The following is a 72,089-nucleotide window of genomic DNA, read 5'->3' as shown; positions in this document are numbered from 1 at the left end:
AATTGACCGTTAGAATTTTTACATAAGGGTTTGATTCGCTATATAAATATGTTTTATAATTTTTTAAATTGTGCCATTGAAAATCTATAAGTAAAAAATTCAAACCTGTTTGCTGAGTTTTCGCTCTATTGAATTATGGATCAACATTATGGTGTGATTCAAAGCCACTCAATATTCTAAAGTTACACATTTAGCTCCATTAACGGTACATAGAAGAGGATGAACATTAAATATCCTCAAAGAAGAACCCTCTGGTTATGCATTACTGTAATATCTTCACATTCAATCAACATAATGCACTAATTAATTTAAAACTAATCAAATCTAATAACAACAACGAATCTAACATGTTTGCCCTAATTACCGACATCGATGCTTGAGTGCCAGGGACCAAACAAATGACAAAAAGTAACCAATATTAGTTGCTCAACAATGAACGTCATTGAAATGGAAAAATAAATCAATGTAGAAGGTTATTAATCATGGAGCCGATGTGGAGAACTTTGAAAAGGGGAAGTGAAAATGAATGTAAGGAGTTTGGACAACATATATTCAGGTCAACTTTTCACCAGTTAGCGAAGCGTGAAACTTAACTTCGAACGTGTGTTTCGCAAAACTGAGATTGAATAAGCATTTAACCTGGAGAGAAGGGGAATGGCCATTTCACAATAAAATTCGGCTCAGTACTCTATGACATCTACTAGTGCAAGTTATTCGCGCACGGTTGGCAAACGGAGGAAGTGTTTTATTTTCCCACTGCTAGCTTTAGTAATAAGGAACGCAAATAATTAAAAATATAATATCGGTTCATATCCTTTCATCTACTAAGTTGATTACATCGTTGTGTCATGACTACATTCAAACATACTGGTTCACATTAATTTAGAAATAGCATATTTTATGAATTCCTTGTCTTCAGTTTGTAAGTCAGAAGAAGAAAGATAGAAAATATGAAATTTTGATGCAGATAAAAATCATAGAGCTAAATTATATTAGCCAGATACCATTTTCATTTCATTTGTAAAATATATAACACATATAATAGACTGGGCTCACTTACTCCTCAAGAAACCTATGACATTACAATACATTTTGAAGGCAATCGAATTTATCATCAACAAAAGGCATACAAAAACTAGAGAACGAAGCCTTATTAGAGGAAGTGTATTCAACCTTAAAACATAAATATCTTTAATAAGCCATTAAGGAATAGTATTTCATTATATTCACACTTAAATAGGCAAAAATAGCGTCTGGCGCTAAGGCAAGATGTGTATAATGTCAAACAATCCTCTGAAAACTTGTTTAGTTTTAGCTTATCTTATTTAGGGGGGGAGTAATAATTATAATAATAAGAATAATAATTTAGTTATTTTGATCTCAATATTCTGAGAATGCTTCCCTACTCAATAAGACTATTATGATATTAATTGGTATACCCAATTTATATCCCTACTCTGCAAACGAAGTATTCTGATGTTCTCCATTGTACTCGAATACATAGATATGCATATACATATAAAGCGGTAAATCTGAAAAGATATTTAGTAATAAATATAGGTTTCCGTAAGTATCAGATGACTTCGAAAGTTTTTTCACAGCTCGTACAACTAGGCTTCAAGCGAATGAGCGTGCACGCGATAAGCGAGGTGATCGAACGAGAAAAGTGAGAACGAGACTGAAAGATAGCGAAATGGTGGGAAATTCAGGCAAAAGGAGAGAAATACAGATTCTGATTGAGCCAGTCGACCGCGAGGGGAGGGAAAGGGGGGGCGGGAGCGGGATAGGGGGGACGGACAAGGGACCGTCGGATATAAAGATATACACCCATACGAGCAGGGGAATGAGAGAGACCGCGTGAAAGATCGGTGAGGAAGGGTGGGAGGTGAGGAGAAGGCGCTGAGGAAGAGAAACCGCTCAAGGGTGTGTATTAGCGAAATGTTGATGGAAAGGGAGTACAGATGCGGACTGGAGATAGATCAGGACGTGGGGGCGGAGGGTGGGGCGGGAGGGAGCCGGGGGTGTCGGGGGTGAGGCAGAGGGACTAAGGCGGGCAAGGAGGAAGTCGAGTCTCGAGGCGTGAAGGTGGGAGTGGTCCAATGAGAGAGAGTGGGGGAGGGAGGAATGATGGCAGCGGAGGATGAAGACTGATGGGTCGGACGCGGAAAGAGAGCGTGGGCGGGTGAGAGAGAGGGACGGACGGGGAGGGAAATGCGAGAGAGAGGGGCGAGCAGGGAGGAGGAAGGGGAAACTTTGTTGGGGCGGCGTCAGCAAGGGGGTGGGTGGCACGGCCGGAGGGGGGTATGGGATGGGGGAAGGACGGGGAGGGAGGGTTTGGGGGCGGGTCCGGTCGCCGTTGCAGACGTGTAAGAGTTGGGCGGGCGGCACACACCGACCGCGATGGGGTCCCTTCCATTATTGAAGATGCCGCGCGGATAGCGGGGCGCGCGCGGCACGAGGGGAGGGCCAGGAGGGGGGAGGGTGAGAGGGTAACATGAGAGAGTCTAAAATAGGCATTAGCGGCAGGAATAAATAATAAAGGGAGGGAAGGCGCGCGGGGTATGTTTCCTCTCTTGGAAACCTCCCACCCACACCCTCTCCTCGCCCATCGCTCCTTTCCCCAACCGTGCACGTATCACCTCCCCCATTCCCCTCCTCTCCTCTCCCTCTTCGTGATTCCGAAGGAGGGCGCGAATCTCGCAAACGGTCGAAGCGAACGGGGAGAGAGAGAGGCCGGGGATGTATCAGCGCTGAGGGGAGAAAGCCGCATCCTGCCCCACTCCCACACCTTCACCATCCCCAAACCATCGATATCCATCCAATCCCCATTCCTCTATTTACGAGAGTTATTACGAGGGAACGAGTGGATCAAAAAAATAGCCGCGATCTTGTTAGGATGCATTTCCTGGAGCGCCGCGTGTTTTCCCAAAGTGTTACCGCTCATACCACGGCGATTATAACTGCGAAAGCACTGATTCCATTCGGTGTAGCTGCGGTGCGAAGACACAGCGAAGGTATGACGCAAGAGGAGTGGTATTAGATACGGAGTAAAAAAGATATGAGAGCGATATATGTAATACTCTGATGATAATTTGTTCCTAATTGTCTCAACGCTCCAAGGGAGAGTGGAATTGTCCAATAGCTCATAATTCTAAAGTCACAAGTAATTATGAATGTGTCTGATTAACTTTTACAAAAAAATTCGATAAATGACGTCTTCTTTGAGGTGGCATACCTTATATATATATATATATATATATATATATATATATATATATATATATATATATATATATATTAATATATATATATATATATATATATAATTATTATATTAATATCATTGGCACCATAATTATGAACAAATGCATTTTTTTTTCTTTTTTTTACCCGTCTATTACGGTCTTCATATCCTCATCTTCAAAAATAAAATTAATTTGAATAACATTTTTTAATCAGCCAGAATAATTTTCACTATTTTTGTTTTCATAACCTCTAAAAATGCTCTGAATCACAGAGAGAAACGCAAATGCCCGAAATGTTTCACATACACTTTACATCAAACGGTGTTAATCGCAAGAGATTTAATCTATGTTTCCATTGCAGCCCTTTTTCATTTCTAATCTTTTCAAGTGACAGCTCTATTACAACCTGACGGTTTACCTCATATCATTTTCAAATTACTTTATCCCTTCATTTTTGAGCTTGATATGGCTCGAGAGTAAGTTATTACGAAGCGCTCTCAAAGTCTGCAAATATTCCAAACAGCGCCAAGACACCCTCTTCTCGCCAATGATCATTTCACAGGGAAGTGCAGAGCGCCGCTTCCTCCAAAGTAAATCGTTCGATCCCTTCCAGCCATCATTAGATCCCATTTCCCCTCGCCGAACCCACCCTCTTCCCCCACAGCCAACAACACCGCAAAACCCATCAAAAAGCCGAGTAATCGCATCGAAGACTAATGGTCCCGTCAGAAACGTTGGGAGGAAACCGAGGAGGATGAAGGGGGTGGGTGGGAAGGGAGGAAAGGGGGGGAAAGACAGAAAAAAACAATAATATCCCCCATTTCCCAGCCTCAAGATATTACGCGAGGAAGTCCTCGGGGAGTAAACCCGGTTTGTATAGGCGGAGAGCCAAGAGGGCTCGCTTCTCTCCTCTCTCACCCTCTTTAGCGAATGAGATACGGTTACCGTGGTGAGCGAAGAAGACGAGTAGGGGGGGGGGGGAGAGCGGCAGGAGAAGGACGGCGTATGGAAGGGGGGGAAGAGGGGATGGTAAGGAGGCCGGTTGGGAGTGACGGCGCGCGGAGAGGGAGGAGAGAGAGAGAGAGAGAGGGTATGTTTGCAGGATAGCGGTCGATGGGAGGGGTATGTAACGATGGTCAAAAAGGAGGCGAGGCGGAATGGGGGCGGGGTGAGGAAGGGAGACTTTGGGAATTAGAGATGAAAGATGCCTGGCGGAGAGGAGCGTAGCCAAAGGGGTGCAAACGGGTTGGGTCGGGCAGGCAGAGAGGTCTCCCAGTCCCAGCAGGGTTGGGGGAGAGGATGCCGGGAAAGAGGTGAGGGAGGGTGGGCGGGTAGGTAGAGGAGGAGGAGGCGGGAATGGGGGCGTTTGGAGAGTCAAAGGTGTGGATAAGTGGGAAGAGAAAGAGATCGGAGATAAAAGAAGTAAGTGTGTGCGCGAGAGAGGGAGAGAGAGGGAAGAGAGGATGGAGGTCTCGGAAAAAGTCCGAGGCGGTGGGAAAAGGGATGAAAAGAGCAAAGAGGGAGGAGAGCGGTCGTTTATACTAACGCTGCGAGGAACACGAGGGAGGCGATTAGAATTGCGCCCATGGGACGATCATGCACTCACTCCCTTGCCGTGGAATTCATCGTATGAGTGCCTTTAATTATGCTCCCTTCGCAGATTTCTTTTTCCTGGAGAGGAAGTGACGCGATGGGATTGTTGATTACCATATGACCATAACGTTTGCAAACGAATAGAGCATGATGCCAGATCCCACTCTTTCACCACGTGTTTGTTCACTATACTCTCAAATGAATTAGCAGGTAACGTTTTTAATAAATAATAGAGATGAGATAATGCAATTAAAAATTAAAGCTGTGACGATTAAGTGACTTGTAGTTGTGTCGGAATATTTTGTGGGGTGTTACAGTGAGCATCAAATTGGTAATTATATTCTGGAAGCCTCTCATTGGCGATTAAAGAAAGAAAATGTGACGAGAGTCAATGAACCTCAAAAGAATCATAATACATTCAACGAGAAGTTTATGCGCAACCATGATATCTATAGAGCTATTGAAAAAGGTGGGAAAAAGGACAGCACTTTTTCTTGCAAATCGGTTCGGATGAAACGCTATTGCCTTTTTCTCTTCTGGCTTTTTTATTCTAAACTAATCTCGTCTTTAGTCTAGGCGCGAGACACCACATACCTACGGATCAGCAAGGGGAAAGAACTATCATTACCAAATACTCTCACTGCGAATCAAAGACAACTCTTTTGGCATTATTATATAACAAATAACGTGTGCAGTCTTAAAGGAAACAATTACCACACGTAATACCAGATTATGAATAATTATTATCATTATTAACAATTTGATCATCATGTAATGAGTTCATGAGACGAACGAAAATAAGAATCCAATATGTGCGAATTTGATTCAAACGGAAATATTACATCACTTGCAAAACGTCAGAAACAAAGAGCATTAAAAATATTTTTTAAATTATTTTTAGGTGATTTATTTATTATTTTACTACGTGAATTATGATTTCTGGAACAAAAAAACCTCAGGTAAGAAGAATAGGGATAAAATCGATGTCGATACAAAAAAGAGACTCGTAATTCAACTGGAATGACATTTAAGGATGAATTAAATTCAAAAGGATGAATAGTTTTCGTGGCTTTGAAGTTGAAAAGCAAATGGTTAAGATATTTCAAGAGTACCCTTGAAATAAGAAGACACTGAATGATAATAATGAAAGACGTCTCCTCTGCCAAATCCTTATGACCTACGAAATCGTATAACTCTGAATAGGTTCCGGGATAATCATATAGAACTGAACGGAGATAACAGGATATCTGAATAACATGATGACTTACAAAAATTGAAATAGCCCAAAATATTGCGGATGGGTTTGAAAAATAATCCATTATATAGACCTACAATACCCTCAAGAGGAACTAAGGTACACTCCAAATCCCATCGAGGAAATGTTAACGACTAGACCTACTTATGGCCCTTAAAAAATCGGGAGATTTTACTGGGTGAAGGATGGAGAAGTGAAAAAAGAGTGACGTAGAAGAAAGGGATTTCGACTAGGTGAGTGAGAAGGAGAAAGAAGTTGAGAGAGCGGGGGAGAAGAGGTGGCTGAGAATCGGAGTTTTATAAGAGGACGGAAAAGGTGTAGCGGAGGGTTTCGTTGTGGGGCGGGGGAGAGAGGTGGGTTGCGGAGGAGGAGAAGGATCGTGAAGCCAATACGTGGTAGGGAAAAGCTCTCGCGATGAGATTAGAGATAAGGTCAAGAAAGGTGTTCCGTAAAGAGTCTGATGGTGTGGGAGAGAGAGGGGAGGACCGAGGAGGCGCGATGTTGGGAGGGGAAAGGTGGCCCGTAAAGGGGGAATGTTGATAGGGCTGGGACGGAGTCTGCGGCGAGGATACTTGAGGGGGTTTGGGGGACGAAGGGGCAGTGCGGGGGGAAGGAAGCGGGGGCGGGTGGGGAAGAAGGATAAAGAGGGCGGGAGGGAGAAGGAGAGAGAAAGGAGGGGGCAGAGGTGAGACGGAGATGGATAAGACACGTTCACGAAGGCACGATGGGATGGCACGCTCGAACTGTAACTTAAACTAATAATTACGAATCGAAACTGGAAATTATGAATTATGAATATCGAAGGGGAGAACGTAGCTTGGTTATTCTTTTTCGGAGCGATTATCCAATCGCCGACGTGTTGATTTCTCTGACCGACGAGCAGGGCCTTAAATCTTCATCGTGGAAAAAAACGCAATTGAATTAGTATTTTTATCGCTGCCTTCCACGAGTCGAGTGTCAACGATTGACACAAATACCGACATCAATTATTAGCAAAAGGGTGTTACATGCACACCTGTCATACAGGCATACTTGAACATCGATGCTTTATCTTCAAGGTGCCGATGCGCCCATTGCTCGGTAATTTCTAAACATATTGCTGTATTTATATGGATAAGAGCAAGTTAGCATTTAAATCTGTCATACGGCCAAGATTTGAGAACAATGCAGCACAATACAAAGAACAAACAAAATTCAAATTAAACTGTTGGAGGGAAGTGAATAATGGCTGCCAGGGCAAGTGCTTATTTTAAGCAAAATAATATCAATAGCCGATCTATGCGAGAGTTTCTGCTGGCATAAAAGAAAAACATTATGATATTGTTAAATATTTAAGGGATCAGCAATTATATCTGTGGAAATAATCTTTACATGTTAAAAAAATTCCTTCCTCCTATTAAAATACCTATAATTAGTCTCTAAAAATTAATTATGAAATACGATTTGAATAAACAATGTTCTGAACAAAAAGGGCATGCTTTACTACTGCTACTGAAATTTGAGGCTAAAGGAGGATCAAAATTTGAAAGCCAAAGTTTTTCCAATGCCTCTGCAACAAAGGTAAGCATTTCTATGTTAGGGTTGAGTGGGAGCGATCATCACAGAGTTTTTCCTCAGAATACCCGATGCTGATGTTTGCATTGTTACGTATTATTAAATGTAATCTATTGATTTATATGGTTTTTGATCGATCCACAACCTAAACATTTAAGGCTCATTAGACACTGAAAAATACTCTAAAATCTGCAAAACACAGTTCTTCAACTCAATATACCTTCTTCACGCCCGCTAAAATGTAGCTCAAAATGCGAATTTTCTATTTTTTCTGCCTTATTTTTAACCTACCAACCTTCTCTCCTCCCCTACCATGCCTAGAACTTCTTTTCGTTTTCTTTCGTCCATTTTGCATTTTCTATTCACCTCCGTATTTAAAATACCACCTATGCTCAATCTTATGTCTCAACAACCAAATTTCCGATCCGTGTATGAGCTCGTAGAACTACGCTCCTTAAAAGTTTTAACTAATCTTAAATAAAGAGTTTTTACTTGACTCGCCTCTTAGTTCAATATGGTCCCTGTTATCGATGCCATCATCTTTCTAGAAGCTTGTTCACCTAATCAAATCGGATGAATACCAACTCATCAAGAATTTCTGTTTAACGCAGACAGTTCCTCAAAAGAGATAATTTATACGGAAACATTCATGAGATCGACGCAATTAGATAGCGATCGCCATGTCCTGTCCCTCAATCCCCACTGTTTAATCCTGCCTTTACCTCGGAAATGGCTCGGTGTAGGCTTCATATGCCGTTTCCACGCACCAGGTCTTTACCTCGGAAATGGCTCGGTGTAGGCTTCATATGCCGTTTCCACGCACCAGCTCTTTCGCAATGCCTTACTCTTCCCTTCTTGCCAAGCAGCTATGTATCCCTCTCTTCCCACGTCACGCTTTTTTCTGATTCCTCGCACGCTTCCTCATCACCACCCACGCAAGCCACTCGGAGAGAGTCAATGAGTTAAGTTAAGAACATTCTCCCAATTATACTCCCACTCTACTACGCACTTCATTCCGCTGGAATTCGGACCAAAAGTTAGCTATCACTTCAGCCTATAAATTATCACCTTGGGTGAGAGAAAACTTAACTCCCCTGTTTTCGGGTCCCTAAAAGGTATTCGTGCCCATGCTGGGCATAGGAAGACAACCATTAAAGTTTCTTTAAAACGATAATATTCGAAGGAAAGGGCGCTAAAAATAAGTTTAAAAAATTTTCGATAACGACGGCTGAAAATTCCAAGTCAACGAAGGACGAAGTGATTGCAGTCGAATAGGCGCAGTTATTTCGCCAAAAGTTTACTATCCTCGGTAAATATAATTTATAATGACTTGACTACAAAAAATATAAGGACACCTATCCAGGTAATCTGAGCTAATAATTCACAGATTATATTATTCGGTGGATTAAACGCTAAATGGTATGGGGTTTTGGTATGGCACTATCAAAAAGTGACGCTCCAGATCACGGAAAATACAAAGTTTATGGGCTCAATTCTGAGTTAAGATTATTGCAGAATAATCGTCTTCAAAGGGAGAAACTTATTATGGAGAGCGTGAAAAGGGCAAATATTTAAATAAGTTTTTTTTCCAGAGTGTCTACAATAAATATACATTCGCACAAAAGAGATTCCTCAACCACCAGAAGAACACATTTGTGGCATAACAATGATCAAGAAAGGGATGTAAGGTCAGTCCCGTAATATCAAAGCCAACAAAGCACCAGATCCGGAAGAAATACCTGCTAGTATATTGAAGGAATTAGCTGAATATATAGCCCCGTATTTAGAAAGTACGAGGGTAATCCCAGAAGTACCCGACCCAACAAAGAAATCATAAAATTTTGGGAAAAAATGTATTTATTTTTCAAAACAATCTCTTTCCAGCTCTATACACTTTTCTCAGCGATGTTCAATAAGTTCGATACCCTTTTTATAATAAGAACTGTCTTGCTCCTCAAAATAGCCATTAAATGCCGACCTCAATTCTTCACGGTTGAAAAATCTTTTACCACCGAGCCATCTTTTCAAGTTTGCGACCAGAAAATAACTCGAGGGGGCTAAATTTGGCAAATAGGGTGCATGGGGTAGCAATTCAAACTTTAATTCATGAATTTTGGCCATTGCAATAACAGGTTTGTGATCTGATGCATTGCCTTGATGAAACAACACTTTCTTCTTAGCCAAATGCGGCCGCTTTTGTTTGATTTCTTGCAATAAGCAACGCAAGCGTTGCAATAAGTTCACATAATACTCGCCGTTGATAGCTTATCCTTTTTCAATATAGTCAATGAAAATTATCACACGCGCATCCCAAAACGCCATGACCTGGCCTGCAGATTAAACGGTCTTAGCCTTCTTTGGAGACAGTTCTCCCTTTTGAATCCATTGTTTTGATTGTTCTTTTACCTCGGGTGTGAAGTAATGGACCCATGTTTCATCCATGGTTGTGAAACGGCGCAAAAATTATGATTTGTTGCTTTGAAACTTTGCTAAACACTCAATTGAAACATCTTCACGGAACTGGTTTTGCTCGAGTGTGAGCAAACGCGGCACCCATCTTGCACACAGCTCTCTTATGTCCAAATTTTCAGTTAATATGCTACGTACCGCACTTTTTGAAATGAATACTATATCTGCTAGCTCGCGCACTTTCATTCAACGATCATCCAGTATCACTTTGTGGATTTTCTTCAACGTTTCTTCACCTCATTTGGTCGACCAATGCGATGCTCGTCTTGACAGCTCGTAAGGCCTCGTTTAAATTCTGCTACCCAATATTTTACTGTTGTAAACGAAGGAGCAGACTCACCCAGAGTAGAATCCAGTTCAGCTTTTATATTGGTTGTGCTGAGGCCTTTCAAATATATTATATCACATAACGATGGCCAATTTACTTCATTTTCACAATTTCCCTGAAAACGCTCACTGTTGATGTCTGCCAAACAAATACTAACAACGAGGTGTCTTCAAACTAGAAAAATATGCTTTATAGTTGGCATTCTTTCTAATAAAGTGATATTTTTCCAACAACTACCGCCATCTCTAGGTCAGGCCGGGCACTTCTGGGCCTTCCTATGTACATTATCTTGACTTGAGCTCACGCGTCAGAAGCAACCTTAGTTTATTTGCAGATGATATGGTGGTATATATACAGGAAAATAAGGATCTCAGCAGATTGCGGGCTACTCTGTAGAGATTTAGACACAATATTGGAATGGTGCAAGGAATGGGGATTATTATTGAACAAATGCTAATGCGGAATTTTGAAATTAAGAAGTAACAGAAGTGATCAGCTGGACATAAAATTATGAGACAGAGGTTTCAGTGCCAACTACGTCAGATCAAGTTAAATAGTATTTACACCACGCCTTTAATGGGGGGCACACAACAGGAAAATATACGGATCCGACTTGAAGCTACTCGACTTCATGAAACGAGTGTTAAATAAATGTAATGCGAAAGTTGAAGAGATGTGTTATTTCGCTTTAGTTAGCCCCATTTGGAATACGCCGCAAGATTTGGGATCCTTGGGAGAAATCGTTGATAAAAGAATCAGATAAAGGTCAGAGAATATCCGGCATATTTGTCAAAAATTATCACTATAACTAATTATAACTTTTATTCACAATTGTGGAAGTAAAATAGAGATGGAGTATCATCCGACACAGGTTCAACAAGGCCACCAGTTCACCAAGGTTACCAGTCCACGTTTGTACCTTTTATACGTAAATGACATCGGTTCTCAGGTTTCCAGTAATGCAAAGATATAATGGGACATGTCCAGTATTGAAGATAGGGCATCATTACATAATGAGCTAAATGCGATCCAAAAGTGGTGCGAGGTAAGAGAGGTAGAATTAAATTTGAAGAAAAGTATTTCAATAAATTTTTGGAGGAAGAGTGTTTTACCCGAAAATACACCATACAGGATACAAGCATTACAAATTCAGATTCGATAAAATATTTGGGTGTTGCGATAACTAAGGATGTGTCCCGGAGAAAACACAATCGTGAAATTTGCGGAACAGCAAATTGAAAGTTAAGATTCATAAAAAGGATACTTGGGAAATCTAATAAGAGGGTTAAAGAGCTTTGTTATTTTACGTTAGTTAGGCCCCACATTGAGTATACTGCGGGTGCATGGGATCCTCACTAGGTAGGCTTAATTTTGGAACCAGAGCGATTTCAACGTATATCAGCTAGGTTTATGAAACGTTGTTATGAATAAGGTATTAGGGTCACGATACTATTGGAAGAATTAGGATGGGATATCACTATTTGACCGTAGGCTGAAATAAAGTTTACATTAACTGCGTGAATTTGAGCCAAGGTACTTATCTGAGGATATTAAAGACATATTGCAGGTCCCGAATTACTATCTGTAGATCAGATCACGTACGTAAAATCAGGAAGATGAATAGCAGAACGGATGAATTTAAAGTGTCATTTTTTTCTCGTACCATTAGAGATCAAAATAGATATTACCCCAGGCACAAAGGAGATAATTGATGCAACAATTTTAGAGTTTAAAAAATCATTCGCCTCGACCGGGATTCGAACCAGAATCCCTCGATGTCCAGCCGTGTGCGTTAGGCAGTTAAGCTATCGAAGCATCTCCTTAGCCTGCGAAATTGTGAAATCGTTGCATTGTAATGCATATAAGCGGATGACTCAGTCAAAAGTTACTGCTGCGGCATCTCCTGCATTTTCTTGGAATTTGAGACAACTAATATTGGTGGTGAATATATTTTTTTCAATATCCTGCGGGAAGTTTAAATAGACCCATATTTTTAACACTCCATTCCCATGACTTGAATTTATCTTGTTTTAGAATCTCCGTGCATGTAATCACCTTCTTCAATGTTTTTAACTTTCGTCTAGTGGATGATCAAACTGATATTTTTGTAAAGATGTCATGATTGTGATTGCGAATGCTTGGCTGGTGACCTAACACCCACTGCCACACACCCCTGCGGTAACTTGCGGTGTATTATGTAGATGTAAATGCTGATAAGAGGTACAAAATTGACATACATGGCAATAATAATGGCAAAATATAATTTATCAGCATATTTAAATAGTAAGTGACATCTTATGTCTAAAGCATTTAACATTATCTCACATTATTTGAATTTATGAATTCGCCTGTACTCCAAATATAGTTTTTTAATAATATATTAGTACATTTTTGTTGGAATAAGTTCATTATAGGCTGAAATTAATGTTTCGACACGAATCACAAGTTCCTATGGAAACATTTTAAATTTAACTGGCCTCGAAAACTAATTTCAATCAATATCTTTAAAAACTACAGAAAAAGCACCAACATCAACACGATCGAAATTTGGTTGAACAATACCTACTACTTATCTGCATTCCCTTTTAATTTAATGGAGAAATGTCTCTCGATATCAAAGTAATGTGTTAGATAAACCAGCCCATCAATCCTTTTGTTATGGATTACGCATATGCCCTAGTGACGCACATGATAGTGGCTAACTTTTTCCTCCTTGATAGTCATATCATCAGTAAGCCCCAAATACATATGTATATATACAGATTTTAGTACGAATCTATCTAACTCGCAGAGAAAAATAACAATCGAGCCCTTAATGGTGCTGTGACGCAGAAGGTGCGTCAGTAATGAAGTTAAGATACCAGACCCATTCCCTTAGGGGGAGAAAAATAACACATTTCCTGACTATCGGTGCGGGTGCTGACGATGATACGAAAGGCAACGGACTCTTTTATCGTAAGCTCTCTCGGATACGTATTGTTGCTTGTCTTGGTTTAACGACACGGAGTTTATCAAACCATGGCTTACCGTTTTTCACTTGATTTACGCCATCTCTCACGCTTCTTGTGCCGTATCTCTATTTACTTCGCTACCTTCTCCGGAGCGCACACTGTGCACATGCATGCATTCACGTATATGGCAATGTCCGTGATTATATGTCCGTCCTGAAGAAGCCGGTAATCACGACTTATGCTTATTCTGTTGGTCCTCGCTTTAATTAGCTCTAATCTACTTTCGCATAATTCTCACATTTTAGATATCTAACGTGTTCTGAATGGATTTTTACTTAAGCATCCTGGACCCCATTATGGGAATCCATCAAAACAATAAACACAAGGTAATAAAAAAATAAACCCTCTAAATTTCCTCATCAACTTAAATAATTCGATAATCTACCTAGCCCACGTAATATTCCACCTAATTTTTTTATTTTAGCAAATTAAAGGACCCAAATTTTTATTAAAACGATAATTGCTTCTACGGTAGCGGTCACTTATAAAAACATTATTTTTTTTATTACTCTTTTGGTTTCAACATGAAATCTACATACGGATATCCTAAGGAAGAAAAACCTTTTTTCAGGCTTGCGTTTAGACATAACCGTAAAATGCTGAAGCTTGATGCAGCTACTGAATAACGCTATCCAAGAGTAATGTAGCATACGTAAAACTAATTACGTAATTATCTCTTATGACTAATAATTCAACCTGGAATAGTGTAATTATATGTCGAAATAATATACCAAAATATGTACGTTACTAAACGTATTCTTTCAAAAGCTAATTATGCACCTTCGAACATTCGAATAATAATTTGGACTGAAAAAAAGGCCTCCGACAATTGAATGACGTAACTTTTTATAGTCCAAGCTTGGCAATACTTGGGCACATTGAACTATAGTGAATTCGTCACCAGAACTAGGGATTTACAAGAAGTTGTTTTTATATAAGGCATTTCGTTCCAAAACATTTATGAAGTTCAAAATTAACATTAATTTTCTTTTAAGAACTTGTATTTCCCCTTAAGACATTTTCCTGAGTGATATCCATACCATGCCACGCACACTTTATTCCCTATTTCGTTCAGCTGGAAAGCATGAATATAGGTGCTGAGGTTAAATTTTTGAGGAAAGCATATTTTATCTCGCACTCAAACAATTTCATTTTGGTTCATAATCATAAAATATTCCCGTTATCCTTTTGCTAACTTTCATGTCATTCACTCATTAGATGAAAATTAATTTATACACACGTATACGATATATGTTATCAGTTCTGAATTTATATTAAAAAATGAAATTGTAAATCGCTAAAAATGAGTTTCCTCATTCCGTATTTTTAGGTTAATTATAAAACCGCTGCAGCTACATCTGTAAGTTTTAAGCATTGTACTATTAAGATATTTCTAAGAAATGGTAGCATTTAACTTAAATAATTGAATACCTAGGCATGAGAGAAATGGAGTATGATCATTTAAATCTTTTAGAATGAGAAGTCCAGTCATTACATTTTATTTATAATGAACATGCATGCATGTCTTTGAAACCGTAAAACAGAAAAGCATTAGCTTTTAATTTGTATGAAATAAATGTTTTTAAACTGAGGAGATCCTTCGTCCAAATCATAAGCTCTAAATATGAAGATTAGGTTCCTGCACCTCGTCTTTATATCCTTTCCGAGTTTCTTAACTACATTGGCTTTTCAACAAAACCGCAAATATGAGATCGGCTGGCAACTCCGAATCACCCAAAAGCCGAAACTGTTAAAATTGATGTCATTGGAACACGCGAGGAGTTCACGGCAAATGTTGGGTCTTAATTCTATGTGAGCGTTCGATTCCATTGCCTCCAAAAAGTAAAAAAATCGATTCTCTTGCTCGCGGACGAGTCCATCGTTATGCGTCGCGTTTCATAACCAATCTTTTTATTTCGTCCCCAGGCACAAGATTTCTACCACTCACCTAGGAGGATATTCCGTTCCGAGAGGGGAGTGTTCAAATAGGAGAGAGGGGTTAAGGACAAAGACGGAGGGGAGGAGGGGGACCATTTGGCAGCGCGATGGGAAGAGGGAGTGGGCAGTTGGGGCGGAGGGACTTTAAAGCGATTGCGAGCTCGCGGATACACAAGATAGCGGTCGGCTAGCTTGGAGCCTCGCTCACAAGCAGATAAAGCCGAGCGGGAGAAAGCCCCGCTTTGCTGCGGAATGGTCAGCCTAAGGCACACCGATAGGACACACACACGTACAAACACACACACAAGCCCACAAACGCTAACTCTGGGGGAGGGTGCAGGGGCTGTGGCGTGGCGAGGGCCCTGTGGGAACGGGTACACACTAGGAGAGCGTAGGGGTTGCGGAGGGGTGCGCAGGGAAGTGCGGAGGCGTCCACGGCAGTGGAGTGGGACCTCCGGGGGTTTGAATCTGCGTGTAAGTAATGGGGTGTTCCTATAATCCGATCACTGCCCCAATAAGGCCACGGTTCTTTAACCAAAGATATCCCTGAAGTTTATACACTGATGCGCTTCGGTGCCTTGCGGGAGAAAGGAGTCCTGCCGGAGGAGGGAGATAAAAATGGACGGAAATCGCTGCAGGTTCCCATGGATGTCCATTCAATGGTTTTCAGCCATCATCGAGTAAACGACTTTCCTTAATTCGGTTCCCCATCTCTCTCCCTTCTCTGCCCCCGCACTCCTTGCGAATCCTTGAGATCATTCTATCGCACACATCTGTAATAGAGAACAGATTCAAGGCAAACTTTACACAGGGTGCTTTATCCGCGCGTCAAAACGGAACACGATCTCTCCAATCGCCTCGACTGAACGGCCACCATCGTGGAATTAGGTCCGAAATATGAGTATTAGATACAATTTTTGCTCAGAGACATCCTATCCTGAAGAACAGCCTTGGGCTGACTCAATGGAAGACACTCTTAATCCTATGAATCTCGACAGAATCAGAAATTTTGGTCGAGATTCTAAGTCTCTTTTATCCTAAGAAAGGTAACATGACTCATTTCGTTCCGCTGGTGTCTCATTCGTCGGAGACTCTTCGCCCCTCTCCCCGATGCTAGGAGCAAATATGCTCAGGTTGGGAGAGTTGGAGCTACGGATCCGTGATTAAGGAACTTAATTCGAGAGATGCACGTGCTGATGCTGAACCCTTCGTATGTGATCGCTCTTTCCGCAGGGGATCGCTAAAAGGCAAATGCACTCACTCACGATATACTTGTATTTTCTAGAAGCAAAGTAGCAAGTAAACAAGGTGGTTAGGTTTTGAGTAAAAACACCCATTTGAAGAAGTGGACTAGCTCCTGCAATGTCCGATAAGAAGTCCTAATTTGCGATTAGAGAGACGAAAATGTATATTCCCTGCAGAGCCCAGTAGTTAAGTACCATTCCAAATATTTTCTGACGGAATAATGTTCCGTAAATCACTAAAATTAATTGACACCACAAGTTGCATGTTAAGGTCACGACGTACAGAAAACAGAACTGCTACTGAACAGCTACTGGACTACCACTATCGTGGCATAATGTCGGAAATATAGTGAGGACTAGATTTAATTATTACTCAGGTAAATCCCTTTCTTAACGACAGCCTTGGACTGACTGATTATTACTAGCTTACCTCGAAGTGTACTGCATGAAATGCAGATCGCTCCAAAATGAGCAAAAATAACAAAACGTAGACAATACAATATGCGATGAACAATGATTGACATGAAATACAATACAAAATCACAACAATTTAAGTTTATTCCGTTCGAGAGGTACCGGAAAACTTACACAATTTCCAATTCTAACGTCGCACAAAGGCTAGAGCTTCCTACATACTCGCATATGCTCAGGTGTTACGCAAAGGGCCGCTGAGATTTTTTTATTTGGGAGTGAGGGATGAGCTCATCTTATCGGCGATGAAAGAGCCAGGCACACGATGCAACTGTTATTTTTAATTCCAGCAACACGTGGAGGTGATGATTCCACGCCACGGACTGTGTCACGTCTATGTGCTCTATCACGCTTATAATCTGCTCACATTCAGCTGGAAGGGTGAGTAAGGTTAAATTCCTTGTTTCTTGCGTTGGGTCACGAGCTCAAAGCAAAATCTAGCGGGCGCTGGAGGAAAGATTCGGAATTTTGGAGCATCTGAAGAAGAGAGTTCTATGGATTTCAAATGCGTTCCTCGGGTAGGTTATTAAGAGATCCAATCTATTGAACTATTGGTAAAACTTGAGCTTTCTTTCTAAAATATTAACGATTAAGATACGAAAAAGTTCGGTTCCACAACGGGTTGTAACTTTTCAAATGTAGGTTAAATTACTCAATTAGCACTAAAAATCTCTAACAATTCACTGAACTCGCAGTTTATACTTAGTATAATGTTCTTCATATTAATGCACCGTGCAATGTGAGTCTACTTATTTCAATTTAATTCAATACGCCATGAGTTATTTTTAGCTGGAAGATGGATATTACGCCCATTAACCCTACGATTATAAAACGGGTGCTATAAAATTTACAATGTGTTGGCGGTTTACATGTGACCTAATTATCTACCCAAAATTCTTATTTTACGGAAAGAATAATTATGAATCCACTAATAATATACAGATTTACAGACGGTCTTCTAATGCCTGCCTTACAATAGGTTAACAAGTATGCAACATGATAAGACAAATAAACATAAATTAGAAAATAGATAAAATATTCTTCTAGATCTACGTCGTATCCTACTAGCCTCCCAGGAGGCGTTAGGCAGGAGGTGTTATGTTACCAGACTTCTGTATCTAAATGGATAAATATTCAGGGTTAGTGATTCACACCTAGTTTCACTGATCGTAATTTTTTCGTTGTTTGGGTTTGTTTTTTTTTTTTGATCACGAACTGTACTAGGGAAGAAAGTCCCTGAATCTATTAGTGCTGCAGCCTACCCCGCGTATCTTATTCTATGGTTCAATCCGTCGAGATAATGAGTGCTAGTCAAGATTTCTTCGATGGCAGAAGTCAAACCGAGTGTCCTATACATTTCTACGCAATAGCCTTAGTCTCACAATTCGAGATTGGGGAAACTCCGAGGTCCTCTGTTAACCGTTTTAGGCTCGCTTTCTTATCGCAAAATTTCTTTTAAAAATCTAGCGGTCCTTATTTGGCCCTTTTCTTACTCATCAATAAACTCCTTCCTATACCGGTCCAAAATACTTGTGCGGCATTCCACGTTTGGCCTCACCTGTGCAAAGTAACCGAATTCCCTTAATTTGTTATTGCGCTTCCTACAACTCGCCGAATAAATCCTAGTCTCTTCAAGGTGGCCTCACAAATGTTTCAAATGCACTCGCTCAATTACAAGTTTTCTGTGATGGTGACAACCAAGTACCTTACTTGTCCTAAATATTTGTTTTCGATCTCGTCAATTTTGAAAGCGGTGTTGAGTTTCTCATTTATTTTTTCCCAGCATTCTAAATTTCCTCAAAATTTGTTTCGTAACTATGCTACATTTTCATGTGCAACATAGCAATTTATAACCACCGAGGGTCACTTTTCTTTGTAATTTATTTAATTTATAATAAATATCTTTTTTGCTACAGCAATGTCAAAAGAACCACCCGACATATTTGACCCCGGAACTCAATCATTTAGTCGTTTTACCATGTCGACAGGAATATATAACTCTGCGTTTCCACAGATAAAACTTAATAATTCACGCACATTTTTATCTAAGCGTAAAGTCATCAGTCCCTCAGGTTTTCAGGTGCAAAAAATATTTTGTGAGTTATATTTTGTGTTGAAACAGAGTTTTTTCACGGTAACTATGGAGTGCCACAGTAGTATAGAGCCATGGAACACTTCGTAAGGCCATAATTAAACATTTGGGTTGCACGCAAGTGTCAAATACAATGGCATAGAGCACATAAAAAGATACTCAGACGAAAAATATATGATGGCGGGTCCACCTCCTTCATCGGAAGGAAGGAGAGCACAACTTCTTCCTTCCGCTGAAGTGGCCGCGCCATCAAAAATTATATTTATCGTTAGAGTTTCATTTTTGGGTGCACTTTATTTTTCGCATATGTCACACTTTGCCCACCCAACTGTTTCAAAGACAATGAAATGTACTCGTGGGTGTTCTGAATGTCGATCTATAAATGGAGCGGGAAGCTACAGGGCCTTGAAAATGAGTGTAAAACGCTGCAATGCTAGATCACGTTCAACTAAAAGATAATTACAAATAAGTTCCACAAAAACATGATTAATAGTTCGTTATGCGCCATGAATTAATCTTTGTGGCAAAAAGTAGACAACTAAGCACCTTTCCATTTATCGTAATGTCTTTCCTTCGTCGAGGCAAACAGACTCCAGGTGCCATTAGTGTGATACTGGATTTGAAACGGGAGGGAGAGGGGGAGAAGGCGAGGATAGGGTGAGAGAAAAACGAAGATAAAGTGCTCTGTGCTCGTATAATAAAACGAGGAAAAGCGGAGAAAGAGGATGGAAAAGAGAAGGACAGGGAGGATTGGAAAAGAGAGATATGGGATGGAATGAAAAAACCAATGTGTCAAAAGTGGGGGAACAGATAAAGACAACAGGAATTTTCACAAAAGTACGGGAGGAGCAAATATGAGCTGGATGAGGTGAGTAAAAAAAACTCGCTAATAAGGAGAGTAAACTCGCCTGAGTACCATGCAAGCACGACTTTGATCAATGACAATAGTTCTTTAATTTATTATAGGTTTTAATTATTATTATAGCTGGAAGCTATTCATGGCTACTTGAATTAGGATGACCAATATTTGTTGATGTAGAGTAAAACGAATGCCAAGAGAAAAAATGTCATATTGTGCTTCTTCAAGCATAATTTGTACCAAACCCCCTCCAAGGCAAGTGATTAACACATGGAAATGACCATTGGTATGAAAATTTGGCAACTCATCGAAAGCCTACTGAACGAACACTTTATTTAATAATATTAAAAATGCATAGGTATCAATAACATGTACTTACAAGCAAGCACACTATTTAACGTAGGCAAAATATATGGAAAACGAAGGTGGTGATAAAATTTCAAGTTCTTTATTTTAATTATCCCCAGTTAGCAATTCAAATGATTGCCCTCGCTCTTATCATTCGCGAATTAAATTGTTCCTGTGCAGGTATGGGATCATTCCAACAAAAATCTTCACTTGTAGCCATTGTAATACACAAAGAACCTCTCATTGTCGTACATTTTACGGTTGTTTAAGACAAGAGTTGGATATTAAAAATGGGTGCACAAATTCAAATGTCGAGAAGCAATTACCTTCAGTATGTTTCTGGGGTGATTACAGATTTAATTGATGAAATAATAAAATATGCATAATTATGATAAAAGTCAGTGAAGAAAAAATACTTAAATATTAATCTTGAACAGCATATATTTGACATAAGATAGACATGAAGTCAATTTATTAACGCCAACAACACACACAGGCATCCTAAATACCAGCAATCACTTAATCAGCTCACTCGCTCTTGAATCCTTCAATTATTTTTATAATGAATATATCAATGGATTGAGATTCTCCTCTGACGAAAAATGGAGAAACTACGTCGGATTGAGAAGAAAACCACCGACGAAATTGAGTATACTAGTATTGCTGGAGAGAAAAAGCTATTGAATGAAATACGAAGAAGGCAGAAAAAGTGGAGTTTTGAGTGACCTGGATCAAGGTTTAATGCCGAAATGGAAAGAAGGACAGAATATAATATACTATTGGTAAAGCATAAAGACTGGCAGAAGATACACTGGACTATAGAAGAAGATAATGTACGGCAAACAAGAGCTTAGGCTAAAAGAAGTCCTATACGATATCGTCGTAACGGGTCGTCCAAAGCCTAACTCTCATCAGTAAGAAGTCTACCTATGATGGTTCGTATTTAACGTAAATATATGATATCTAACACGAATTTCTTGCGAAGCAAATTACTGTCAAAAATGACGCCCAATCCCGATCAAGCTTAGAGACAGAGGGGGCATTAAAACTTACTGCAAGACTTTCACAAAACACGGTGGAGAATATCTTCAGTGCGCACGCTCATTCCGTATCATAAAGCTCCGTTTCATTGCGTTCCGAGCCTTTTTTCCGCTCGTCTCCATATCTGTGGGTGTGTGGTCGTCTCGCACGACCTACCTCCACGAATGTGAAGTTGGAGGCGAGATAAATCACTTGAAAAATATATGGAGACTTCCTCTCCGCTCCTCTATCTCAGTGTGCATAATTCCTCTCGGAAAAATGCTCACTTCCCCGTCTCAAAAGGACGGATGCCAACAAGGTTTTTGTTTTTCTATTTTTGACATCACCTCGCGCGTTTTATCCCCCCCCCCACTAAAAAAAGGAAAATTCACCCCACAATGCCCTTTTTGCAATTAAAATTATGTACCTATTACGCCATCGAATACCTGAACGGTGAGCGCAGACGATAGTGAGAAGGTCTTTTACTTGTTTCTAACACACTGTTTTCTGCTTCCAGCAAAATATTGTATTCAATAAATATAAGTTTATTAATGTTAAACCACTCGCTAAGGTTTGTTCCATTACGTATTTTCCCTAAGATTGTATGCCACCGATATCAATTTGCGAATGATAATTACTATTTTAAAAGAAAAAGGGATCAAAAAATCATTAATTTGCCCTCACGAGTTATTTCATCTGTCATACTCGCAAATGCATCACGTATATTTTCATCGATAAGAATGTATTTCATTAAAATATTATCGTGAACGATCTGATAATAAAGATCATTCAATCAATCAATCCAACAGTAATAACAGGTCACTGACTGCAGTGAATTCATGTAAAAATAGAGCATTTTCTGATAATGCTGAAGCACAACTTACAGGAGCGAAGATACCAAATAGATTTTTTTCTGCTGGCAGCGCCGGTAATACCTGCAATCATTTACTTTCGTTTGCTTGACGCATGGATACTTACTTACCTAACCTTGAGGCTACTCTCCCAACGTTAATAAAGCTAGAATCTACCGACTTAAAAGCTACTTCAATTAAAGTTAAGAGTATTTTATTCCCGAAATTTTTGTTTACATGAAAGCTTAATTTATGAGTATACATAAGTATTGGGCATGACCTCAGTGAAAATAAGATTTACAGAAGATGTAGAATAGAATAGAAAGTGTAGCGGAGAGTGTCCATCAAAAGTTGTGAATCAAAACTAGATATAATTTCAATAATCTTCCAAAATAATATAATTGCAATGATAGCAAATATATGCATCATACATTAATGTTAATGTAGGATAATGCATTGGTGTTATTGTAGAATTAAATATTAAAGTATTTAGTTTATTATTGAGTGAATACATGAACACTCATCAAAAGTTACATACGCCGATGCTTCCGCTGTTGATTGGCAGTGCATGAAGATCGTACAATTTCTGTCGCTTCAGATTTCATATGTGGCTACGTCCAAAATCGAAAATAAATCTTCGATGCATTACATTCTTCCCGAAAAAAATCATGGCCAATTCACAAATCATACAGCGCATATGGAACCAACTCTACGGATGAAATTCATTCAATTAGCAGTCATAAAAACACCCACTCACAAACCCGCAAGGGGAAGAGCTTTTCTTCCTTCCTTAAACACTATCTGCATCACCATAACTGATAAAGAGGGTTGAAAAAAAATCCCACTCCTGGGACAAAAACTTAAGTTGAAACATTAAATTGCCCGATTTTCCCTTCGTTGCCCTCTTTTTTTAATTAAAACCTGGCTCTCGGCATTTAACTCGCGCGTCCAATTTTTTTCCTTCTCGTTCAGTCCGCCTTTCCCGCTATCATTATGCGAAAGACTCCTCGGGATACGCACGTACCTACGCATTCCCTGTGGGAACATTTTGAATAAAAATGGAAAACCATCCATCACTCGGGTTCCCTCCGCCACCTTTTCCCGAAATCATCCCTTTAAACCTTCTTTCACCATCCTAAAAGAGCCTGGCTCACGACCCTCCACGCGGTGGCCCGAAATGCCGTCCACCTGCCTCACACCAATGTCACCCCTTACTCGCACACCCCACGTATCCCTTCCATCCCCTTCTCCCGAAAGTGTGTATATAATTATATATATATATATATATATATATATATATATATATATATATATGCACACACACATACATTTATATATACGTAGATACCTACATACCTAGTATATACCCTGTACCTTGTACCCCCTTCTGCCTATTCCTCCTCGCCCTCCCACCGTACCTCCTCTCCTCGCGAGGTCCTTTTCAGATGAGCTCCTCACCCTATTCCCTCATTTTTTCTCTCTCCCCTCTCTCCCGGCATATCTCCCACTACCCTTCTCTCCCTCACTCTGTTCCTCGCATGAAGCAACAGGTGTAAAGCTTTTGGATTGGGCGGTGTGTGGAAGGAGAAGATGTGGTGGGCGTCAGAAGGAGAGAGAGGGAGGTAAGAGGGGTGAATGAAAGGAGAAAGACGGAGAGGTAGCCGCAGAGGGAGATTGAGGGGACGGCATTAAATGAGAGGTGAAAGACTTGGTCGCAAGTGTAAATGAGGCTTTTGGGGGAAGCAAATTTGAGGTTGGATCCCTGAAATGGAGGCGAAAGGGGTGAAACCTAGGGGAATAAGGCGTTCGTTTAGAAGCGGGTGAAGTTGCCTCTAAGCTCAGAGGATCAACGGAGAATGAATTTTTCCCAGGAAAAATGTTTGAATGTAAATTCGTAATTCTTTGCCCATCAAACTAAGAACCATTTCCTATCAAACTAAGGACAGTCACTAGAATGTTCTTAGTTTGATGGGTATACATCTACTGGACTGCAAAAATCAAAAGGCGTTAATAATCCAAATTCTGCGTTATTCCTTCACGTGGAAATTGAGCACGAGATCATGTATATCAATTTACCTCATCATTCCGAGGCCAACAGTGCATGGATTTAGCCTTCGGGATCCGAAACCGTTATAACAGAAATACAACAACGACTGAGCCAATTCAAAGTTTAAAATGAAAATAATTCTTATCTGCTCCCGAAAAGTTAGTTTTTTTTCTTTTGCTCCAGTCTACACTGTTTCCCTGACGCTTGGGAATGTCGTGTCAAACAATTTCCCAACGTTCCCTTTTTACCTAGGGAGTGAGAGTGAGATCCACGAACTCGCGTTTGAAATCTGATCCCACCTCACTTTCTCAGCTACTCTCTGCAGCGCGCTACACACCCACGGATTGTTGAGAAGGGGATATTATTTCAGTCACAGCAAGGGATCTCCGCGTGAAAATCGAGCCCTTACATTCCTTCTGCCACTACTCAAGAGAAGGTGTGCCCAGAAGCTATTCTGCCACTCCTTCCGGCTCGTCTTTCTGCTGCCGAAGGATGTTAATGAGTCCGGCCATGGAACGAACGCTAAATGACTTCTTGTGGCTCTTCCTCCTAGGCTCGAAGTATTCAAGAGGGATGACAGAGCTCGGTACCAAAGTTGCCGTCCAGGCATACCTCCACTTTTTATCTTTGAAGGCATCCTTCCACTTGAGGGTCCTGACCCTAGAGTCCTCCGCCTTCATTAACCCCTCTCCCATTCCTTCAACCTCGGGCGCCTTTCACTTTTTCCAGCAACGCCGTCGACTTCACGCTCACGGAGTTCCTCCTCTCCCGCTCCTCTCGATCGTTCCTTAACGGGTCAACAGCGGAAGAGTGCCTCAATACTCATGAACACCACTGGAAAAATATTTTCTAAACGTTCTCCTTTCTGAGCGCTAGCAACTAGTGACGTAAGCAAACTGTGACTGGGCATTTCAATGAAAACAGCTCAGGTTTTGATACTTGCTGGCGGACAAAATCAACCAGATTGCTGGAAAAATCTAAATTCACCTGTGATGACTGAAAAGGAGCACTATATGTACATATATATACTTACACGTTTTCGAATTTTCGGTGGTCAAGCCACCTTTCTCAAGGAAGAGAACGAAGGAACTGAGGAGAAGGTTATAGAAGAAGGGGTCGGAGACGCTGGATGGAAGGGGAAGGTGGTGAAAGGTTTTTTGGGATTAATCTCAGAGACTCCAGGCCAGGGAAGCATGTGGTGCAAATTGAAAGAGGTTGGGTTTCTGCGGCGGAGGAGATTTTCTGTTTGGGAGTGTAAACATGTCGTCGGATCCTTTTGTTAAGGAGGGATTCGGGATAACCTCGTTTGAAGAGGGAATAGTGTAGATTTGAGAGGAAATAATCAAGGGAGTCGGGGGTATTGCAAATTCTGTGTCCTCTTATGGAAATGGAAGCGTTTGGTGTAATATGGGTGGCAACTGTTATGATGTAAATATCGTTGTTTGTTGGTCGGTTTCAGATGTACAAAAGTGTGGAATTTTTTGTCTATTAATAATACGTTTAATCTTTGAAGGTTATTTGGGAGGAGGACACGGTAGAATTGAAGTAGATAGAGGACGAAGCAATGAGGTCAGAAATGAACGTTTTCAGGGAATCAAAACCATGTGGCCAGAGAAGGATACTAGTTTTTACCATTTTTCTGCATAAGTTTGTTGCTTCAATCGACTATGAAAATGAAACCACGTGATGGTTAGAGCTTAATATTAAAAGCAGTCTAGTGAGAGATAAGGTTTACTAAAAGAAAACTATTTCCGACACTACGAGGGCCATCTCTTAGATTTTCTTAGGGAGTATCAAAGGACTCACGTATTGCAGTACAATTATTTACGTTGCTCCGTATGGGAAGAGGACGTAGAGCATATGATGACCAGAGACGAAAGCCAAGACAATGAGGGGATGATTGAAAGGGTTTCATTCTTGCCATTCCTCCAAACTCCTGCCGCGTCCAAATATCAGCACTCCTCTTTTTTCACAAACTGGGGAACTCTCCCGTCCCCATTTCTCCTATTCTCCTTCAGGCGAGCATTTTCCCCCTCCCGTTCCCTTCTCGAATACTCCAGCTTCGGATCCTGAAAGGGATTCAAAGCGATCCCCGCGCACTCTCTTCTTCTCACTCCCACAAACGCGCAAGCGAACACGAAGACGATGCACACACCGCCTCAAAATTTCATTTCCGCATGTGTGCGTCGTTGCGCTCCCGACCCTCATTTGTTTTCCTTCGGATCATTCCGTCCCTCCCTCCCCATACGCCCATAGCCACCCACAATCCCCCGCACACACCCCGGGTTGTGGAAATCACTTTCCCTCTCCCTTCCCTCACCATCTACGCTTGAAATCCTTTTCTCCCTGTCCTCCACCACACCTCGACGGGAGTTACGGGATGGACCCACTTTTTTTTGCTAAATAAAGGGACACTGGTGGCCTTACGTGTCAAAAGCTAACTCCTTGTACCTTTTTTCTCCGAAGGAAAAGGGAATTTCGGTACTCTGTTTTCTCAGTTAAAAAGAGTGCGGCCACGGCGTCAACTACGAAATGAAATCATGCAACCTTTCTAAACTAACTTAGGTGTTTGAGAAGGATAAGGGGTGGAGCCTTCATTCAAGAAAAGTGGTGAAAATAATCATTCGACAATCATCCAAAATGGAAGCTTTCCATAAACTGAATACAATTAAAATTGTCATGATTCAATGATATATCTTAGTATTTATATGGTTGAGGCCTATTTTTGTACAGCATTACGACAGGTCCAAGGGAGTATTATAAGCGTATGAATTTTTTTAATGCTACCTTCCTCGTTATTTTTTTCGTTCATTTTTCGCAAGTTCAGGTTTTTTCTGCATTATTCTGTTACAATACCTCTCCCAAAATAGGGTGCCCTTTTGCTCAATATAGTATCAGCACCAGGCAGGAAAGAGCCATCAACTAACAGCCATTATTGACAACAATTAATTTATGCCATGACTGATCTAAGGTATGTCCATTGGTTACAAATTCATGCCATCTTAAGGAGTGCTAGTTCAAATCCAAAATCATCGTGATGAAAATACTCGTAAACGCCGTGGGCGCAAGATTTCATCTGCACACGTGTGTTAACCTTTTGACATCGAGAATCAATCGGTTTCCACTAATCTTAATGCACACGAGTAGGGCCGTAATTTCGCGTACGGTACAAGGGTTAAGGCCCACATTCGCACTCTCACCGGCCACCCCCGTTCACCCTCCCTCCCTCGTCTAAGTCCGTCCCCTTCTCGTCCCGACGCGCCTTCACTCGAAAGGCCTTAGGGAGAGACGTGGGACCCGCTCGCCTTTCTCCTCCCGGCCACGATCCCCTCGGATCATTCTGATCCAGTGACGCCGATAAAAGAAAAGAACCGCCGTCCCTTCCCGACCCTCGTACACCCCTCCCCTCGCCTGGCACATCCCTTAAAGACTTGAATCCAACGAAAGAGAGAGAGAGAGAGAGAGGGAGGCCGCGGCCGCGAGAATCCAAAAGGGCCGCGGCCTTTATTACGCTCGCGGCCGCCCACTGCACTTGAGACACTGCAGTCGATGGGCGAGAAGAAGGAGATTAACTTAGGGCAAGCGGAGCGGTCGAATCGATAAAATTCCTCTCTCTTGAGGCCAAAGCAAAAACAAACTGTACTTCCTTTTGGCTCAGCCAGGAAAGTTTAATGCCTTTTTTCTCCCTTACAGACAAAAAAAAAAGATTTGGAATCTTCCCAAGCTGGTTATTATTAATGTGCCCTGGGAGGCTAGTGGTTGATTTGATGCATTTCTGCGGCAGATCAAATCTAAATTACATCATTCCCGTACTCGATTTTTCCTCGTTAAAGGAAGGTATTGGGATTTCGCCGGGGAGACATGCATCGGAGGATGTAGCTACGGGTGGTTTTTTCTAAAGAGATTTCTTGTTAAGCCTCGAGTGGAAATTCTCAAATCTCGGGCTGTCTAAACTTTCGCGCAAAGAAAAGAGTATAGAGAAGAAGTGTTAACTCAATTAAAGATATTCAGAGGCTAGAGTAGCCTCAATTTAACGGCTAATAAAAAGTAGTTAAGCTAGGTGGATTTTTGAAGTAAATGAACTACAAATTGCTATATTTTATTTACCACCTATTGTTTCCAAACGAGACGTTAAAAAACGACCTCCCATGTTGTGTATTTCTCACCCAACCCAAATTAAACGCTTCCTACTTTTCAAGGATAAATCCAACTAAAAAATCAGCACGGTTGTTCAAAGTAGAAGAAGATTTTTAAAATACGTGCTTAAACAGAGCAATTAACTAATGTAGAAATAACTTTTATAGCGCGGATTGATAATGTTGCAAGCACCATATGTTAATCCGTTTTCTGCCTAGGAATCCGAGTACAGACATACATTTCAAAAAACCAACTTTCGAAATCAATAACAATGGCTAGCTAAAGTGATACGAAAAAACAGTTACACAAGGTTAATACGGGAAAACATCAAAATTCATGAATGAGTAAAATTAGGAAAATACGAGGGTCATCCGGAAAGTAGTACCCGTTCGTGCCGCATGAAGTGCTGACGACGCGAGTAGCCGCTGGACGAGGTCAGATAGCTTCAGTGGCTTGTCTGCCTTCTCTGAGCCAAGTTGCGTGACGCTAGCATTGCCTGTGTTGTTTCTGTGATTGTTTACAATGTTTAAAAAAATTGAGAACGCCGCCAGTTGTGAAGTGAGGGCAGTGATTAAATTCCTCAATGCAAGAAACGTTCGCCCATGTGATATTCATCGCCAATTAAAGGAGGTGTATGGAGACAATGTAATGGACGAGTCGTCTGTTCGGCGGTGGTGTCGCAACTTCAACATGGGGAGGGGGAACACACACGACGATGAACGTTCGGAGAGACCGTCTGTCATTACAGACCAACTGGTGAGCTCAGTTGACGAATTCGTGAGGAACGATCGGCGCGTCACAATTGATGACATCTGTGAGCATTTTCCCAATGTTTCTCGAACAATTGTTCATGAAATTGTTAAACACCATCTGCATTATGCAAAAATTTGTGCAAGATGGGTCCCTCGCGTATCTCAATGAGCTGGCGGCGAAGGACTATGCAGCAGGAATACAGAAACTTGTCACACGTTATGACAAATGCCTTAATTTGCTTGGAGATTATGTTGAGAAGTAGTTTAAAGTATCCTCTTTCAAATAAAATTTTTTATGTTTGTTAATATTTACTTTTGTCTTTTTATTTCACGAACGGGTACTACTTTCCGGATGACCCTCGTAATTTCAAATCACACCTTATAATTTTCCATCCTCTATCCCTTCTACTACATTGACTTGCAATGCAGACTTGCAACTACAAACTACATGGTCTGTCCCAAAAGTAGTAGGACTTATTTTTTCCTGGATAAACGGGCGGCGGTTTCTCAGGCTGGGTTCGAGGTAGGGGAGTCTCAGGAAAGACTGGAGGTCGGTGGCAGTTGGTTCCCACCCTTTGCGGAGTTTCGATCGTTGATTTACGAAACTTCTATAGCGTGACATCATTGCGCTCCGTCATGAACCGGTTATTGAAACAGCGATACGCCATCAAATTATGCCTGAAATTGGGCAAAACCGGGAAAGAGACTCATGGCATGCTCAAGGGAGCTAATGGTGATAACGCCATGACCGGGATGTTTTTGAATGGCACAAGTTGTTTCGGGAGGTTAGAGAAGCTGTTGAAGACGCCGAACGATCAGGACGCTCCTCGACCTCAAAAAGTGACGAAAATCTTACGAGTTTGAAAGCTTTGTTGGACAGGGATCGCAGATTAAGTATTAGTATGGTTTCTAATGAACTGGGAATCCCTAAAAGTGATGTGCATCGACCTGCAACTGAAAACATGGGTATGAGAAGGATGTGTGAGAAGTTGGCGCCGCGAGTGCTCTCGGACGAACAAAATGACACTCGCACGCGCATCTGCCAAGAGCCTCTCGACCATGCCTCAGCTATCCTACACCCCTGACGTTACCCCTCAAGTCTTCTTCCTTCCCCCCCCTCAACAAATACGTACTGAAAGGACGTCACCACAGCTAGGTGGAAGCATTACAACAGGCTATGACAATGGAGCTCAGCAGCATTCAGGGCGCCACCTTCCTGAAGGCGTACGAGGCGTGGAAAACCCGCTGGCAGCGTTGTATGGACGCACACGGATGCTACTTCGAAGAATTTTGAGTGAATGAATCAATTCAAGCAATGCATTTTTTTAATCGACTCAGCCCGACTACTATTGGACCAGACCTTGCAAATGCGCCTCTACTGTCACTACTGACATTTCTTTTAGCGATATCTAGGCCGCGTTCCTTCTGGGAGTCGTGGTCTTATCCATTTTAAGAGACTATTTATGCTGACGACTCGTGTATTCTTACCTACCTATAGGGTAAAATTTAAAAGCAATATGTCTTCCTAGTGTTATTTGGTAAATACTTATCATTTTCCACCAATGGAGAGTCGGGTCAACCCATCCTTGATGTTATCTTTGTACCAATACATTTCCGTATTATCGACCCAATTTGAAGTAAAGATGCAAGCATAAGACTGACGATTGTTAACTGATATTTTACTGAATTCCTCAAAATGACATAGCTGATTATAGAACTCATCCGATGCACTCTTACTACTTACTGCACGCACACGAGAATTCTTATCGCCATCACTTTTAATCGGCTACTCTCACGGTTGATTAACAATGTGTGATCCAAAAAAAGACCGGACTGATTTTATTCTGCGCAAACCGTTCAACGGATCGAAACGAGATACAGTGCCATCTAGCGGCACAGCTAACGTGTAGAACGAGAGGTGTTGCGTTTGTTTACATCGAGTCGTTATGCAGCAGCAGCGGTACGTGTTTTAACCTGTTCCTCGCCGCGTGCAACGGCAGCAATGAAGGAGCTAGAGGTACAGCGTGCGTGCATGAAATTTTGTTTCAAACTTGACAAAAGTACTACGGAGACATTTGGGATGATTCAGCAAGCCTTTGTAGTTGAAGCTATGAGTCGAAGCCAGTGTTTTGTGTGGTACAGTCGTTTAAATCGGGCAGAACCTCGACAGATGAAGATTCGCGATCGGGGCAGCCTTCCACTTCGACAGACCCCAACCATGCCAAATTGGTGCACGATTTTGTGCGGGCAAACCGCCGTTTAACTGTTACGGGGATAGCCGAGGAAATAAAAATTATTTTTGGATCCTGCGAGACAATTTTGACAGACATTTTGAGCATGACGCGCGTCGCATCAAAATTCGTCCCGCAGGTGCTGACTGATGAGCGGAAACAAAAACGTGTGGACATTTGTCTGGAACTCCTGGATCGAGACAATGCCGACCCAGAGTTTCTTAAAACCATCGTAACCGGTCCCGGTCCGATGTGAAAGTCATGCTGGTGTGTTTCTTCGATTGGCAAGGGCTGATTCATTACGAATACGTCCCTCAAGGTCAAACCGTCAACAAAGATTTCTACTTAAAGGTTATGAAGAGGCTGAGGTCGCAGGGAGCCGAAAGAGGCCGGATATGCGGAGAAACAATGCATGGCGTTTCCGCCACCATAACGGGCCGGATCACACGGCGATGCTCATGACAGAGTTTTTCGCCAGAACCGGAACTTCCGTGATCCCGCGGCAACCCTTCTCTCCAGACTTGGCTCCATCTGACTTTTTTTTTGTTTTCAAAGTTAAAGTCAACCTTGAAAGGGCGCCGATTCGACTCCATCGCAGACATTAAAACTAATTGTACGGCGGACCTGAAGAGGATCCCTAAGGAAGCTTCCAAGGCAGGGTTCGAGAGCTGACGAAACGTTGGCAAAGGTGTGTCGTCAGCCAAGGCATGTACTTTGAGGGCGACAAGTTCGATTAAGCTGTATCAGTCGAAATAACCAAGTTATAAAATCAGTCCTGTCTTTTTTGATCACACCTTCTATACCAGCGAATGGAAAATGATCATTCATCCACACGCGGACAAATAATAGATCATATAATTATTCATTATTATTATTAAACATTGAAGCTGAACTGCATTCCGAATGATTGAAGATTAATTCAAAACAGTTCCCGAAGTGGAAAAGATAAATTTAAAAACAAAGAATGTGGTTTTGTTACTAAGTTAATTAAAAACCTGGAAAAATAAGAATAGTATCTTAAATTACTCTTATCAACATGAGAGAACACCGGTCCTAGTATATTGATCTAAATTCTGCATATACACATGTAAATTGGAAGATGAAAGCAAAACTATTATAGGCAATGCCTTAAATTGTAAACTTCACGCATAATCTGGGTACCAATGCCCCCATTCTATATTCACTGATAAATAATGGCTTCCGGAAATGACTTCAAAGCAAGGGGAAAGCGCATACTAGCCAATATAATGTCACGAGACAATTTGATACAGGAATTACATGAAATGCGGAAAACGTACATTTATTATGAATATTAGAATTCTTTCGTTTAAGGTAGGTTTTGGATGGACAAAGACAGAACACCGATACTTCTTCGGCTCTCCTAGGGAAACACAGCCTAACACCCGACACTGCCCTTCTCCAATTCCTCATGATTTCTCTTTCATTCCGCCTTAAGTACCCATCATCTTCTTTTTCCCCCGACCCCGCTTGCCTGACGGCCTCCTCCCTATCACGATCTTCAGCATTTCATCGCTAATCAAAATACTCTACATCCAACTTTGTTGCTTTCTTTGGTCACCTCCCCTATCATATCTTGAACTTTTTAATTGGTTTACTTTCCGCCCATTTCTCTGGTTCCATCCTTCTCCACGACCACATCTCGAAATTCTCCAATCTACCCCTATTATCTTGCCTCGCAGGCCATGTTCCCGTGCAATACAATACCATATTTCGTATCAACGTTTTCACCAATAATTTCTTAGCATCCTTACTCAACGTCCCGGTCGTCACTTCCCTCCTCCATCTTGTGGAAGCTTCTCTGCTTAACACAATTCTTCGAAAACGGGGCCGATGTATCCCGACTCCTTGGACCACCTTGATCCAAAAAGTACCTAGATAGGTAAACTGAACATTGATGTCATGTGATTTACTTGAAGGAGTCTTTTCCCCAGTATCCATTCCATTATAATATTTTCAGGAGATCCTTCAGCAACTAGCATACGTAAAATTGAAATGGATATTTAGTAGCTAATTAATTCCTAAAAAATATTTCGGTAAAAATGAAAAAATTTATAAACTTCAAACATTTCAAATGCGTACATTTATATTTCTATATAAAATTTATTATTACGTTTAGACCCTTCAGAAAGGAGCAATATTTATTTAAATGGTCCTATCGAGAAAATATTTTTCGCATGATTCTGCTGTTTTCGGATAATAGATAATAGGAATTGAATAGACAAAAATTAACGTAGGTACTACCCAAGTAGTTTCCATTTGAAGACTTTTCGAAAGCGAGAAGCACGGCGATGGGTTGGGGGAAGCGCAAATCATGGCGAAGGGGGATCGAGCGAGGGTGAAGGAGCTACGAGAGGCGAACATGTCCAGCGAAGGGAGACGCCAATGTTGAGGGAGATAGGTGTGCACTCGGACAAGTCTCGTGGGATGTGGGCTGAAAGAAGAGGGAGGGGGAGGGACTCCGGGCCGAGGGTTTCGCGGATGGAATCCGGGTGAGGGCGGGGAGCGCGTGTCCCCAGCGGATTCGAATGAATGGGGGAGAGGATAGAGTGTGGGGGAAGAGGTTGTGCGGTGGCTTTAATTGGCGGGGGAGGCGTCAGAATCGTCCGCGGTGGGCGGCGGGGTACGGGAAACGGGGGTGGGAGAGAAAACGGGTCCGATGTATTCCGCCATCTGGATCACCTCCAAGGGGCTTGATTAGGGAAAATGGGGGTGGAGAGGGAGTGGGGTTTAGGGGACGCCGGCGCCGCCTCGACACCTACTACAAGGTGACGGACAAGTGACTGTCTGAGGGGAGGTAGGAGACAGGGACGAGAAGCATTAAAGAGGGAAAGAGAGGGAGAGGGGACGGGTATGCCACATTGTACTAGAACCGTGTAGGCACGCACGTTGCGTATGTTCGCGACGAGCGGCGCGGGTGTACATGTCTCGATGGCAGGGCAAAAAGAGGACGTAGGTGTAGCGTGTGCGTGAGTGAGGAGAGGGTGGAAAGGGAAGAACACAGGAAGGGCGATGAGGGATGTGTCATCCACGATCGCCATGATCCGAGGGGGTGCCGGGAAGTTTCAATTGGTGCATGTCGCCCGTTATTGTCAAGGCGAAATTAGTTCTTTAGAATCGGCCCCGGCTCCGGGAACACAGGAAAGGGAACTGTAGGCTTTCTGTCATGCGAGAAGCAAAGTTTTCCAGGGGCTTGGATCTAGCGGGTCACCTGTCTCACTGGCACGTTCAACACTTTCAGAACCAGGTCCTTGCGGCTCTGTGTTATCTCGTATGCCGCGTCGGTAGGCTCATCTGTCGTCCGAGCGTGCATAGAATAAAATGCGCCCTTAACACAAATAGCCAGGGAACGGAGCTACTCAGACGAAACTAGCACGATGAACTTTCACCAAAGTGTACTGTGGCTTAACTCAACAATTTTTATTTGTGTCGACAAACTTTTCCAAACAATGTTTTTGTAAATATATTCACTTCCTATTGCGGAAGCATGTCTTTTCTAAATAATATATTTACGACAATGAGTGTTGCTTCCGTAAAACATTATAATTATAAGTGATAAATTAATTCGAAGAATCCGATCGATACTGATACACTTGCATTTGTGTATTTGAAAATAATTATAATCATTAAAAAACAACAAATAGGGCGCAATTTTTCATTTAACACGAATCAGATAGCATCGGACGGAAAATTTTTTAAGAGATTCAACATAACAAGAATGCGATCCTCGTTAAAAATTCAAAAAACCGTTATCATTCAACTTTATCTGTATTGGTAGTAATTTGCTGAAGTTTAAAAGAAAAAGTCGCAGAATATCATCACCTTATTCAAAGCACAGGCGCAGATATAATTATTGGGGCAGAAAGCTGGTTATTGCCGACGGTGAAGTTTTTCCGAAATCCTTCTTCGTTTACATAAATGACAAAACAAATAGAATCGGGGTGGTGTCTTTACTGCAGTTAAAAACCTTTGCGTTAGCAGGGCTGAGTTAATTCCAGGTAATGTGAACAATTATCTGAAATTAACTCAGCGTTTGGTGCTCAATTAAAAGTCCTCAATCCAAAAGAAATTATGTATGCGCATTGGTCTAGCGCGCACCCCCTGCCACACACCCAAGTGGTGACTTGCAGGATACAAATTTAATATCAATAATTACTATTTAATCCCCTGCTAAGCGACAAGTAAACATGTCTTATTTTCCTGTAACGCCTGTGCTACTAAAATTGAAAGCATTTCATATATCGAAAAAAGAATCATTTAAAACTGGCATCCATGTACACGAAAAATGAAAACTCAATTTTTAACGGCGTTATCTCCCAGTGAACAGTAAACAACCCAACGGATTAAGGACAAATGAATACCAAGAACTTTTCTAGGCCGCATTTATGAGGTTGCGAAAATGACGATGCATTATGGAGCGACGGTTTGAAAGTGCTTTTTTCAAGTCAGGTGCTTCCGCTACATTGACGTGTTCAGCGCCTTTGTTGAGCAAGTGCTGCCTTCCTATTGCTTTCGGTAAGAAAGGGGAGGTAGGGAGCGTGAGACTGTGGGAATAGCACTGGGCGAGACTTTTCGCCATCTACACAAATCTACGGACAAAAATAAAAATGTCCGCATGAAGTTGGGAAAATGAGTGTTCTGTCGATGGTATCGGATCCCTTGACCCCGTTTTATGCTTAGAGAAATCCAAACGACGAGAATGAAGGAGATAACTCCCTTTGGGAGCGTAATTGTTGTTCATCAATAAGATTACATATGATATAATCTGCGCCAGTGGTTCGGTCTTTAGGAATACCAAAATTCCCATTTAGATCTCTACACGCAGTATTACTCTGGTGTGTATTCACCTCCTGTCACACACCCTAGCGGTGGCTTTCAGGGTCTAAAATATCTAAAATATCCCAGTGACGAGAATAATTCGTCATGCTGACAGAATTAACAAGAGATAGACTGCTTATTTCCTGTTTGCTGCAATGATGTCTAACGTATCGAACAGGAGATACTACACATGCTTGCACATACATGTGCATACATTGTATCCTGCAAGTCGCTGCTAGGGTATGTGGCAGGGGGGGATCGCACACCAGACTACTATTGACACAAAATACTTTGCCTCTCTAGCGCGGTCAGATAAAACTATTCTGATCCCTTATTGCTGGGGGAAAAATGACAACTTGCATCTCTCTATGCACAAGGAAGAATCAAATAACTTCGCATTTCCACAAAATAGAATTTTCACTGTAAACTTGTTTCGCTACACTGTGGCATCATCTGCACGCAAAGTTATTTGACTCTTCCCTTTGCATTACAATGGAATTCCACAAATTATGGGCCTCAAATATCTCTCAAATTAAATCCATGTGTTCTATACTTAATATATCTTACTTTATTTCCCTGATCTCACCTACCGTAAGACAATGGAACAAATGATTAATTGTCAACATCATCGCTAAATAAGCCTCCTTCCAATTTATGCAAGAGGTTTCATCTGTCATTTAAACTTCGCCGCCTTCGCTTCTTTTCCCAAACTAATCCCTCTAATAATTTTGATACGCTACTCAGTTTGTCATAACGTTTTACAAATGTAGCTCACTGAGATCACGGAGTCAGTAAAGGCAAGATCAACGATATCATCAGAATTTCAGCCAGCATGACCGCAGCCCTCAATTCTCACTTTTCGAATGCTGACACCCTTGTATCCTGGTGGCAGAGCCTCTGCCCAACACCCCTATTTGCGTGTACTTCACCTACGTATTTTTCCCCCTACCTTCTTCGTGGGGTCCATCCCTAGTTTCCATTTTTATTATGTTTAAAACTAATCCATTAGTCTCGAAGTGCACTCAGTTCATTGGGTTCTTCTTTTCCTTATCCTGCCCCATATTGTCTACTTTTCGCCAATACTGTAAATACAATATACATCACTTGTTGCTCTATCTCCCCATTCTATCATCAGCAACCGCCTCCAGCACAGGTTTCGAATGCTTCTATTCATCTCGGCTCTGCGACTCGAATGCCACACTCCTAACTAATTTTTGCACATATTCTTTTCTTGGTTGGTAAGAGCTAAGCTGATGGTATAACGAGAAGATATTAGAGGATTTTTTCCCATGCATCACACAGACGAAGAGACTTCAACTCAAGTCTCTCTTCCAATAGCCCAAAGACTATATATGTATGCCATTGGAAGTGAGGTTGTACTTGGGGCATTGGGTGGGTTGTACCGGCAGAGCGTTTCCCGCGTTCCATCGATGTCCTCCAAAATTTCTAGCTGTGATCGTTCCCGTTTGCTTTAACTCCCTCCAAAGCACTCCAGTGCGTCGCCGCTTTGCGGGCGTCATGTCCTCGGAAAAACTTTCACGGGGCCATAAAGGATGGCGTTGAACTCGTGATGGGAATTGCAAGCCGTGTAGGAAAAATAGCGTAAAGGAGGAATCAGGACGAGAAAGGATGGCATTTTCGAGAATTTCCAACCATTCCACGCCATGGAATAATTTCATGGTTGAATTAATGTCTAAGAGAGCATGAAACACGACCTATGCATTATAGTCCTAAGAAATTCGAGGTTTTCTATGAGGATTGGAACATTACGAAATTCTAACTCTCTTCCAGTAACATTTCCATTGCAAGGCACTATATCTCCCCACTCGGAAGTAGATGAGACGGAGATAAATATGCAATGCAGGTGCAGGTCATGCAAACTGGGTGAATACATTATTTGACTATTATTTCACGCTATTTTCCGAGTTTCCGAATGGGCAAATTTAAGAGAAAAAAATCGATTTGGGTGATCTCAAAAGAGATTTAAACTATCTAAGAAGGGATATATTAAATTTAATTTTCTCCCACGCTGCCCCAGCATAATGGGTAAAAACTTATCCTATCCTGGACACATCTGTAGACTATCGTGAATTATCACAATACGTATTTCTATTCGACTTTAATTTTATCAATCCAATCCAAAAACTAGGTATCTGCTACTTCATATACCTAATGGTCTCTGAAGTAGCAGATACCAAGTTTCGGCCTAAAGCCGGGTTCAACTCCCGTAAAAAAAGGTTGTTTGTTTCTTTAATCAAGTTCAGGTAATGGATAATATCGAATTATTCAATAAATATTCAAAATCACCGGAAATTATATCAGAGGGAGGTTTATACTATGAATAGCATGGATGAATACGAACAAATACCCTCAGGACGAGGAATCTCAGGGGCAAGCGATTATGTACGTTGCAACGCATGAATGAGACAGAGACGAAGAAAATATACAAGAATAGGACAACATGGAAATAGGTGTGTAATAAAAGGGAGTCAATTTTTAAACCAGGGCCTAAAGAAGACCCTTAGGCACACATTAATAAGGCACTAACAATTTTCGAACGGCTCTAAAACCAGCATGAAACGATGAAAGCCCCTTTTGGGATGGAATAGGAGATTATGGCTACTGACCTTGGTCTATTCATTAGTGAGATATTATCTTTCTTGAACATTCTTGAAAAATGTACAGCTACTTACCTGAAATAAAAGAGAATAAAAAAAATAGTATTCATTGTCACTGCAAAAAGTATAAAACTGCCAAAAATTGGACACATCTGCATCCATTATTATGATAAAATTAAACGCTGTTATGTATCAGTTCATGATCATACGGATTGAAAAACCCCCGGTCACACAAAAAATTAAAATACTTAACGTAAGAGAAAATATAAATAAATGGAAAATAAAAGAAAAAATATTTTGATTTAAAAAATCATGCTATAATACGTGTAACTGTTTTGAATTAACATTAATAAATAGTTTAACATCCAATTATTACAATTTTGTTCAAATTAGTATGGAGAATAAATTTAAACCAAAATTATCCTAAAACATAATTTGCATTCATGCAAAATAATATTTTAGCAAGATTATCATTGAACTCAAATAATCATTCACATTGATGAAAATCATTCTTTTGGACACCCTAAATAAAATTTAGGAAAGAAACAGCTCATGTGCAAAAGTTCATAAACCGCCCGAGCAAAGTTCAAGAAATACCAGTAATTTACGCTTCTTCCTCTGCTTTGATAATAGCTACTTTCAGACTGACCCAAACATTCAGGAAATCGTTGTGCCCGCCAATCTAATTTAATCGTTGAATAATTAACCCGCTTCTCTTGATTACAATACGAAGAACAAATAATAATAAGAGCGGTTATATTCCCGGTCTCTGAATAAGCGTGAATGTATCTCCACAACATGATTAGGTGACGTGAGTAAACGAGGCACTCTCTTCCTTCCCGATCATTACACGGAAAGCATTTTAATGCCCACGAGTCTTTTTGAGAAATGGACCCCCGAGGGCCCGATGAAGGTGACTGATGAAAGAAAAAGAAGGCCGCTTCCCGAGTGGATCCATTCTCATCCGAAGATAGCAAGCAGGTATTGGAAGGAAGGGGAGAAGGGGAGCCGAAGAAGTGGTAAAGGGCAGGGGGAGGAGGTCTCTGCCGTCACGCGGTTATCACAACGGAGGAGGAAGGAAAGAGGGTCCCAAAATATCGTCGGATAAAGAACTTTCCAGCCGTGCTCTCGGAGAGTTTGGAAAAAGAAGAAGAAATTTCTCCCGAGTCCAATATCCTTCTCTAGTGCCCTTACCGATTGGATAACATGGGATCTCGGGTTATTCTTAGCTGTATTCGCATTTCAAGTACATCTCGTTTTCTTCGTCGTGATTTCATTATTTTATCCTAAGGTCCATGAAACAGAAAAAAAAACATGCATACTTTACATTGTAAAGTATAAATGTTTTTACCCTCTGCTAATTAGATGGAGGGATTCAAAATTAACATTTCCAGCAGTGCCTTAGCCTACGATACAGAACAAATGTTATTTCGCGTTGTCCTATTATTTCACCGGGAATGAAGATGCGCAGATTTCTAAATGTATTTTATATAAATTTCACGATTTACAAGAATTTTTTCGCTCATGAAAATGGACAAATTATTCGCTTCGAAAATATTAAAAAATATTAGTTTCTGAATATTGCCTTATTCTCTTTTATTTTTTCGGCCAGACGACCCTGTACAAAGATGCTTGTTTAATCAATGTCAAACTGATCTGTAAAACCAATAAAACTTTTGAGTTAATAAAAGAATTTATTTTCACAACCATACCGAGAGATTTGACAGTTGACTTTTTCTTCTACATCTACATCTACATCTACATAATACCCCGCAAGCCGCCGCAAGGGCGTGTGGCGGGGGGTGTTAGGTCACCAACCGTAAAAAAGAAAAATACCACATGCAAAAAAAACAACACGGAAAATTACACCCACAGCAGCGCACACACTCATGCAAAAATCCCTTCATCCAATACTCATGCAAACACATATACCGCAAAACAACTAAAAAACTGCACCCCATGATGCAGCACGAAAGACATTCTACAACACGGAAGCCAGGACACAACAAGCAAGAAATTGAAACATCACTACCACATGAAAATGCACCACGAAACACTCTACCCCCAAAGAGTCTCTAATTGGCAGGGAATGCGACCCAACGTTGCAGGTAGCAGGAATTTGCCCCCGCGGAGAGGGACGAGGGATTGAAAGGGAAACTTAAAAACAGATGAACAGAACATGAATGAGGTCATTCGGAAAGAATGGGTTATTATAGCAAAACACATAAGGTTAGCGGAAGAGCATGCATTTAAATACAACTAATTATTTTTTAGACGTATATATACATATATTATACACATATATATATATATATATATATATATATATATATATATATATATATATATATAATATAAATACATTTATTTATATTTATATATACAGGTGATTCTACCCGTACCTATATATATATATATATATATATATATATATATATATATATATATATATATATATATATATGTATGTGTGTGTGTATATATATATATATATATATATACATATATTTTTTTAAGGTAATCTACCGGTTAAGGTAGGTTTTTGGATGGACACAACTACCATACAAACATTTTATTACTCCTAACAAAACACAAAATCCATCATCCTACTCTATATCAGGTCCCTCTTCATCTCTGAGTACTTTCTTCCTCCCTTCATCCCGTCCAACATCCCTATCCTGTTCCTTCGCTTTTCTCTTTTGCCCAACATTCTCCCCTCTATCACAGTCTTCAACATCCCACTGCCGGTCAACACCCCCTTCATCCACTTTTCCTGCCTCCATAGGATTTCTCCCAGCAAACCCCTCTCTTCGCCCACCATACCAAATACCTCCTCACTTGTTGTCTTCTCAGTCCATTTCACCTTCTCCATGGACTGAGAAGAAAACAAATGAGGAAGTACTTGGTATGGTGGGCTATATATATATATATATATATATATATATATATATATATATATATATATATATATATATATATATATATATATATATATACCCTCCCCGGACTACAACCTTGACGTGGTGGAAGGGCTTGTGCGTTCCGATGACCCCTAGAGCTGTACTGGCGGGAGTAATAAAAATTGCTCCTGGTAGGGTCACCCATGCCAAGGCAAACATTAGGGGACTACGAAATGCATAAAAGCTACTTCTGTGGACCAAAGCATCGAGAAAATGTGTACTTTCGGCAAACAGGAAGTTCTTAAATACCCGAGACCCTCTGATCAATTGGGGAAACAGAAACCATGAACAAGGGATAAGTGTCTCGGTGATAAGAATGTGATATGGGCTAAGTAAAAGTAACTGTCGTCAATCACCGGCCGAGAAAAGTAACATGCTTCATTAATGACAAAGACATCACACTGACCTCAGTAATTCGAGCGGTTGCGTCAGTTGGAAGAAACTATAGGAGGAATCCGAGGAGATGGAGGGAATGCCTAAACCATATCATCACATTCCCCGCATCTTCCACTCCACCATATTGCCTCAAGGAATTAGAGCGACAGCCTTTCCTCCACTCTGCAAACGTTTACCCCCGCCCTATCTCCTCTCTCTATGCCCATGAAATTTCAAACCCCTGGTGGCAGCGGACACAGAGCGAACCAATTTCTCGGAAAAGACAGAAAAAAAAGCACTTTGGTTGGCAGGCCTGGTCATCACATTCACACCCTCTCGACCAAGCACTCACCCATACACACTCGTATACATTCCCTCGCATCCGCTTCCCGACCTACCCTTAAGAAAAAGCCCCCTCACCCACTTATTTCTTATTGTATTTTAATGTATCACTAAAAATGAAAAAAAAATCACAATACTTTATTTCATCACATAAAAATATAATTATACCATGGAGCCGACCTAGAATCTTATATCGATTTCCTACCTTGCATGAGTAAAGTTATTCTTAACTAATATAAACATGTTTATATAAGTAGCGCACTTGATGAAATATTACTTAACTATTAGAAAACCAACAGCGATTCAACAAGAACTATCAACATATGCTCAATAATTTAAAACCAAGGGTAAAATTACAGGTACCATTGTGAATGACTTCGGTAGTGAATGGTAGGAAAAGAGCACCTCTATATAACATTTTAAGTGGTTACTTTTATAACAGTAAATTTTAGAACGGTGAGCTGAATAAAATACCCATTAAACGAAGATGTCGGCAAAAAAATCTCTTTTGAACATGTAGAAATACTTATTAAATGAAGAACACAATGTATTTTTCCACTGGTCTTTATTTTGGTACTAGGCTGCAAGGTACGCTTAGGCTTCATCGTCTAATAAACATGAACTTCCACTAAGTTGAGCCAGAAACCATCGAATACATCTAGAAATACCTTTTATTACCTGTTCTGAATGATACAGGCTTACACAAGCACTACCGCTCGCATTTCACAAGCCGTCACGGCGGATTGCGAGACATGTAAATGTAGAGTTACTGAATCATAGAGTTATTTAATTGAAAATCGTCCACGAAAGCGAAGAAAATTAAAACAGCAGTTATAGTGAAATAGTCCGAATTTAAATTAGCCTAGGATGGATATTAGGATCTTAATAAACAGCTTGAACCCAGAAATAAAGTGCAATCTGGTCCACCGCATAAAATATATGGAGGTAAAGGGCAAAGAAGAGAAAACTACTGACGTCAATCCACCCTCTTTAATAAACGAACGTGACAACAGAAAGATGGAAAAAAGGAAAAGGTCCGCACGACCAGGGCCAGTAGGTTTTTTCCATAAGCAATTCAAATAAACACCACTGAGTGAAATTATATCACACCGTTCATTCATAATACATCAATCGACACAAGAGGATCCGCGCCCGGGGGATGAGAGATTCTGAGAACGGGATCAAGAGAGGAGGGCGGAGAGGAGGAGGGACGAGGGTATGATGTCAAGTTCGGTTGACGTGCCTTACAGGGCTGCGGGTTGGGACACGGTGGAGGGGGTGTGTCACAGGTGGTCCACAAGGTCGAAACTCGGGAAAGATGCAGCGGAGAGGCTGGTGAAGAATGGGGGTGAGCTACAGGGGGGAGGAAGCGGACATGGAGCAAAGAAAGAGGCCAGACGGGGAAAGGGTGTGGATATAAGCGATCGATGTGGGGGGAAGAAATAGGTACGTGATAGGGGCAGAGGAGGACACAGAATGGGCGAGTGAAGTCGAGGGAAGGAGGCCGACGGTGAAGCGTGTAAGAGCAGTCGAAAAGCTGACGGATAGGGCGGGAAGAGGACGGGGAGCAAGTGAGAGCGAGAGAGAAAGAGGGATGGGGTGGGAGAGCATGGGGGGAATGGGGTAAGTCTAGGAGACTTTAACAAGCGAATGGGTGGTGTCGCTCGTCGGCGGCGGTGGTTGTGACTCTTGCTGCAGGGGGAGAGTGAAATAATAATAGCGGGAGGGAAAAAAAGGAAGAGTCTAAAGAGAGAGAAAGAAGTGGGGTGGAGCGAGGAGGCGTCCTCGTGTGCGGGGGAAGGCGTTGCGAAGTGAATTGCGGATTGCACGGAGCACAAGAAGGATAAAAAGGAGTCGAGGGAAGTTGTAGGAGCTGGACGGCGTGAAAACTAGTTGAGGGTAACTGATAAATGATGAGCCTTTTCGTTGAAAGGAAGAGGACGGGAGGTGGCATGAGTGAGTGTGGAAACGCAGTTGGAATAGAGAAGTATAGGAGGAGGAGAGAAACTCAAAGGATTCCATCTGAAATACTGAAAGCGTGCGGACTCTGTGGTTCCAATAGCCTAAGCAGGCTTGAAGGAAGGAGTGACGTTAGAATGACAAAACTAGCAAAACTTTGGAAAAATCTGAGCGTCTATATTTGGACCAACTCTAATTTGAGGGGGTCGTTAACTTGAACAATTCCAATGCTACCCTTAGGGTGGGTTATTGGCTAAAAATGAAGAGTGGTCGCAGCTAAAAATACATAATTCCTCGAATAGTATCGAAGAAAATAAGTTACCTCTTTCCGCGTAATACTTTTCAAGCGCAAATAATTCGAGGATATAGTCGCTGAAAGTATAAAAATCATACAACTTTCCTATCTTAAGTGAAACGATAATAGCAATTAAATATTCACTACGCTAAACTACCAAGATAATAATTGTTTTCCATTTTCGGCTTCACATCTGTTATTTCACTCCAGTCCCTCTCCTTGTTCCTTCCTCTACGGCAAACAATATGATGCGACAACATTGAACAAAATAATAGTACCTGGTATTGCAATAATACAGTGAAACGCATCGTACCAATAAAATCTGAGGAAAATACTCTTACACCTGTGCTTCAATATGTAAATAATATTAATTCAAACTTGAATATGGGAATATGTAAATTCCAGCTCGTGAAGTCAGCACCAAAGAAGTCGATAAACTGAGAGGCATCAAAGTCCACTCCTCCATTGATTTTGAACGTTGTCTTTTTTTCACTATGGCAAATTGATATCAATAAATATACAAATCTCTACAGTAAAAACTATCATGCGCAATAAAGGCATTAATTTCTACGGAAATGTATTCCCAGCCACCAAGGGAATTCGGCGAATAATAGCCAATACCAGGTTTCTTTCAACGCGCTTCACTTTCTCTTTTTAATGGAAAAAGCATCAGATAAGCTGGCAAGGAATTCTAAAAATAACTACTTACACCAAGAAACAAAAGGATCACGGTTGATTACTGACATCACCCATCCTCTACATTTGGGACTGATACGTCACGCCTTCAAAATGCTCGCATTGATCTTCCTGAAGCTTAAAAGGAAAACAATTCGTGTGTGTGTGTCTGTATGTGTGTGTGTGTATATATATATATACATATATATGTGTATATATATATATATATATATATATATATATATATATATATATATATATATACATATATATATACCGACGGCGCGTGAAATTCACGCATCGGGGTAGGGGGGCCAGTTCCTTTCCCCGTTCCGGTTATGGTTTCCCAGGAAGATTTGGTCCCCGAAAAATCACATAGCTTGGGTGGAGCTGGAGGTGCCCAGAGAGGCTTTCCCGGGAATCGAACCCGGGCCCTCTGGTCAGTAGTCCAACGCTCTATCCCTGGACTACCGCGACTATATATATTTATGGGTTCTTAGTGAAAGGCTGTACTTTCATGAAACATTTAGCCTATCGGTGACCGTGTCTTAACAACTTGAAAGAGTCGGTACTGGGATTTTTCCCTCTCTTTCCCGCATGTTGATGCATTGACTCGCTCAAGATATATCACGAAAAGAGCCGAAGAAAGAAGACTCAAAGAAAGGCTTTACTTGATAATGAGGTCGTAACTATAAAGAGCGAGTGATTCATGGATGGGAGAGGGATGTGTGGGAGGTGGCGGAACGTAATTCAAGGCTGCTTAAATCCTTCCCGGCCCAATTTGTCCTCGGGCCACACCTCCTTGACTTGGCGCCCCTCTCTGAAGCGAGAGATTATATGAGTACACATGGATGAGATGCGGAAAGATACGGCGCATGGGAGAAATGAAAGAGAGGAATGGGAGAGTGAGAGAGAGAGACAGAGAAAGGGGGCTTATAAGCTCTATGCCTGTGCGTAAGAAACAAGTGCTATGAGTGATATGATAAATGCACAAGATAACAGCGTAAATATATGAGCGCAGAGAAGTGGGCAGCTAAGGCGTCGGAAGGTGTGTTCGGCGTGATATTCCGCTGGGAGGAGAGAGGGGTGGAGGTTAGGGGAGAGACGGAGGTCGTGGCTTCGAATCTCCGACTCGAATGTGTCAGACGCTTATCTCCTGTGAAAGCCATTAACAAAGGGCAAACCACTATCGTAATATCATATCCCGGATCGTTTCCCTCGTACAGAGGAAAAACGGACTGACAAGCAAGCAGGAGTTAACCCAGCATTTTTACTACTTCCGCCCGAGTGGCGAAATTCGTGCAAAAGAAATGAGAAAGAATGCGATCATTTTGCCGCAACAATCCCTTATCATTGCCGAAAAAATACAATTCAAATCGATTTTGAAAACTTTCCATCTAAAAGCAGGTAACATATCATTCGTCACCCTTCGGTAATGAAGCATTCCACCTTTCAGTGGACTAGATTGCATTAGCTTTCCTGTGACCAAAAGAAAAATGTTTACCATTTAATAAGAACGTTGATTAATGTCAAGGATTGGAATGAAAGATGACTTCAAATATTTCACATAATGTATAATTTTCTCTTCTGACTTTATGAACAGAAATTGAGAGGGTTCCTTCTACGTTACAATAGTATGGCATCGCGTATTTATCAACACTCAAATACCTAGATCATAGGTCTTAGGTTAATATAGTTTAAATTAAAAATAAACAGAGAGTATTCCATGGTAAAAATTGAAGTATACCTTCCCAATTGCAATCGAATACACCGCGTACAAATAGACCTTTTTTGTAAATGAATATAATGAATTTTACTTAGTTCACCGTTTACATAAAATCGCAAACATTTCGTCAGTTACTGCCCACGATGTACATAAAGGGGTATATTCAATTCAATTATTTGTATCGTGAACACTCAATGATTGGAACAGATTGTTCTGGTTAGGGACGCCAATAGTTATAAACAAGATTAATAACACTAAAATATAAAAATAAATTTCGTTAAAAATAAAAATATAAATTTCCCACCTAATTTCATGATAAATACAGGTAGTACAGGCAAAATGTGATCAGGCACTGATCGAATGGAATGAAATGGGAATACGGAAGATAAATCATATTTTCCTATCTAGGCTTAGAGAATAGATTGGCCTCATTATGAGAAACCCAATACGTGCGGTAAAGACTAGAATAAAAAAATATTGGGACTTCGAACAAATGAGAAACATCAGAGTCAAATGGAAATGTGAGGGAACAGCATCGCGGGGCAAAGTGAATTGGAGTTGAATCGGAAGGACCGGATGGCTATAGTCACTCAATCTTTGATGTGAAAATTAATGACGATCACGGCTCGGCTCGTGATCTCGACACAGCATGGCAGACGCTTAAATAATTATCCACTGCACAAATTCACTCACATCGTTCACAAATCACCATGATTACGCCTCACTACCCAAATCGCTTTCTCTCAAATTCGTCAATCCTCATGAAATGAGAAATAATGACTAGAAGTCTTCCACCTCCTTACCAAAACTTTCCCACAGATAGAAACCTTGAGGAGGCAAGGGGGGGAGAGAGCGGGAGAAGAAACCGGAGTTGTTGGTAACTTGAGCCAATAAAAAAAGAAGCAGTAGGGGGGGACAGAGAGGTGGAGACCGTAGGAGATAAGAACTCGGATAGGCGCAGTATTGTGCGCTGTGAAAGAGAGACAGAGGGAGGAGATTAGGCGACTAAAAGAGGAGGAGCAATGATTGAAGAGGGTTCAGGGGGAAGGAAGGGTATTCGGACAAAAGCATCGAGGGAATCAGCCATTGGGAGAGGGGACAGGTCGAGAGGAATCCGGGATTCAGAACCATTCGGTCGCACCTTCTGCTTCTTGAAAATGCGAACCTATTTCAGTTTCTCGTTGCCTCCTGCCGAAGGGATATTAGAATGAATAAAGCAGCACTGGATTCAGTGATCAACAAACCAAGTGGTCCATCACGAATTAAATAACTCAGCAGACCACAATGTAAATCCAACCGAGGACAGGAATTTGGCAGTGTTGCAGCCTTTTATTATACACAAAATTAAGCGATCCAAAGTCTGCAGGTACGTACTTCCGTAGCATCTGAAACACTAAAAGTTTCTATCTACTATCAATTACTTCATAACAACGATTTGGAGTTTTCTAATTAAATTTTATATGTAAATTAAAAACAATAACTTGAAAATGGATTGCCAAAAGCGGACAAAGAGAAGCTCATTTGAAGAGGAAATGTAGGGCTTATATGATTAAAAAAAGAGAATTTGAGTCAATGGTTGGCGAAGGAAATATATGTCCGAAAATTAATTGAATAAAAAGAAAAGTGTAAAACACGTTTTTAAAGGATGAATGCCTATTTTTGGAGATAGAATTACAAAAGCATAAAAGTGGAATAGAATATCGAGGAACAATAATCTATTGTCAATTGAACTTGATCAAAAAATAAAATAGAGCATCCATGAGTTATCTTCAATTACAATGAGAGAGTATAGTTTATGTATTAGCAGAAAAATGCATTCGTTAGCTCACCGATTTTAACAAAGTTGAGGACTGTCATCATATTTTGGAGAAAAAGTATTTCCATATATAAGTAAAAGATTAAACAATTGGCCAAAACAAACAACCGCATTACCTATGAATAATCCATTGATGAGAGATAGAGTTTGGACATACCCAGGAACTGCAACAATGCCAAAATAAAAAACACAAACAAAATTATGCGCGTTTTCTTAATTCTTCCGTCATTTATATACCAATATTTGACCACATGCCTTTCAAATGACCACACAAATGACTAATGAGAGTTTTTTCCCCTCAAAATGGGGACATCGCGTTACCGCAAAGAGCTTTGATGATTACGATTCTAAAATGAAAAAGGGAAGGGGGAACCCAAGTAAATAGGTCGGTCCGATGCCTGCAAATAAAGCGGTGGTAGACCCTGACGACTTTCGCCCCAGCAGTCTAATGCGACAGAGCAAACTCAAAAGATAACCATCAAAGATCTAAGACGGGCATTTGCGCGGCGGCCAAAGATTTGCATCTCGCACCCTCACCAATCCTATGCCCCCACCCTTCCTCCTCTCAATGCAAGTCGGTGACATACAAACGCCCGGGCTCATCGTCGGAATACAAAATCGATACGCTGAGTGGGATAATCACAACGCCACCCTCCGCTAAGCGATCCTTCACCCCCGTAATTTGTATATTAAAAATACCAAATGATACAAAGCAGGGGGGATTGAGGGAGGCCGGACGAAAATGTGCAAGGAAGAGGGCAAGACAGGATGAGCGAAGGCGGTGAATGAAGAGAGCGCGAGGCCGCATCGGAAGACGTGGAAAGGTGAATAAATTATGCTGAGGTGAAAGGTGGGAGAAAGTGAGTAAAGTGGATTGGACAAGGAATGAGGGGAGAATCGCGTGTTTGAGAGAATGACGGGGGTTAGATGTGCGAGAGAGGCTGAAGAACAAGGAAAGAGAGACGAGAGAGAGAGAGGACGACGAAAAGAGGAGGAAGGGATAGGCGAGGGGAGGAAAGGGAGAGGGAGGCGGAGGGGGGAGGGTGGGTCGGGCCGAGTAGGAAGAAGAAGAAGGATAGGGTTGGGCAGATAAGACGCCTGGCTCCAGAGATGCCAGCACCGATAATGGCCCAGACTGACAGACTGAGAAATGGCGACCCACAAACAAGACTCCCTCTTCCTCCTCCCTCTATACGCCTCCTCCTCCTCAACGTTCCAGACCAACGCATACACTACTCCCTCCCCGCCCACCCACTCCTCTCGACCACCCCCTACCTGCCCACCTCCCGTCGCCCTCTCCATCCAAACCACCCTATCCCACACCCCCCTCACATTCGCGCCGAGCCCTTTCCTAAAAATCCCCATGGTAGCCTAGTTCCACTTCTCCCACCAGGATCGCGACGACTACCGCCCGCCCGAGTTCGTAAACCATCTGAACGTGAGAGAACTTTCCCAATAAATGAAAGAGGATCCTTTCCCCGGATCAGGGAATATAATTGCAGAAGGAAAACAAATAATAACCACGAAAAAGCATCTTAATGGCGCAGTCGATGCAGGACTATTTTCCTTCGGCACGCACAAATTTCTTTCCTACGCATACATTTAATGAAGATGGTTCAATTTTGAAGAAGCCATGATCATTTTGATGGGGAAGAGAATCCAAACACTAGTCATACTTGCTCTTCTTTAAAATAATTTCTCAACACATGGTCTTTTAGAATAATTTGTAAATAAGAAGGCTCAGAATACCGAATTATTGTAAATCCCTGATCGATTGGTTAATTTCATATTTTGCATATACTATATACTACTTAATTTTCGATGCATAAGTCCGCTCATCAAACATGTAACGGTGCTTTTGTTTATTGAAGGAAAGAAAAATATCTCGACTAAAACCGAGGTAGGTTTAAGGATAAGGTAGTCTTGAAATCCGTTTATGTCCTTTCCTTCTCTTTCACCCACCCTCTTTCTAACACAATCCAGGTGAATGAAATCATGACGAAAGTTTTCAAGTCTCCAACTTAGGAGGATGGAAGGGATGAAATGAAGGAGATGTGGTCGGAGAAGGGGAGGAAGGAGAAAGAGAGGAGTGGTTTGAAGGGTTGGAGTGAGAGGATGGTTGAAAAGAGTGAGAGGGAACTCACAAGGCCCCCCTTTCTCTGTGTCTCCTCTTGGCTGATTTACATCGCGGATGCCGCCCCGGTAGTTCGGTAGCCTTCCCCACCAGTCCCTTCGACGGTCCCAGGGCTTCCCACCCACGGGTAAACAGCGAATACTCCGTACTTCATTTTCTCCCCTTGTAAGCCCATTCCACCGCCACCTCCGCATCTCGCCTTCCATCCTCTCTCTCTCCCTCTCTCTCGTTTTTCCGCACCTTCATTCCACTCCCCTCTGTGTCCTTTGTCTCACGTTCAACCCTCCCCCTCCTCCCGACTCGTCTTTGTAATCTTCTTCTCGCTCATTCCCAGGATGGGGAAGTGTCGCGCTGCAGTTAGCCAGGCACTTTTCATTCATGGCGTTAACCAAAGGAGCGATACATTAAAAAGTAATAATGTTTGTGGTTTAGACGAATTATAATTGCGTGTTCCGTCATAAAAGAAATGAAAACACTTAATGATATAATTCTGAATATTTAGTTTTCAAAATGCACTGTTCTGTTTCAAAAAGAAATACCATTCCCATACCATAAAAAACGAATTAAGGATGAACGGAAATCCCACCGAAAAGGTCGGGCCTATAATAAGATACACCAATTGTTTTTGCGCGTTATGTGTAAGGTATGTGGAATTTGAATACCCGAAAACAACCTTTATTGAATTAAAAAAGTAGCGTTTAAGTAGCAGAAGAATAATCCATAACGTTCAATCAGTAGCATTTCATTAGGTTTCAAATCGGATATTTCTGACGGTAATTGCGATTCCTTTTCGGCGGTAGCGATAGCCGAAGTTCCGTCATTAAAAATGTACCCCCTCTAAACTTTTGGCTTCTTTTTTCCTACTAATTCAGATAAGTCGTGGATCTTATATTTCTCGCTTGTATGGCCAAAGTCTGTCACCCAGAATATCCGAATTCATATGGAGTATGGAAAATTGACCCGTCATTCATCCATCGCCATTGACAATTCATTGTGCCCAGACAGCTATATATCATTTCCTGTATTTTAAATAAGCCAATTTTCTCTTATTGTCTACCCATAGAGTGAGAATACCGCGAAAGGAGACAAAATATTTTTTTAAATCCAGAACTGTATTTAACTAAAAAAGTATGATGTTTACATACGTAAAGGAACGTGGAGTGTTTAATTTATATGCCGATAGCTTCACGTTTCATAAGGTTAATTAAAACGTCCTTGGAGCACTTTGGTCACTAAAAGAGAAACCTTAAAATGCCGAAAAAAATGATGACTAATAGAAGCCCCTTTCAAGTCACATTTAAAGCCGCAGAAATGAATAGTAAACAACAAATATCCTTCAGCAAAATATCAAATTGCTGTTTTCGTAAAAGATAGCTACAATCCAAGGAAAGATATCTCATGACCTGGCGCAAAAAGAGATTTTTGGAACGTGCGGGTAGCGTCTGCTGCACCCAGTATCCAGCCTGCCATATGAACTAGGTTGTTCCACATACTTTTTTAAAGTCACATCTACACATTATCCTTTACTTTTTGTGAAAGATATGATTTAGATTTAGTTTTTTCTTGATTCAAATGTTCCTAATTCATAATATTCTCCTGTCTGTATCTATCTTGCTTGTCGAGGTCAATAAAATGTCCGTGGAAATAAAATCAAATGATTCATTATTATTGTTGACCTGATTGCCCTCGAAAATATACTCAGTAAAAGATTACTCTGAAGTCATTAAATCATAATATGATGCCAACAGTAAAGTCCACTGTTCACCTCGAATCCGAAGCACACAGTCTTTAGTTCTGACGAATAAAGATCAAAAACATTTTTTTATTTTCCTCACCTGAGTTGAAAACTCTATTACTGAATAAAGGGAATTAATTGCATATATAAATTATGTAAGGAAAAATTAACACCATAAGTTGACATAGTGAAGACAGGAGTTGACCCGTATTAAATGGAAGAATAGATAAAAGGATCACAAAGGCTAAACTTCAAAAGACTAAAAAATGTGAAAGAATTGAATAGGTATATGTACATTTCGCTTTCCAAATGAAATCGCAGTCATAGCAGAGAATGCAGAATATATAGGAATACCTGAACATCACTGACCAGTACTAAAGGCATATAACATGAAAGTAAACTCACAGAAATCTAAAATCCCAATTTATGGAAAGAAAAGTTCCAGGTAAGTAGGTGTTGCGTTAAGAGAAGACAAATTAGAACGAGTGGACTCTTTCACAAAACACGAAAGTAGCATGACATGGGATGAAATAAGTTCGACAGATATTAAGTGGAGATTAACTCAAGTTAAGAAAGGTTTATCAAGAAGAGACAATTATAATGCCCAAAACCTTAAAAACGAGGAAGCAATATGTGAAGTTATTGGTGTGGAGTGACAAACTATTGATCGGAGACTTTGGGCATTGAAAAAGCATTCCAGAGAAGATTAGAAAGTTTCGAAACATGGAGATTGATATTGAACAACAAACACTGTGGAAAACATTGCAGTAAAGTAGGAATGAGAGGATAGAGCTAATAGTAACACAAGATAGCCTCTTAAGGATTCTAAGAGCTGGATAAATAAATGGGTAGAATTGCAAAGGAAGAGCAACGAGGTAAAATATGAAGCAGATTATGGAATTATGGATGTGACGTTTGTCTCAAATGTGGAGATGAAGAGACTTGCTGAAAACAGTTTGTTAACCAAGTAAGAAGATGATGATAAATTAATGGTTACCAGTAAAATATATCGCAGTCAATAAATTTAGGAAATGGACTCTTTATATATTCGCCCATTTCCTAGATCCTGCAGCACAGCTCCTCATTTCGCATGATCCGTAATTCCATCAACACTGATTCTTTTCGCCAGTTGGTTTTCAAAACGCAGAGAATAACAGGTTTTTTCTCACCCCCTTGACCGCGCTCGTTTCATGTCGACCGCCTTACATGAACGCGTTTTTCGTTCCCTCAGTGGAACATTATTTGTCGGTTCTTGTCGCTAAACAAATCTCTCTCCATCCTTCTCCTCTCATTCCTCTTTGTTTTTTTTCCTTTCACCGCCTTCATCCTTCGTAAAAGTTTGCAGTCTCTTAACCCAGAGTGCTCTTTATGTGCTTATATTCCTCTCCAAATTCTAAGCTTAAAATAATCTCGCTGGAGGCGCTATTTTCCCTGAATCCTCCAAGTTTTCCTTCTAACACGATTTCTCCTTGACCACACTAAACGCCTATTTATGGAAAAATGCACGGAGGAACATGGCCCACTTCTACGTATTACTTTGAAATGTGACACCTACTCCAAAAAGCCAATTATTATCGCAGATAACAATTTTTTTCATCGGTAGCGTAATTTAATTCATTGATTTATTCTTTTTGTTACCTTAATTAAAACATGTTTCCTACGCATCTCCATAACCACATCAAATAGTTCATTAAAATCAACTCCAATTTTTAAACTATAATAAAAATGTAAGTTTATACTGATTCCTACGGAAGGCGTATTATTTAATTTGCTCTTTCCATGTTACGTAAGTATACAAGGAGCCATATTTTATTCGCGGAGGAATGGGGATAAGGAATTCTAAAAGCTGTTGAAGCTCGCTTCAATCCCTTCCTAAAAGCTCCTTTAATCCCAGCTAGCAGTGCGTGATTTCATGCTGGATAGATACTGGGGTAAGGTATTTTGAACATTCAAGGTGAAAGTTTTGGCGAAATATACCAAATATTAAAAAGTGTAATAAATAATTTAGCCGATTAAAAAAGGTATTACAGCCTAAGCCTCCTGGGGGCCGGGCATGTTTTAAAGAAAGCATGTGAAGAAGTGTTTTACTATATTATTTTCGTCAGGTAATTATTTTTCCCGAAAGAGCACAAACACAAAACTTCGCTAACGTTATTGTGTGATAACGTCCGACTGTTATTGATGGTTTCCAACCGCGATAATTTCTCTCCACCAATCTTTTTGTGTTCTCGAAAGAGTATTGTTTGCCTCGGCTGTTTTTTTCACATGTGTCTAATCGTGGCAATGGGTGTGAGATGCGACGGAAGATAAGAGAAATCACAAGGCACAAAGCAGCAAGGTGTATGAGGAAGCAGTCGAACACGCGACCTTATGATTTGAAAGAAGTCACGCCATCTTATCGGGTATAAGAATCCCTGCTAATGTTTTTTCTATTGTTGCATATCCAAGCCCAGTCTGTGAGGCATTGCGCCCATTAAAATAACCAGGGGGAACCTGCGGCATTTACCCTAATACTGATACAAAGCCTTTCGCCAAAACTTAATAATCCACAGATTTGAAAGAGATCTTTTACCTTAGAAAATTATAAAAAATAAGGTGAGCAATTATTTGAGAGAATACGCTTATCGTCCGATCGTCGTGGAATATGCATCATAGTCAACCCAAAAATATCTCCCCAAGAATTTCCACTGAAAGCGGTGCCATTATGTTTATCCATAATATTTATCCTTATCTCTGATGCTCCGCTATCCCCGAAAACAAACAATTCTGAGAAGGGTGACACCCCTAAATTATTTTCCGTATCGATGAAATTGATAATTGCGTTGAGTTCCCAACTGACACCCATAAACCCAAAACTTCAGTGCGGAGTTAATAGAATTTGAGGCACGCTATATCCAAATATAAGCCCAAAGCTATGCATCATTGGTTTATATTGAGGGAAGAGTATCCAATCGTACGAGAAAAGGGAAATTTTCTAGACCATGGGACTTTTAAACATCAAAGGCACTGCTACTGTCTCTCGGTGATATGTAAAGGTCACTTAAATTTCAAATTAAGGAGAGGAGCAAGACGAAATATTGGCTAAAGTTTGAGCTCATGAAATCAAGATGCATTCTTGATTGATTAAGCTTAATTTTTAGGGAAATTATAATTTTTTAATCATCAAAAGACAGCCATTATGATTATAATAGTGTTAGAGCATCATGGATTCATGCAAAAATATGAATTCAAACATGCATGTGAATGTACCATTGCTCATATACCAACTCGTACAAATACACACATTCATGCCTATTTACATAATAAAACAAGAGTTGTGATTTACTACATAATTAAATTTTGCTTTTCAAATAAAAATATTTGAGTGTTTGAGCTCGATTTTCTCATGATTCTGTACTTTTTAAGGGAAGATCATATACTTTAAACTCTCAGTGGCGGCGCCTATCTCTCTTATTTTATCCCGGTGTATTTTAACCCGCCAATGTAATGTGCGTATATAATAACTCCCACAGAGTCACAAATAAACTCGAATGTTTCCTTTCTTTCTGACTATCTTTATCTTAACCGCAGTATTCGTGGATCAAGGGGATACCATCTTTATCCCTCCAACATACTTGTCACTAAGGCGTCGATATCCAACCAATCATTCACCAAATCAGCAAGGTATATAATAAAATAACAGAGTATTACTTTCCTTTGAAATAATGATATATGTATACTGACCATCGATGGATTTATAAACACCTCTGCTCATCAAATTCCTAAGTCACAAAGTTATTCGCCAAAACAAAAAAGCCAACCTCGATTAATAATATTAATTCAGAAGTAATAGATAATAATAAACTCAAAAAAATATGAATGAAATCAGGAGAAAAAAAGTTTCCAAAGGAGAAATTGGCAACTTTGAAATTTGAATGGAGAATGCTGAAAGTATTTACGTGACGCTCTTGTGATATAAGCTAGAAAAAGCCTTTTCATCGTTCCACCATTCTGCTTTCCCAAAGCAACATTCAGAATAGCACATAGGCCTCTGAGATACGCTGAATCACCTCTCTGAAATGAGAGAAAGCCCCTTTACAGCGCCCGTGCCAAGAAGAACGCCCCGTCCCAAGTTGTTTGACTTTCCTCCGCCCACTCTCCACGCTTGGATTCGGCTGTGTCATTCACGCCTTGCTCCCTGGGCCCCTACCAATCTATCAATACACATAATATAATCCAAGATAGCACCTACCCACATCACAATCATCAATGCGGCAGAGGCACGAACGAGGAGGAGATGCATTCCAAATTATATACTGGGCCCAATCCTCACATCATTTTTCCGTCGACACCTGGCGCCACGTGATGCGATTGATTTAGTTTGGCACAAACCGAAGTTGCCAGGAGGGTCACAAGAAAAATCAATTATGAAAGACTGAGATGACGAAATGACAGGAAATGATTGATTCTGCGATCACCTGAAGAATGAAAGGAGGCTTTTGCGAACACTCTTCCCTGTTTTGAAAGTCTCGGTTACAGTTTTCGCGATCCCTTGCGACGAGGAAAGTCATATACATAATTCGCCTGGTCAACTTCTCCATCTGAATTATTGGTGTCCCCCATTTTCCCTCGGGCTTTTTGGGGTCAAACTTAATGCCAATCTTAGGAGTCAAAGACGTCTGATATACGTGTGTTCTACGTATTATGATATACGGTTACACATTGTTCTACATTTAATTATAGGGGGGGTGTTTTTCTACAATGGTTTTACCTGTATTAAGGGACGGTCGATGATCATCACTACCTTGGAGGGGGAGGACTGGTGCAGAAAGATATTGGAGTATTTTAAGAACTAAATGTAGAACACAATGTGTTTTTTCTTTTTTTCCGCCGCTATTTCTAAGAACGGTGTAGTGTTGCATTGTGTCCTTCATTTAATGATCATTTAATTAATATAAACTTTCACAAATGTGGCCAGTAACCCTCCCCCTCACCTAGACTACTAATAGGCTGCTGCACCTAAACTCAACTTACCCCCTCTCTCTTACTCCCCCTACCTTACCCCCTCTCCTCTCCCTTAGTCCCCTCTTGGTGCCAGACTATATAAGCTGGAAAAATGTTGATTGTTACCGCATGATGCATCGAAACTATGGTCGTGAAATATTAAATATTTATTGTGGAAGTGTTAAGTTTCTTTTTACCCTCATGATGAAGAAATTCCACAAAGTTAAACCTTTTGAGCGAGGACAAAAGTGTTCAAAGCATTAGCTGTAAAAGTGAAATATATCAGTGAAGATAACATTTGTTATTAAAAGACAAGTATAACAAAAATACAATCTATCTGATAAAATGTAGAGACGCCACTAAATCCTAGAAAATGTTGACGTGTTAATGTTTTACGGTTAATCGGGCGTCGAAGAAAATTAATAACGGGTGAAAACGAAAATAATAGCTTTAATCACGAACTTCTTTCGTGACCACGATAAACTTTCCTCTTATTCTCTTTTGTAGTACCTATTACACCTTGATCTGTGGAAAGCAGTCCGATGCTCCTGAAAAAAATCAGTAAACCGCTTGATCACTAACTTCCCCGAGTTTCTGTTTCTGGACGGAATGGGCCTATCGTCAATCCCAAGGGTCAATTACGGAGCGGGCAGGCTCGGTTTCCAAAACGCCCAAGAAGCCCCTTCCCCTCCCCCCCTAACATCCTCTTCCTCTGCACGTTCACCGGAGCATATGAAGGTGACCCTAGCCAACAGTCACCTCAAACACCCACATGTACCGCCCTGCTCCTTATCTCACCATCCTCCCCAATTATTCAAGAGTCGCCCACTCCCATTTCCTTTCCTTCCCCCATCCCTCTGCCCACATCATCGGCCGTCCCCCACCCTCTGCTTCCCCTTCCCCCCGCCTCCATCCTTCCTCCCGCCTCACTTTTACCACTCCACATGCACGAGTCCAAACCCACACCCTCGCCTTCCTTCGCCCATCCCTCCCTACAACCCCAACCCCTCTCTCCCCAGCTCCTACTTTTCTCTTCCTTGTGGGTCAGCATGCCTAGTGAGGGCCCAAAACAGTGGCGAGTGGGACGGCTGCGAGGGAAGTTTAAAAAGAGTCTACTTAGGGACCACAAGGATATTCGATACGCCCCTGGGAATTCGGCCATTTTATTTCACTCAAGATTATCTCCGATCACACTCTCGTACACGATTGAGGGAAGATGAATTTCTGATGGTTGGAATCTGAACTGGAAAAGCCTGTTTGAATCTGGGTACATGAGAGAAGTTCAGAACTAAATGACAATAAATATTTCCATTTCCCTCCAATGATTTTTTTCTCATTTCGCCCTATTTCGATGTACTCGTATTACATTATTAGCAAATGAACTTTGAGTACTGATGTCAAATTTATACTTTCCAATATAAGTGGCTGCACGGCTTGCATTGTTTATTCTTCGCCAGATTCTGCTTTGCACAGTAATCAACAAGAAGGTTAGCTAGATTGGTAAGACTAGAGCTCACCTAACACTTGGTCGTGGTGCAAAATTCACACATTGAACAGAATGGCTAGTTCCTATTTCAGTGCCTAGAAGGAACGCCAAAAACCTAGAAATTGCGCTTATCTGGGAAACGGGCAGTAAGCAATGTGTGACAAAGTGATAGGAAACGGGAGAAACATCATTTTTGCAGGTTTAACTTTGTGGAATTCCTTCATGATGAGGGTAAAAAAAGAAACTTTGCACTTCCAGATAAAGATTTAATAATTCACAGCCATGGTTTCGATACTGCGTGATGAGGTGCAGCATCAAAACCATAGTCGTGAAATATTGAATCTTTATGTGGAAGTGCAAAGTTTCTTTATTTACCTTCATCAGGAAACAAGAGGATCTAGAGTGGGAGGAAGTGTGATTGAACACGCGCATGACTCATCGGTAGCACACTTTCGCGCATCAAATCATCCCGAAGCATGCCTCACAATTGAAATCAAGTTCGGCTGAATGAGCATCTCATGTTGGTAATTAAATAAGGAAAATCTGGTGAAGAATAAACTAAAGGTTACGCTAAATACATCATGAAATAATTCGATGTTATTACGCTTGAATTCCAGGCAAATATTCACTGACAGTATTAGGAAGAGGTAAGTAATAAGCAGCCGGTCACTATATTCCGGCATCTCTTCTGGGGAAGGTGACAAACAATTTTCCTTCAAGATACAGCTGCTGTCTAGAGAAAATATTGCTCCAGCTCTTGTTAGAGCACTAGTATCGCAATAAAGGCATTTTCAGTTTCAAACTTAACGGGTGTGAATTAAGGGTAAAAATTAAATGAACATTGACTAATTTTCTTCTGGGACACATGAACATAGCTTTATAGTTTGTTTTACATCAAAGATTGCGATGTAAACAGTATTCCTATGCATACAAAGTTTATCATTGAATTCCAATTAAGAGTTATTTCTATAAAAATTACTTGAAAATACGGTATTAGGCAAAATGATAATTGGCGTTTTGAACCTTTTTCTCTCAAAAAAACTCACAGTTACCATTCATTATAAAATCAATCAGAGAACAACAAGAAATACATTTACCTATATCGACATTTTGGTAGGCAGGCGAATTTAGTGATTTTGAGGCGTCTTAAATGGAAATATGACAAGTCATATATTATTTTTTCACGAAGCAAAAATAATTATCAAGAATATCTTCAAAGAACAAAACTTCTTTGACTGTTCAATCGAATCAGCATCTAGCTACTGTTAGCATGTAAACGCTTTGTTTTGTACGCTGATAGCTTCTATCTTAGACGGCGGAGCGAAAACCGAATTTCCGTTTGCAATAGTAGACTGAAAACACCTTAGAGGTCTAGTTCCCCAAGTTCCTTCTAGCCTCTATTATTCGATTTCCTTCTCGAGAGCAATACACACCATTGGTGCTACCTGAGAAGAAAGGCCAGGACGCGGGTTCATTCCATTCAAGGATTCGACTTGTAACCGAGCCCCCTTCCCCCACGGCCGCAACGCCGACAGCCCGAACAGCCAAAGAAATCCAAACTTCGAAGGGTGCCCTTTGAATGGTCTCGTTTGTTTTTTTTTACGTTCCTCCCGGCCTTCCAGTGACTCTACCATCTTCTCCCCACTCCGCCCGCCCTCCTTCCATCCCTCCTCCTGCCATCTGATTGCCTTCCTTGAATGCACCACACTCGATCGAAGTTGTTTCTTCCCTCCCAATTCTCCGCCTTTGAGTCCCTTTCCCATCCTCAGTCCCTCTTCATTCACAATGATTAACAGGAAAATCCTGCTTACCCCGTCTCTAATTGCTGAAGAAAATGTATCTCATCTTGAAACGATGAGAGAAATGGCAAATGAAATTGAATTGTAACAAAGCCTCCGTTGTATATTGGCACATTAATCGGAAAAAAAGAATTACTGCAGGTATTCGGCGCATAAATTCACTTTTTTCGCACGCAACACGCAAGTGGTTGAGTTGATGCATCAAATGGAGTTGTAACAAATAATCTCAGTGTCCCCACGTGCGTACAATTTGTGGGTAGGCTAACAAAATGCTGCCCTTGTTTAACCTGTTGTCGGTGGAAGCGAAAAAAAGTGCGCGAACCTTACTTTCCTGCTCTTGTCAGGTCCAATTTACAGCAAACGCCCAATGAAATTTGGCAAAGAAAAATTAAATGCATTTTATCGTAAGGGCTAGAAGTATAGAGAGGGCAATTTTTGGGAATTATTTAGACAAAGTACGATGCTCGCGGACATAGGTTGGGAATTATAAGGGAAAAAAGGAGTTAACTATAGATTAAAATTTTTGAAAAAATTATGCTTTGGCGTGTTTAGTGGAATGGATTACCGCTCTGCTTTTCTTACTGTTTTGCTAAGCTAAATTGAACTTGCTGATGGACCCATGAATGTAAAACTTTAGAACTACGAGTAAATGCTGTAAATAATTAACCCTAAGGCTGGATTCATAATCAGCAATATTTGGCAAATGCATCAGACTAGGAGGGCCAGTTACTTTCCCAGTGACGCCCGTGCTTTCGCAGGAAGATCCGGTGGCCGAGAAATCACTAAACTTGAGTGAAACTCGGGGTGCCGAGAGACGTTGCCCGGAGTCATACACAGTTCTCCGGTCGGTAGCCCAAAAATCTACTCCATGGAACTACTACGCCCATAAATAATCGTATTAGGGACTCATTTTATACATCCACATAACAACCCGCAAGCCGTCACAAGGGCGCGTGGTGGGGGATGTTGGGGCACCACTCGTAAAATTAAGGCCGCGCAAAATGCGTGAAAACAACAAATTTAAGTTTCACACTCCAATTTGTTTCTCTTCGAACGCTTTTCCGTCCCACATCCCTTTTCATGGTACCTAAACTCACTGTCAAATGCCACCGGGTGACTTTCAGGACATGCAAGTAGATTCCAAGGGCGTACAAGCTGTCCCTTCCTGTTCAAGCCATCCTCCTTTCCCTCCAACCTGACGTAAGGAAACGGAACACCAAGCCCAGAACGCCGTTGGCTAGAGAGGTGGATGGACCACGGGATATCCCCAAAAAAACTTACTAAGGAGGGAAGGAGTAGGTTGGAGCTAAGTGAGATACTAGCGAAAATATTTATAAAAATTTCTGATTTCGCGGAGGTTTTTCATCGCCAGAGGATATCAGATCAAAGGGGAAATGGAAGGTACAAATGCGAAGAAAAAGATGGAAATGTACGGTATTTTTTACAGAGCATAAGGTTACAGAAAGTTCTCCTCGGACTCACTGAGTGGACTCAAAATATTTAACCACCCATCACGAGGAAATGTTGAGCGATAATATATAGGCAGATGAAACGGATGCGCATGCGATATACTGTCCCAACGAATGCAAAAATACCTTTCGGTGATAATCCTCGATTATTCTGCGCCATAAATGATTCGAATTCAGCGCATCGTTATCAACGTAAAACACATCGCCACTAGTCCGCGATAAAATCCAATTTTAACATATCCTCCCAGTTGCAAGTACGCTTTTCAAATGAAAGCAAATGTACACTATTCAAAAGTTTTACGATTGCGGCAGGATATTCTTGAAGATATTTCCCGAAACGATCCAGCGATTTAAATGATTGATGAATGAATGTATTAGCCTAACATAGGAGACTGACAACATTCTCAGACACTGACTGACCTGCAGGAAAAAACATGGGGTAAGTTAAGCACGATCCAATATTCACTCCATTGCGACATCCTCATGCCTTCCATAGAACATATTATAAAGTCACCTTTTCCTTCACGAATACCGAACGTATTTTGAATTTCCTTGCCAAAGAATACCCAAAATGACGGGCAGGATTTCTACTCGGCCAAAAATTCTAACCGACGACGTAAACAAACATGGGACGTCCGCGCCGAACGACAGGAGAAAAAAAAAACAATGCCTGCCCTCCACAGGAAAGGGCAGAAAAAAATTGAGATAGGCGCCGTCATTTTCTTTTTTCCCGCGGCAAAAAATCACTAGCACGGAGCAGACGAAATTTTTCATAGCGAAAGGATCTTATCTCGAGAGATCCTCCGTTTGAATCCCGAGCGAGTCCTTAAAGAGAAGTTGGGCGCGGGTCAACTTGGTGGATCGCCAAGGAGATATGGGGTGGAAGGTGGGAAGGGGGAGGAAGGTGGGGGGAGGGGCAAAAGGGGTGCAGGGTGGGGGATGGGGGAGAGAGGGAAAGAGAGAGAGAAAGAGAAACAGGAGGCCGGAGAGCAGACGCTAACGACCTCATGCGGACGGCAGAGGTTGGTACCTTACGGGCACAGAAACCCATTAAGTTTTAGCGTCATTGATTAATGATCCCTTTACCGGTGATTTTTTCCATCTTTCTCCCACTCATCCTTGGCCCGCCACCCCTTTTCACACCCTCAAGAGAGAGTGAGAGAGCTCTCCTGCAAAGGTCGGCGAGTATAAATTCCACCGTCATATGGCACATGCCCTGCCTTCAACGGAGAGGAAGCGACAAAGAAAGAGAGAGAGGCCGACATCAAAAGACACACATACGTATATAGGAATGGCACTTGGTGGTGTATGTGTAGTGTCGCCGTGAAAATGGCTACCGCTGGGGCATGCGCAGATAGGCTGCCGTGATTCCGCGATACGTACTTTTTTCAGTCTGTTGCCTCAAGGGAGTGGTTTTAGCGCATGAATCTCGTACGAACATGAATGAAGGAAGGGAGGGAGAGGGAGACGGAAAGGGAGCGAGGTGGAGAGACAGAGAACGGATCGGTTTTCCGAGTCGAACATCGGTAAACGCTGCCAACAGCGAAACGCGCTCGAGCCGATGTGATGCGACTTAATGTATACACGGTGGATTTTTCCTCTTCAGAATAAACGCGCATTAAGATGTTTGCCGGAGATTATTGGTCCTAATGCATCTTGATGTCGTGCCGCACCTATTGGTTTTTTCGAGGTGGCTGGAGATGAGTTCGGTTTTGCTTTTTTCAAGACTGGTTCTGCTTTCAGCTCTCCGTTGAAATGAAACGCGCAGAAATCATTTATGAGCACGAATGAAAATCGAGTACTTAACGTTGAATAACAAGCGGAATGCATAAGTAAGCAGGAAACGCGGCGCCGAAAACATCTCCGAGTTCAGAAAAAATATATTAACACATCAACCAGACTTGGACAACTGTAAATTTTAGGAAAACAATTATCAACTATTTATGCCGTCCACTGTTTGAGAAAGGTTTAAATTACGATTTTATTAAAAAAAGGCCTCAGATAACGTAATTAATAAATCACTGATGCGTATATATTAACTACGAAAAAAACAGTTTACTCGAATTCCTACGCGCTAGTGTCTAAGTTAACATAATTCGAGCATAGTGGTCCTTTGCGTTCGAAAGTTCAATGTTAGACTGTGATGTATCCATTAATATCGTTCATAAGTTAATTTCATTAGAGCACCACAAATAATAAAAATTAACATTAAACAACGTACGATTTGAGTATTTGCGTACCACCTATGTCAGTAGTAGATTCAAATAGCAGAAACTTACACTAATGATTTTCGCAATTTATTTAATTGTAAAATTAAAATACAATATTAATTTTCTAAGTTGGGATCAAAAACGAATGATTTAGTGATTTCGCATCTCTCGGACGGACTAACAATATATTCATGCCCATACATCACCAAAATTTATTTCTTTTCCCAGTAAATATAATTTTAAATACCTGCAGGTATGATAGGAGGCATATCACAGTAGTATCTGAAGTGATTAAGCCTTTCAACTAATATAAAAACAAGGGATCAAAATAAACGACTAAGAATCACATGAAAGCTGTATTTAGACAGAGTCTGCAACTAGAGGATCAAGGGAGGACACCAATGACCATAGCAAAATTCTTATTATTAACTCACAGAATAAGGATTTTTGATAGAAATAAATTACACCATAACGTTGGTAACCAGCTCACGTTGGAGTCGAATTCACTCCGTGACTAATTAAAAGCCAAAATAATTAAACGGAACGCAGAAACACGAATAAAGCGTCATGTTTGCCCACTTGACAAAAATTCAAGTTACAATTAATTCACATTAAGATCATATTCATCCTTTTGCCACCAATGTGCAGGCACACTCTCTAGCAGGTACCCATATTCAATGTTTTAGTCGGAAAGCAATCTCGATGTCCACTCTGGAAAGATATTTTAATGCTTCGGCCAAGGGCAAAATACGCATCTTCATATTTTAATTTATTGTACAAAATTAATGAAACAAAAACCCTTATATTTTCTCGACAGGCTACTATGTGAATTGATATGAATGCTTTGATGATAATTTCATGATAGAAACAAGAACTCTGATATTCCCATTTTCTCTACCTCAGTAACATCACCCTACTCTAGTTTGAACAGTCTGTGGAATTCTACGTATGTATATGGCTTGCAAATCGTAGATAAGAATAACATAATCATTTACCTCTAAATTCAAAAAGGAAGATATATGGCGAATAGTTTTAATATGTTGTTTTCTGTATTAATATAATGCATTGGCCTTTATTATTAAATCGTACTTGTATGCATGGTTTTTTTATTTCTTTCAAGGGAACTTCAAATTGTACCGGCGAACTTTTTCCAGAATTCACGTGAACCTTTAATCTTCACCCTTATAATTTCAAAGTGAAAACAAACTATAAAGCAGATTTCTTTCCATGAATAAACTTAACTGCGTAAAGATACAAATCAAATTTGAATTATTTACGGGTAGCATCATGTATATGGAGAAATTTCACTGTCCGGACCTTATGGCCACAAAAAACTTCTTAAGGACCGACACTCTGACATCGGTAACTGGAGCTCAATATGCATTCTAGAGCAAGGTTTAAAACATATTTTAGATCAATTCCTGCAGTACCTTCCAGCACAACGCTGCTGCATTGATAAATTTCAATAGCTCACCTCGAAAAAAGTTATTCCCAAAGATACGCGAGATGGACGAAAGAACCCCCTCTTCGAACCCCATTAAGGACTTATGTGTACGTATTCATCCTCGACAGCGAAGACCTCTCCCAGCAGACGTGGAGCGGGGGGAGAATTGGGCGAGGGGGGTGGGCTTCGATGGGGCCGTGGCAATGCTCCCACCCCGGTCTCAGCTTTCCTTGGAAAAAATCGAGAGCACCCCCACCAAGTGAGGCAACCTCTGGCCCACCTCATCTCCTCCTCCCTCACTCACTCCTATCTCCTCCACATCTCCTCCCTCCCGGACTCTCCGAGGCCCGACCCATCCTTCCCGTCAATACCCACCCACCCCACGGACAACCACAACTGCTCGACCGGGACACCCCCTGAAACACCCCTCCCTCTCCCCCGGCACACCCACCAACTGCCTCCCCATCCTCTCCTCGCTGCTCTTAAAGAAGGAGACCAACACTCCGCCCAAACCACCCTCCCCCGCCTCAACCCTCGGCGTCCTCCTCCACCCCTCTCCCCTCTCACCCCGACCGGCAGAATATCTCGCGCTCCCATCTGATTCCCAACGCCCCTTCCTCTCGCCTTGGACCCACACTATCCATTCCCGCCATCTCTACCTCTTCCCTCTCCCCCCTTCTCCCACATCCCCCCCCCGCATCCGTCCAAGACCTCCTCCTCCGCGGACACGCTGGTTCCTCCTCTTCCTCCCACCCACCTTTCCTTCCAATCCGTCCTTGTCTCCTACGCCTGCCGTCTGTCTATCAGTACATCTTCTCCCTCTTCTCTCTCTCTTTCTGCGCGTTGTCCACCACAATTACCTCTTCGCTTTTCTTCTTTCCTTCAATTTTTCCATCTCCAACCGTCACACACACACATTCTCGTTCACCACTGCTCTCCCTCCACCTCACTACATCTCTTCTCCATCGCCCCACCCCCTCGCCACTCCCTCTCAGTCCCTCACACGCCCACAAACCTTCCTCGCCTTTGAATCCTTTTGCGAGTCTCAATCACTTCGGGTCGAAATCGCAAGCTCAAATTACGATTCCAGTCTGCCTGCTTAGATTTAGCCTGAGTTAATTGAAGAGAGAATTCTCGATGATTTTTGAATATGGGGATCGTCTATTACAGATTATCTCCATGAGAGCTGATACATCCATTGAGAAGCATTGCAGGAGTAAGGTGGACCCCTTTCGCGTCCCTCGAACAATGTGCAATTGAGCTTAGTGGGCATGTGACGATTTCAAGGAAAAGGAGACAATTTAGATGACCACTGTTTCCCCAGACGGATTTCCTCTTGCGACGATGTCTTAAACTGAATGGGCAAACGATTAATATTATTTGGCCGTAGTTATCCAAAAAAATTAACGGCAAAAAATATTGATAAAGAAAAAGACTGGGACATGGCAGCCCACTGGGTAGAGCCCTGGGCTACCGATCGGAGGACCAATGCTCGCTTCCCAGGCATACCTTTGAGAACCCTCAGCATCACCCAAACTGTATGATTTTTTGGATACCAGATCGTCCTGGGAAACCATAGGAACAGGTACCAGGTGCTGTCGGATGACAGCACCACCGTACCTGCAGCCCCTATCCCTACTCCGAGGGCACTGCCTAGGGTAAGACGTCAGGGAACGGGAAGGGAGGGAGTTGTAGTAATAGGTAGCTCGAATGTCCGTCGTGTAATGGTTCCATTGAGGGAAAGGGCGCGCCGCGTAGGCGCCGATCAACGGGTGACCGCCTGGTGTATACCAGGCGGAGGAGTCCCTCAGGTGACGAAGGCAATCGAGGCGGCGGTCAAAGGCACGAAGTGCTCTAGGCTGCAGGTCGTGGCCCATGTGGGCACCAACGACGTCACGGACCGTGGATCCGAGGAGGTCCTCCGTTCCCTTAGGGAACTGAGCTCCGAGGTGAAGCGCGTCCAGGGCGTCGAGGGGGTTCGGCTGGGACTAACGGTCTGCAGCATCGTTCCGAGGGAGGATCGCGGGTCTCTGGTTTGGAGCCGAGTGGAAGGCATAAACCAGAGACTATCGAGATTCTGCTCGGACATAGGAGCCTCCTTCGTCGACCTGAGACCAACCCTCCGATCTTGCAGGACTCCCCTTAACCGATCTGGGGTCCATTACACGGCGGAAGCGGCGAGTAAGGTAGCGGATAGGATACTCGACCACTGTAGGCCTTTTTTAGGATAGAGGGCAGGTCACTTAGTGGGTCAGTAACATCTGGGGATAGCGCGTATAATATTATTAACAAAAATATAAAAGTCACCGACAAAACTGGCATTGATTTAGAAAGACATGTGACACGCACTTCCCCACAAAGGCGTCCTAAATTACAGTCAGGCACAAATAAGGACGTTATTCAACATCAAAATAATTTAACTATACTTGTTATAAATTGCAGAAGCCTCAAGAACAAATCAGCGGATCTAGAACACATAATCCAAACTCATTCCGCTGATATAGTAATAGGCACAGAGAGTTGGCTGTGCAATGACATAAACGACCAAGAAATTTTCCCAATAGATTTCAAAGTTTACCGACACGATAGAGATACAAGACCCGGAGGAGGGGTTTTCGTGACAGTTAAAAGTCATTTTGAAAGCAGACAAGTTTCATTTGAAAATAATAACATAGAAAGTGTTTGGTGCACCTTAATACGGACCAATCAACCCAACATAAATTTATGCTCTTTCTACAGACCTCCAGACTCAGATTTGAAAACACTTCACACCCTCAACGATCAAATTTACAATTTTACACGTAAATATAATAACAGCATAAACATAATTGGTGGCGACTTTAATCTCCCTGGTATAGATTGGGACAACAATATCGTTAAATCTGGGACCCGCGATCGCGAATCTTGCAATTCCATGATAAAATTGGTTCAAAGAAACTCCCTCCATCAAGCAGTACGCATGCCCACCCGTGGAAAGAACATATTGGATCTATTTCTTACAAACACGCCTGAACGTATTATTAGTGTATCAACTGATGAGGGCTTGAGTGACCATAGAGCAATTAATGTCCACTTGGACATAGAAATAAAAATGATTGTTAAACCAAAAAGAAAAATTTATAATTACCACAAAGCAGACTTTGAATCTTTTGCCAATCAATTAAACTCTTCACTACCCGAGTTCAAAACCCGCTTAAGTCATGTCAACGTGGAAGAAACTTGGACAGAATTTGTCAATATCATGCAAAAAGGAATCGTAGATTTCATACCTATAAAATACGTTAAAGCAAATCGCGACCCCAGGTGGTACAATAAAGACGTTAGAAAAGCCCTTCGAAAGCAGAGAATGCTACACTCTAGGGTAAAGAGGGCAGGCGTGAACACATCATCCCCTGAGAATAAACAATTATGGGACACATATAGATCCTCTAAAATTGAAACCAAAACAAAATTACGTAGCGCTTTACTGGACTTTAAACGCAAAGTACTTTGCGAGCACTTGGACACTGACCCCAAAGCTTTCTGGTCATATGTTAGGGAAGTAAATGAGAGTAAACAAACCGTGGCTTGCTTAAGGGATTGTAGCAATATAATTCATACAGACAGTGAGGGTAAAGCTAACATCCTAAATTCATTCTTCCAAAGCGTTTTCTCGAATGATGTTGCCACCGCATATCTCCAAGAAACAATGCATACTCCACCCATGGAAAAAATAACAGTGGACCAACAAGGAATTCTAAAATTGCTTAACGAGATTAAACCCAACAAATCCCCGGGTCCCGAAAATATACCAGCTAGGGTGATAAAACATTTAGCTCCAAACATTGCCCCGTACCTTGAATTTATATTTAACAAATCCCTCACAGAGTGCAAAGTACCCAAGATTTGGAAAACCGCGCAAATAACGCCTATTTTTAAAGGTGGTGACAGGGAGGATCCCAGTAATTACAGACCTATTTCTCTCACTTCTATCTGTTGCAAAATCTTAGAGCACATAATTGTCAGTTCAATAATGAGACACCTTGACAATATTAACTTTTTAAGTGACAATCAACACGAATTCAGGAAAACTCGCTCCTGCGAAACCCAATTAGGATTATTTACACATGATTTACTTTTATCGGGTGAGAGAGGTAGGCAAGTGGATGCCATCTTCTTAGATTTTCAAAAGGCATTTGATAAGGTCCCACATGGTAAACTCATTCATAAATTAAAGGTCGCGGGTATAAATAAGGGCGCCATAAGTTGGGTTAAAGATTTTCTTTCGGAGCGGGAACAGAGGGTAGTCCTTGATGGCGCTAGTTCCGACAGCGTTCGAGTCACGTCGGGGGTACCTCAGGGAAGTGTGATCGGGCCGTTGCTTTTCTTGATTTTTGTTAACGATTTGAACCGCGAAGTGAAAAGTAAAATTAGGATGTTCGCGGATGACACGGTGATCTATCGGGAGATATCTGGGGATGAGGATCGTTTTATTTTAGAGCAGGATTTAGATTGCATTACTAAATGGTGTTCTAACTGGGAATTGACTCTAAATTATAATAAATGTTCAGTGGTAAATTTCTTTAAAAGATCAACGGGATTTGCTTACAAATTAGCTGGAGGTGACCTAGCAGTAGTTGATACGGTGAAATACCTAGGTGTCACATTCACAAAAGACTTAACTTGGGGGACTCACATACGTAAAGTCTGCGGTCAAGCATATAAAAAATTGGGATTCATTGGACGCATTGTCGGCAAAAGTGACTCGAAGGTCAAGGAACGTTGTTACCACGCTCTTGTAAGGCCTCATTTAGAATACGCATGCAGCGTGTGGGATCCGAGTGAAAAAGGTCTCATTCGGGAAATTGAGAAGGTTCAACGCCGGGCAGCCCGTTTTGTAAAAAATTCCTACGATAAAACGCAAAGCGTCACCGAAATGCTCATGGATTTGGGGTGGGAATCATTGGCTGAGAGACGATTCAATGCAAGATTGAAATTATTAAATTAATTTAGATCCGCATGTTTCAGCACCGAGGTCTCGCAAATTATTCGTACTCCTACATACATTGGTCGCTTGGATCATGCATATAAAATTCGGGAAATAGATGCCAGAACTAGCCGACTCAAGGACTCCTTCTTCCCACGGACAATACGGGATAGCAACTGCAGGGTTATAGATAGCAAAAATTCCACTTGCCACCCTCAGCGTCTAAAAAATAATTAGTTGTATTTAAATGCATGCTCTTCCACTAACCTTATGTGTTTTGCTATAATAACCCATTCTTTCCGAATGACCTCATTCGTGTTCCGTTCATCTGTTTTTAAGTTTCCCTTTCAATCCCTCGTCCCTCTCCGCGGGGGCAAATTCCTGCTACCTGCAACGTTGGGTCGCATTCCCTGCCAATTAGAGACTCTTTGGGGGTAGAGTGTTTCGTGGTGCATTTTCATGTGGTAGTGATGTTTCAATTTCTTGCTTGTTGTGTCCTGGCTTCCGTGTTGTAGAATGTCTTTCGTGCTGCATCATGGGGTGCAGTTTTTTAGTTGTTTTGCGGTATATGTGTTTGCATGAGTATTGGATGAAGGGATTTTTGCATGAGTGTGTGCGCTGCTGTGGGTGTAATTTTCCGTGTTGTTTTTTTTTTGCATGTGGTATTTTTCTTTTTTACGGTTGGTGACCTAACACCCCCCGCCACACGCCCTTGCGGCGGCTTGCGGGGTATTATGTAGATGTAGATGTAGGCGACATAGGAAAAGGTACCGGTCCCCTTGCCCTGGTGAATGCTTTCACATGCCATTTGACTTA

The sequence above is a fragment of the Hetaerina americana genome, unplaced genomic scaffold, assembly GCF_022747635.1.
Source record: "Hetaerina americana unplaced genomic scaffold, ioHetAmer1.1.p SCAF_1, whole genome shotgun sequence".
In the NCBI taxonomy this organism is placed as follows: Eukaryota; Metazoa; Arthropoda; class Insecta; order Odonata; family Calopterygidae; genus Hetaerina; species Hetaerina americana.
Note: the sequence above shows the minus strand (reverse complement) of the source record.